Here is a 72,089-nt window from a genome sequence, read left to right on the forward strand (position 1 = left end):
GCTGGCTGTGGATTTGCTGAGCTCTGAGGTACAGTGGGAGTCCTGGTGGGGCACGTCCCAAGTGATCTTCTACTCTGGTGATTCCTTCCTACCAGTTTCCTCATCAAATTTTAGGAATATGTGTAGTCCTCACCCTATTTCAGGGAACGTTCTCATTTTAATATACAGAGCCAATTGCTGAAAACCACAACACATAAAAATACAGAATTGTGGATACATTTCTGTACCTAAGGCTCACAGAACATCTCAAAAAGGGAGACAGAAAAATGGTAGGAACCAAAAGATCAGGGAGTTTATCATATGTTTGTGACTCCTAGAATTCAAAGATTTACCAGTTAAAGTGTCATCCTGACCTGAACAAGAACAACTATAGACATGCAAAAGTAGACAAGGGAAAAATCATGCAGCCTCCTCAATTACAGGCAACCAAGAAATACTGGGATGAAAATAATCTTCCATAGAGAAGAGCACACTAATGCCAAATGTACAGCCCTGAAACATGAATAAGCAACATTATATAGACGGTATATTCAGAAACACATACAAACATATACATATGCGTGTAACAATATTAATAAAAATGAGGATATAAATTTTCAAAATATCAAGGAGGCATGATTGGAGGGTTTGGAAGGGGAAAATGAAAGGGGAAATGATATCATTAAATTATCATCTCAAAAATAAAATTTAAGATAGATACCTGGGTAGCAGTGTAGTTGGTCTATTACCTAGAAAATTTCTCTTATCTTTGGATCATATTTCTACAGCCTATTGTTAAAATCTTCAATGTATTATTTTTTATTAAATATAGGTTAATGTTTATGTTTTATAGGCAAGTGTAATTGTATGTTCTATTCATCAAATATTATTGCATATGGAAGTTTCTTTCATGCATGATTTTCCTATAACTATTTTATTTTGAAAGGAGAAACCTGTGGGATGTAGAAAATATATTAATAAGTCTGTCTTTAAAACATCAGAATGGCTAAGATCAAAACTCAAAGAACAGCATGTGCTGGTGAGGTTGTGGAGCAAGGGGAACATTCCTCCACTGCTGATAAGAGTCCATACTTGTACATCCAAACTAGAAATCAATTTGGCTGTTTCTAAGAAGATTAGGTATAGTTCTGCCTCAAGACCCAGTAATATTACTCCTAGGCTTGTAACCAAAAGATTCACCATCATCCCACAAGGACACTTGTTCAAATATGTTCATAGCAGCTTTATTCATAATAACCAGAAAGTGTAAAGACCCTAAATGTATCTCTAGTAAAGAATGGATATAGTAAATGTGGTATTTCTACACAATATAATATTACTCAGCCATTAAATACAAGGACATCATTATTTTTCCTGGCAAATGGAAGGAACTAGAAAATGTCATACTGAATGAGATAATCCAGACCCAAAAGGACATTTGTACTCACTAATAAGTAGATATTGAGCACAATGTAGACGATATCCATACTGTAATAACCAAAGAAGCCAAATGATAAGGAAGGCATAAGGGAGGATGTTTGAATCTTTCTCAGATTCAAAAGGGAAACAAAATAGAAATCAGAGATGGAATGACGGAGGGAATTTAATAGAAGGGGTAATGAGGAAGGAACAGGGGAGAAGAAAATATCTAAGAAGAACAGGGGAGAGAGAAGGAACATCTGCTTGGGGGTGATCTCTAGTATATATCATTGATCTGGGATGGGGATAGGCCTCAGAGAGAGTAAGGGGGCAATTCTAGATGAGATTCCAAATTGTAAGGGTTATAAACCCTGACGTGGCCACTTCCTGTAGCCAGGCAGGACTCCCAGGGGAAAGAAAATGACAGCAACTGACAAGATGAGCAGAGGCAAAGATAGAGCAGAAATGGAGGGAGGGAAAATCTAGCCAATGACTGCCCCAAATTGAGGTCCATCCTGTAGACAAGAGCCAGTCCCTGACATTACTGATACTCCTAATACTATGTTATGCTTGCAGACAAGAACCTAGCATAATTTGCATAACTGTACTCTGCGAGGCTCCACCCAGCAGCCAATGTAAAGGGACACACAGACTCACATCCAGTCAATGGAACACAGGGTGTGTTACAAAGATTTGTTAGAACACCTGATGAACCTACAGAGAAAAGTGACTCCACAGGAAGCCCAAGAGTGTCAACTGACCTGGATCCTTGGGGGCTCTCAGAGACAGAATCACCAACTAAAGAGCAAGCACAGGATGAACCTGGACCCCTCTGCACATATGTAGCAGATAAGCAGCTTGTTTTTCAAGAGCATCTCACAAACAACTGTAGCAGTGTTTGTTACTGAGCATTTTCCCTACCTGTTGACACTGGGCCTGTAAGTGTACAGCCTTATATGTCCTAACTGGGACATGATGTGCCTAGACCTGCAGTGATTTGATGTACCAGGGGAAGCAGGAGTTGACAAACAGAGGGTGGCTTCCCTTTCTCAAAAATAGAGAGGACAATTGCAGAAGGACTTGTTGAGGGAATACTAGAAGAAGAAGGCTGACATTGGTTGTAAAGGAAATAAAAAAATTAATAAAAAGGAAATAAAGATTAACTTAAAATTGAAGAGCAACAACTAACAAATGGGATTTCAAGAAGATGAAAAGCTTCCGTACTGCAAAGGACATCATTCAGACAAAGGGCAGAATCGGCAAAGATCTTTAGCAGGTACATATCCAATAGCAGGTTAACATCTCTTCATTATAATTTTAGATTTTAAATTTCAGTTAGCTAATTTTTGTTTTCTATGCTATCCATGAGAAAGAGAAAATATTGTCTAAAACCAACAGTAATTATATTGTAATATTAGAATCATTTCTGTGATAAGTATTAATTTACAGACTATCTCACATTTTCTAGTATGGTGTCCATTTCATAGCTACCTCACTTAACAAATTTATATAGAGAGAGTTTCTAAATCAAACCTGAAACTCTTGTCTCAACTCAAGCAAAGAAGGTATTTTCATTAGTAGTTCTGTTTTCTACTTGGAAAGTAGCTTCATTCATAGAATATCAGAGTAAAAATTATTAAATTAATAATGAGCCCTAAAGCATGTAGAACAATAAGATAAACTTGGAGAAAGGCTATTCCATATTAGTTATATCTTGTAAGATAATTTTCTTGTTTAAGCAATGTGACCAACATAGTGATCTTTATATGCAGGACATGCATAATGAACAATTACATGTTCAATAAGATATAAATAAAGCTCTTCAAATTTGAAGAAATGTGAAGTTTAAGTTATGTTTTAAGAAGCAGAGTTCAACCCTTACATTTATATGCCAATATAAATTTAATTAATATATAATATAAAAATTTATTTTGAAACTAAGACTCCATTCTAAATTAAGTCCATATATATATATATATATATATATATATATATATGGACTCCCTGTGTGTATGTATGTATGTGTATATATATATATGTGTGTATACGGACTCCCTGTATGTATGTATGTATATATATATATATATATATATATATATATATATATATATATATATATATACACATATAAAATTTCATGTTGCTTTAGAAATTTTTTTCTGAATTGAGTCTGTATTCAACAAATACATATTCACAAATTCTCACATGTAAGTAAACAGCAATATGGTGAATAGAAAACATTAGAAATTCTGCAGAACAGGAACTGCATTAAATAATAATCTTTGGTCATTTTGATGAATTTAGAAGTCAGTTTATTATCTCTCTTTCCCCCCCTCTCTCTCTGAGTTAAATAATGATTTAGTATTCCTTGAAGAATATAAATTTTCTTTTTTTTTCTTTTTTTCTTTATAAAGTAAATTATTTTTTACATTTTTTCAGTAGTGAATACTTTATTAAATTGAGTTATTATCATGTTCAGATTTTATTTTTTGTATATATTTTTTAAATTTTTCTACATTCTTTGTTTACATTCCAAATGCTTTCTCCTTTCCCAGTTCCCCCATCCCCATATGTCCCATAAGTCCTCTTCTCTACATCCATTCTCCTATCATTCCCTCTCCCTTTTCTCTGTCCTTGTACTCCTCTACAATGCTGGATCAAGCCTTTCCAGGATCAGGGCCCTCTTCTTCCTTATTCATGGGAATCATTTGATATGCTAATTGTGTCTTCAGTATTCAGAGCTTCTGGGCTAATTAATATCCACTTATCAATGATTGCATTCTATGTATATTCTTTTGTGATTGGCTTACCTTGCTTAGAATGATATTTTCCAGTTCCAAACATTTGCCTAAAAAATTCATGAATTCATTGTTTTTAATTGCTGAGTAGTATTCCATTGTGTAAATATACCACATTTTCTGTATCCCTTCCTCCACTGAGGGACATCTGGGTTCTTTCCAGCTTCTGGTTATTATAAATAAGTCTGCTATGAACATAGTGGAGCATGTGTCCATATTGCATGCTGGGGAATCCTCTGGGTATATGCCCAGGAGAGGTATAGCAGGGTCCTCTGGAAGTGTCATGTCCAGTTTTCTGAGGAACTGCCAGACTGATTTCCAGAGTGGTTGTACCATTTTACAATCCCACCAGCAGTGGAGGAGTGTTCCTCTTTCACCACATCCTAGCCAACACCTGCTGTCTCCTGAGATTTTAACCTTAGCCATTGTGACAGGTGTGAGGTGAAATCTCAGGGTTGTTTTGATTTGCATTTCCCTAATAACTAATGATGTTGAGCATTTCTTAAGGTGCTTCTCTGCCATCTGAATTTCTTCAGGTGAAAATCCTTTTTTTAGCTCTGTACCCCATTTTTAATAGGGTTATTTGTTTCCCTGGGTTCTAACTTCTTGAGTTCTTTCTATATATTGGATATTAGCCCTCTGTTGGATGTAGGGTTGGTGAAGATCTTTTCCCAATTTGTTGGTTACCGTTTTGTCCTTTTGACAGTGTCCTTTGCCTTACAGAAACTTTGTAATTTTATGAGATCCCATTTGTCAATTCCTGACCTTAGAGCATAAGCTATTGGTGTTATCTGTTCAGGAACTTTTCCCCTGTGCCCGTGTCCTCAAGGTTTTTCCCCAGTTTCTTTTCTATTAGTTTCAGTGTTTCTGGTTTTACGTGAGGTCTCTGCCCAGCTAAATTTTCATATATATATCATATAAACACATATATGTATCATATATAAACAGATATATGATGTATATAAATGCATAAACACAGAAACATATACACTCATAAGAAAAACCTATAAGCTAAATAATATATCCATATCAAAAATATCAAGAAGTTATATATAAATTCTTTTACAGATAGTTAGCAAATTATAAATAATACTTAGTCACTTAAGAATTCACTATGTTCAAAACCTATTGTCAAACACTCACAAAAAACTGAATGTCTATATTCTTTGATTATATCATCTAGTATTTTAAATGGATAGTGAAAAAGGGAGAAGTAAATTAAATACTAAGTGATATTATTGAATATCAGCAATCAATAGCAATTTTATAGATTTTTTCTTTAATATAATAATTGCATAAAAGTTTCCATTTTATGGTTTTCATTGGTATTTTGAACCGGATATTGATGAAAATTTTTGTCACAAATATCTATTAAAACTCTAACTCTCATTAAACTTTATTTAAAATAAATATTTGTACTCTATTAAGTTAAAATACAATTTTGACAGAAAAATATATCTAAAAAGTTAGATATTTATTATGAACGTTTTTATCTACAAGTTTAGAAAAAGTATCTAGCATGTTCTTAATGCAGAATAAATATTTTTGAGAGAATATTCCCTCCAGATTGTCGTGCATTTGTGAGATGGACGTATATGATGCTGAACTGAAGCTGGAGAAGTCACTTAACTGGTTTAATTTGATAATTACCTTTACCAATAGCTCTTCATTTACTGAAACTGTTCACTCTTTTGTAAATATACAGGCAATGGGTACTTTATTTGAAGTCCTCTTTTCCTACTTCACTGTGCATTAAATACTATCAGAATTATTTAATGTATTTGTTTAACATAGGGTATTAATTATGTATCAAAACTGTATTCACTAGTAAGATTTACTTGGAGAGAAATATAAATATGTGTTTTTATCTAGAGCATAGATTAAGCACTCTAGAACACAGTATAATGTTATATAACTAATTTTAGAGGAAGTCCTCTAAGAGTATATTCTTTTACCTTGAGCAACAACATCATTTTCTTAAAAGAGATATCTCCCATATTTTGTATTTGTCTTTCAATTCATTGTAGTAGAAGGATAGGGTATTTTGCCATCAGTTACTGTGATAGATCACATACCTGCAGAATTTTCCTTTCCTTTGAGGCAGAAAAACTGCCAAAGTACCTAGGAAAGTAATGATCTTATACCTAGCCATTTCATTAGTTTTGCAATGTTTAATTTTGGTCTTATAAGCATGGGAGAATTTAGTATTCCTGTTTGGTACTGCAATAATCCTGCAGAGACAGTTAAAACCCCTATCCTGAATTAGTTTGTATTATCTATTTTTCATGAAACTGTGAATATTTACCATATGATTATGTTTATAAACACATATACAAGTATTCATTCACATTATGTGCATATTTTAATGGTGGCTTGTGTTACAGAATAATAGATCTTTATATAAATTGGATAGGTTTTTAATCTTTCCTCTGGATTAATTTTATAACTAATCAAATATACTGGAGAAATGTTTTTATAAATTCTTTCAGAAATATGCATTTTTGATATTTTTCCTATAAAGGCTTACTAGATTAGAATTCGATTCAAAGCAAAATTAAGTGGGTAATTCTAGCATACCTCATAAACATATTTTCTATTCATACACAGCTTCCACCACAGGCAACATCCACAGTCACATGATACAATTATGAAACTGGGAGACCTATATAGAGACATCATTATAACCCAATATTATAGCTCATTTTAAAGGCTTCAATAACACTGTGCTTTCCGTGGTTCTAGACAAACATAATGGCCTATACTGATCATTATCGTATAAAAGAGAAGATTCTGAGATTTATGATTCTAAAATTTTCTGTGATGATATATAAAATATATGTACTATTACCTATGTATATATTTTTCCAATGTGTATTCACATGACTCAAATCTCATGGATTTAGCCTTTTACAGTATCATGTTGTGTGGATATGGGACCTTATTTATACATTCAGCATCTGAAAATAATTTTGGTCATTTCAGTGTATTGCCAATCATTCCAAAGCTCTGTTATAAAAGTGTCTTTTAGGACTTTTATTGATGTGTATTAATTCATGTACGTAAAAACTAAGGAGTGAAAGTATTTAGCATTTCAAGACACTACAATCTTTATTGCATATGTCATTATTGCAGCCTTATTTATAATAACCAGAAGCTGGAAAGAACCCAGATGTACCTCAATGGAGGAATGGATACAGAAAATGTGGTATATTTACACAAAGGAATACTACTCAGCAATTAAAAACAATGAATCCATGAAATTCTTAGGCAAATGGTTGGAACTGGAAAATATCATCCTAAAGGAGGTAACTCATTCATAAAATAACACACATTGAATGCAGTCACTTATAAATGGATATTAGTCCAGAAGTTCTGAATACCCAAGACACAACTCACATATCAAATCATTCTCAAGAAGATGGAAGAAGAGGGCCCTGGTCCCGGAAAGGCTTGATGCAGCATTATAGGTTATTACCAGGACAGAGAAGTGGGAGGGGGTTGATTTGGGAATAGGCTGAGGGAAGAGGGCTTATGGGACTTATGGGGAGGGGGGACCAGGAAAGGGAAAATCATATAAAATGTAAACAAAGAAATAGAAAATAAAATAAAATAACAAAGACTCAAATCTTCCAAATTTGATGGTGTGTTTTGCATTTCAACTTACAAAAAATGGAAGGTCCTGTTTACTGCTCCACATTTCTGCCGGTACTGGACTGACCTCATTGCCTTGAATTTTGCTATTTCTGAAAATATTCTTGGGTGGTTCATTGTTAATGAACTCATATTTCTCTGTATATACCATTTCTGTGTTTCCTTACTGACTTAGTTAAGGTTTTACTGCTGTGAACAGACACCATGACCAATGCAAATTCTATAAATGACAACATTTAATTGGATCTGGCTTACAGGCTCAGAGGTTCAGTCCATTGTCATCAAGGCAGAAACATGGCAGCATCCTGACAGATATGATGCAGGAGGAGTTGAGAGTTCTACATCTTCATCTGAAGGCTGCTAGTAGAAGACTAACTTCCAGGCAACTAGGGTGAGGGTCTTAAGCCCACACCCACAGTGACACAACTACTCCAACAAGGCCACACCTCCTAATAGGGTCACTCCCAGGGCCAATCATATACAAACCATCACATTCCACTGACCCCCATAGGCTTGTTCAAACATGAGTCTATGAGGGCCACACTCAAACATAGCATAGTGCAAAATACAAAAGTCCAACTTCAAAAGTCCCTGTAGTCATAGCAGTCTCAACAGTGTTAAAAGTCCAAAGTTCAAGGTCTCTTTTGAGATGTATCTGATCACTTAACTGCAATTCCCCAAACTAGCTGGGCAAAGTCTAAACTCTGAATTTCCATGTCTGATGACAAAGTAGTCTTCAGATATCCAACCCCTTTTTCATCTTTGTTGACTGCAACAAGGTTCTTTCTCCTGGGATGGTTCCACTCCCTGTTAGCAGCTTTCCTTGGCAGGCATCCTGTGACTCTGGCATCTTTAAAATCTTGGGGTCTCCAAGTTAATTTCATCTTCACAGCTTCTTGTTCCAGTGTCTGAGATTCACACATGATCTTCTGTGCATCTCCAAAGAGCTGGTGTCACTTCTCCTGCTCTGCCCTCTGTAGCACAGTTCAGGTTGATCCACACTCTGCTGCCACTGCTGTCCTTGGTGGTCATCCCATGGCACTGGCATCTCCAATATACTAGGGTCTTCCACTGCAACTATGCTTCACCAAAGCCTCTCATAGGCTCTCTTCATGGTAACAAGATCCTTTGTATGTCCCCTTCAGTCTTGGGCTGTCAATTACATCTGAGGGTGCACTTTCACTAATGGCCCTCTATGGCCTCTCACAGTGCCAAACCTCTGCTGTTCTTCTTCATGATGCCTCCATGCCTTCAAAACCAGTACAATCTGGATGATTCTTACACGTTACCAAGTACAGCTGCAGCATGAATTGCAATCTTGACTATCTCTGGAACACAGCTTCTTCATGTTCTCAGAAAACACTTCTCAGAAGATTTCACCTCAGTGATGCTGATCTTTTCTTAATCATCACTAATTTCTTAGCTCCAGCTAACCAGCATCAATTGTCCAAGTAGTCTCCTTCTCCTCTCGAATATAAAGCCAGAGGCACATGGCCGAAGCTGCTGAGTTCTGCCACATGCAGGAGCTAGAACATTGCCCCCCTTGTTTTATTATGCTATCACTAGCTTCCTTTTTCTCAGCTCCTTCACTCCTAAATTGGCTGTCCTGAATCTTGCTCTGTAGACTGACTTTAAACTCAGAGATCTGCATGCCTGTCTCCTAAGCACTTGGATTAAAGGTGTGGTCCACCAAGGCTGGATTTAAGTTTTTCTTCACCTAGAATTTGCTCTGTTCTGGGCTGGCCTTGAACTCAGAGATCCGCTTATTTTTGCTACCTGGGATTAAAGGCTTGTACTACTGTGCCTGGACCTAAATTTAGCTGGGTGGAATCTTGCCCCAAGGTTACCACTCCCTTAATTCAATTTAATATCCTAGAATTCAGCTCCATTTCACTTCCTGGAGTCCCGTTAATACATAAACTATATAATCTGTACCTTTTCTTTCTCAGTTTGCTATGTTTGTTCAAAATTTTCTTCATCAAACTTAACCAGAGAACAAAGTCTTTGTTGGCCTTTTTTGAGACTTCTTTTGCAGATGCAGTTAATAAGTCTCTTTACCTTAGCCCTAGGCAGTCTCTTCAGACAATGGCAAAAAGCAGACATGTTCTTCACCAAAACATCACAAAAACAGTGTCTCAGACATGTATTAAAGTTCTCCACTGAAACTTCTTGGGCCATCAGGCCTACACAGTTCAAATGTCCCTTAGCATCACTGTCTTCCATATTCCTACTAGGCTAGCCCATTTAGCCCCACTTAAAGCATTTTATGGCTTTCCAAATCCAAAGTCCCAAAATCCTCATTCTTCCAAACAAAAACATAGTCATGCCTATCACAACAATACCCCAGTCCCTGGTAACCTGTCTTAGTTAGGGTTTTACTGCTGTGAACAGACACCATAACCAATGCAAGTTCTATAAAAGACAACATTTAATTGGGTCTGGCTTACAGGCTCAGTGGTTCAGTCCATTGTCATCAAGGCAGAAACATGGCAGCATCCACGCAGATATGGTGCATGAGGAGCTGAGAGTCCTATATCTTCATCAGAAGGCTGCTAGTAGAAGACTAACTTCCAGGCCCACACCCACAGTGTCACACCTACTCAAACAAGGTCATACCTCCTAATAGGGTCACTCTCTAGGCCAATCATATATGAACCATCACGCTTACTTATGATATTTAGATAATATCAGCCTTTAGTATTTAGATGTTCATTTATTGCTAACTTCAGGTGTTATGTACATACTTGAGACATTTTTAATTTTAAAAGGAAAACAAACAGAATACTATGAAAGTTGATGAGAAAGAATGACGTATTTCCCTACTAAAATATATTAATCTCTCTCTCTCTCTCTCTCTCTCTCTCTCTCTCTCTCTCTCTCTCTCTGTGTGTGTGTGTGTGTGTGTGTGTGTGTGTGTGTGCACGCGCACATGTGTGTGGGGGATGTATGTATGTGTTTATGTTCTTACTAAGTTACTTTTGCCATAATAAGACACAATTTTCTGTAAGATTCCTAAGATTGTTGATCACACTGATAATTTGTGGAAATTTATTATGTTTTAATGGTCTATTTTACTTTCCACAGAAGAGTGATTCATTTTCAAAACTTGTCTTTACCTATTATCATCTGTTTTGTTAATTTTCCACACACTAGATACCTGTTTTCTTTGCCACATATTTTACAGTTACAGCAAAAATACATTTGTAATCAACTATCTTGAATTTTCTAACTCAGGAGAAGAATTAATTTTAAAGATAGTACCACACCCATTATGAGTAGTGGATTTATTTACATAATGTACTTAAATTCAAGGAGATCTGACAGTTTCATGCTCTATCCTTACATAATGGATATCCAGCTCATCTAGTTCTGTCATCTCAAACAAAATTACTGAGTCAGCCATTTTTTATTCCACTGCTATTGGTGACATGCTTAAACTTTTCCAACTTTTAGGCTATTGGGTACCTATTACTGTCTCTAGTCATAACCTAAATCTTTCTACTCCTGACAGGAAGAAATCTTCCTGTTTGCAGGCCTTATCTTTTTATCTGGGCATGCAGCTGATCCTTATTTGGGTGCTATTTCTGACACTTCATTTTCCTTTAGGGTATGATTTTAAATGAAAGTGATGATTTTTTCAAACTTGCCTGCTAAGTGATGTCTGCCTTGTGTATGCATAGTGTCATTTACTTTGTGGTTTGTGACATTCATGAATGAAATAAAAATGTATTTTTATCATTCATAGTTTACATCTTTTCCAGCACACTTTTTGCATGTGTCTGTGTGTGTGTGAGCATAATATAATATGATCTTTAGAGATGATAAAGGTTATGAGGAAGGAAATGCTATTTACTGAGACCAAGATTGTATTAATGCTACATTGTTTTGTGCTAAGCATTTATAAATAGTAGTACAATTAGATCGTCTACTTAAGCTCCCTAAAGACACTATTATTGTTCCCTGTCTCTTGACATATATAGTAACTAATGGAACATGTTTGAATCACCCCTGATAAAAAGTTCTATTACCTATGTGAATAATAGAAAATAATATAAATTTAGTGGCTTTTGGTAAAATTCACAAATAATGTATTTGAAACATGTAATCTGATATGTTGTAAAATACAATTAAGCCTGTAAAATCAAGACTGACTTATAAAGTTTTATTGTATCTCTTGTTCGTTTTTTCCTGTATAATCACTTCCAAATTTCAAAGAGTTTGTTTTCAATCCATGCCCATAAGTCTCTATGACTAAAATTTAATAGAAGCAAAGTCAGAAACCAAGTGCCATTTTAAAATAGACTAAATTATTTATTATTATCTTGGGGATATGCATATATGTATATTGTATGCATATGTATATGCATATGATGTATATGTATGTGTATGTGTATGTATATGCATATGATGTATATGTATGTGTATGTGTCTGTGTCTGTGTATGTGTCTGTATATATATATATATATATATATATATATATATATATATATATATATATATATGTTGGTGTAATTTACTGTAGTGCTAACATGCTTATCTAATAACTAGGTGTTTTGAGATTTCCACTTATTTTCTCCTCCCTGCATCTTCTTAATAAAATATTTGGGCCTTTTGCTTATTTGTTTATTGGCTATTTGTTAATGTATTGAAAAGTAGCCTATAAATTGTATATATATATTCCTTTGTAAGAACATAGTTTAATATTTTCTTCCTGTATATGATTGGACAGTTTTTGCTTTCCATTTATAAAAGTTCAGTTTGTGTTTGATTTGTGATATTACTTGATATTTTTTCTGTAATCATATGCAATTATTGTACCCAGTGGTTAGAGTAACCTATCTTTGGTATTTTTACTTCTTATTAATCTTCATAGCTTTACATAGGTCTTTGAAGCAGATAACACTTGTGTTCAAGTATACTCTTATTGTTTAACTTTATTTAGGAATATGAAAAATTGACAAAATTACATGCTGGAACTTATGTAGGAGATGAGGCTTCTGTTGTTGCCTGTCGAAAGCTAGCGTTCCTGAATGATTTGGGAAATAGGTTTGTAAAAGTCAGATCTTATTACATTATTCTAAAATTTCAAAGCTCAAGAGGTAAAGTTCCACACATATTGATGTTAGTGTTAAAGTGTTCTTCATTTTCCCAAAGGATCAAAGATTTTATCTAAATTTCTAATTGATTTCACTCCAAAACAAAGCCTGTTAACTTGTCTCTATATGGTCCAAATTCTGTTAAATCCTACCCAGTAAGCCACGTATACACAAACATGCTTGACACTGTAACAAATTACCCATAATGCTTGGCAGCAGACATAATTTTTAAGTCATGAGATGTTTATGCAGATTTTACACATTTTTTTCCATGAAAAAATTTTCATTTTTTCTTTGAAACTGATTTTTTTAAGGTTGTGTCCTGTAAAACTAGATATATCTGATGAAGTGTCTTTAAGGAACTAATGATAGTTTCAAATGATTCTCTATGAAACAAAAGGGAATTTAATTCTTGGATATTATGGAAAAGCACTACAGGAAAAAAGTATTAAATGCTCAAGATGTCTATTACAAAGGAGAAGGAAAAATTAATTATTAATACTTTTGCTTCAAGGATATAGTCAGAACCCTGGGAGAACAGCCTCTTTTCATTACCTATGGCCGCAATTGTGATCATATTCCATGTGATTACAATTAAGAATCAAATGAATCACATGGTCAAAACTCTTCAGTCTGCACTGAAAATAGTGCCCTTAATATCACTTTAATGAAGATTATATTACAGTTAAATTATTCTAGTATAGCAGAGTAGCTATTATCATTCACTACTTTTAGTAATTACCCATAGCAAAATGTTCCCTGATAGAATATTCCACATACTAATGGATATTGGATTATTTGGAGGCCACAGTAATGTACCTTTTTTATGAAAATTCCAGTGGAGGCGACTAAACTGAATGTTACTGAATCTTCCAGGGACTTTGCTGCTGATAAAATTAGGTCTGGATTTTTTTTTCACTACATAAAATATAATATATAAAAGCCTATAGATTTAAAAATATTAAATTATTTTATTTACTTACATTACTTGCCCCCTTCCAGGTCCTCCCTCTCTGAGTTCTTCAAGACATCCTCTCACCCTGCTTCTAAGAGAGTGCTCACACATCTCCACCTCACCCCCACAAGCATCCCTCTTTCTTAGAGTATCAAGTCTCCATAAGATTAAGCACATCTGTACCACTGAGTCCAGACATGGCAGCCCTCTGATACACAAGTGCCCATGGCCAGGAAACAGCTTATATATGCACTTTTGGTTTTTGGCATAGTCTCTGAGAGTTCTCCGAGGTACTGGTTACTTGACATTGTTGTCTTTCTTTTGGGGCTTCAATCCCCTTCAAATCGTTCAGTTCTTTCTCCAACTCCTCCATATTGGTCCCTGACCTCAGTTCAATGGATGGCTGAATGTATCTATCTTCATTTCTCTCCTTTAGCTGCTTTTAGAGCTTCTCAGAGGAAATCCCCGACAGGTTCCTGTCTGCCCACACAACATGGCCTCAATAACAGTTTCAGGATTTGATATACTCACATAGGATCGATCCCAAGTTGGGACCGGCTCTGGATGGTCTTTCTGACTCTGATTCCTTGTTGTCCCTGCATTTCATTTAGACAGGAAGAGTTCTGAGTTAGACTTTTAAAGATGGTTGGGTGGCTCCCTGCTCAAGTGAGAGCCACTGGAGGTGGACTCTTCAAGTTCCATCTCCCCACTGTTGGGCATTTTGGCTAATGCCATGCCCATTGAATCCTGGCAGGAATCTTGGAATTTTATAGGTTTTTCTTACCCTCTTAACCCCCACTGCTCCATATTTCTATTCATCGTCCTGGCTTTCTGGGTGTCTCTCCTGTCTCTTCCCATACTTGATCTTGCAGTTCCTTTTTCCCTCCCATCTCCCATCTCAGGCCCAGTTTCCTTCCCCCCTCTGCCTCCCATGAATATTTTGTTGCCCTTCTAAGTGGGTTTCAGGTATCCACACTTGGGCCTTTCTTCTTGTTTAGCTTCTGTGAGTTGTATCATGAGTAGGCTGAACATTTTGGCTAATATCCACTTATCAATGAGTACACACAATGCAGGTCCTTTGGGTCTCGATTACCTCACTCAGGATGATATTTTCTAGTTATATTAATTTGCCTGCAAAACAAATGATGTTCCCATTTTTAATGACTGAATATCATTCCATTGTATAAATGAGCCACATTTTCTGTATTCATTCTTAAGTTGAGTGGCATCTGGGTTGCTTCCAGCTCCTGGAGTCTGTGAAAAAGGTTGCCATGACCATAGTAGAACACATGTCATTGTGGTATGGTAGAGCATCTTTTTGGGATATTCTCAGGAGTGGTATAGCTGGGTCCTCAGGTAGAGCTATTTCCAATTTCCTTGGGGACCACAAGATTGATTTCAAGAGTGGTTGTACTAATTTTTACTCCCATCAACAATGGAGTTCCTCTTTCTCCACACCCTTACCCACATGTATTGTCACTTCAGTTTTTGATCTTAGTCAATCTGATTGTTGTAAGATAGAGTATCAGTGTCATTATGATTTGCATGTCCGTGATGACTAAGGATGTTGAACATTTCTTTAAGTGCTTCTCAGCCATTTGACATTCCTTTATCGAAACTTCAGTTTAGTTCTTTAACCCATTTTTTAATTTGGCTATTTGGGTTTTTTGGAGCCTAACTTCCTAATTTCTTTGTATATTTTGGATATTAGCTCTCTATTGGAGATAGGATTATTGAAGATCCTTTCCCAATCTGTAGGTTGCTGTTTTGCCTATGTATTCATTTTTCTTTTTATATTTTTGTTCTTAAAATAACTACTTAATATTTTCTTTGTAGATGGATTATATATATTTTTCCATTCAATATCTAGAATCTACCCATAAGCAGTATTGTTTACTTTTCAAAGCTAAGCAGCACTCATGAAAAACATAGTTTCTCAATTCAATGTTTATGCCTATATTAACAGTCATTGGCATGAATCAATCTTGCTCAGACACCAGGGAAAACAGATCGAATTTGATGCTTCATATGACTCATTTCTTGTCTCCTAATTGAAGAAAGTCTTCCTGGTATATATAGATTTTGTTAAAAATGATTGTTATTTACCTTGTTGAAATTGAAATTACAGACATTTGTTTTGAGCACTGATGTGGAGCCTCAAAAGTCTCCTAATACACAGAACGAAGGCATAATAACCCACATTAGATTTTCATTTGCAGTTTTGTACACATTTGGTGACCATAGCAACAGCTTGGCAAAGCCATAGATCTGACAGAAGGCTGGGAAACTACTGAAAATATTTTTTGTTGAGTGACTTTGAATTGGGAAAGTCCATGACTTGAGGTCAAATATAAGAGAAAAACCTCTGAGGGGGGAATTTATGTATCATTTGAGCTAAGCAACAGGAAAATTGCTACCAAAATCATATCTGTTCTTACTAGCTTCATTATTCACACCCCAGAAAGCACAATAATGATGTTCAGATAGTAAATGAAACACACAGTGCATATTTAGCTAGTTATATGTGCTTGTAAAAATATAATGGCAAGACAGTAGATGGGTAAATATATTTTCACACATATGCCACAGAGTAGTTTTACAGGATTTAGGTATTAACAGCTTAAAACATTTAGCTTTTGAATATTAGCAAAAGTAGCATTGCTTTCTGCAATGAGTAACCTCAACTATTTGTTATAAAGTGAGCCTTTTCAGATAAGAAACCCTAAAGTCATTGATCATTGAACCGGGGAATCTCAAAAAACCTGCTATGTTCTTATTTACAAGGAGTACCTTAAATAAATGTTTCTATTTTTTTCTCTAACAAAATAGTTCCTAAATTTATTTTAACAGATGAACTGCAGTCATGAATCAATGATTCACACAATTAGAGATAAGGAAGATTTTTAAAGAATGGTTACCTAAATTAAACCAATATGCCATCACAAAAGAAGTGATTAACTTATAAAAACTATAATGATATGAAATAAGTTGTTTCATGTATTTGTCCTTGAATTACCAAGACACTGCTGTAGTATCATTTGTCAACAAAACTGAAAATGTCCATGATGTATTAATTTGCCCTGCCCCCCCAAAAAAAGTTGGGTTTTCTAAGAAATTCTAATTATACACACCATGTCTTAGTTATCCAAGGCTACTGTGAATAAGTGGACGAATGTTAAGCCTGATTTCACCAGCTGTATTAATTTCAGACTCTGTGTCTCCTGTCTTTGGTTTCCTGTATTGATTCTGGAAAGGGAGAATGCTTTTTGATTATAATGAAAGTGTATACTCCAGCCAATTTTGATATTTAATTTCAAGTGGCTTCATGCAATGTCCTCATCATTTCGTCAAATAATGAAAAACTGTCGGTATATTCTCATTACAGCTGCAATGTAAAGCAGCCAAGATCCCTGGGGCCAAATAACTATACTTGGTGAATGTGCAATGAGAACATGTATTCCCAGCACTGAGCAAGGAGTATAGTATAGCAGTATGCTGCCTTCTGCAACTTAACTCAGCTTAAAACCAAATAAGCATGTTGGTTATTACATTGAGTACGGGTGGATATAAGTACAGGAAGATTATGAGAATATAAGCAAATACCAATAATGTCTTTAAACTTTCTGTTTATGTGAACATGGTATAAAAGAAATTAGTAATCATTAAAATTAGAAGTATATTTCATCTCCTAAGAGAATTAGAAAGTAAGCCTTTAGGGGTTGTTATTGTTTGTTTTGTTTGCTTTTTCCTAAACTAGCAACAATAGGAAAGATGTGTATTATATTTTCAATATACTCCTAAGTATTTCAGTAATACATTCATATGGTTTCATAAATGTGGTGGTTAGTATATGAGGTGAGTGGTTTTCTGTGATTTGAGATTTATCCTTCCAAAGATGTGTTTAAATACTGTTATTGGTACCCATATCTAAAGCTGTCTTGTATGTGGGTATAAAATCATCCTAAATTCCTAGTAGGCCCAAAATCCAATGATGGATGTCCTATAAAAGACTAAACTCTGGAGAAGTTCAGAGGAACAGAGTGGGGCTTAGAATGCAGCTGCTGTAAGCCATGAGCTCAGAGGGGTTCCAGTTCTGTCACAATCTTGGAGCGATGCATTGAATAGAAATTTCCAGAGAAACAGATCTCACTGAAAACTTGAGCTTAGACTTCTTGCTGCATGAATGCCAAGAGGACAGATTTCAGTTATTTAAGCCAACGACCTCATGGTAACTTATTAGAAGAGTTTGGGAAAGCACAATAGACTTATACAACACTAAACAAAAGGACAATTGGTATCAGTTTTAATGAATAATTATGATTTCAATACCAGAAATTAGAGCCAATAGTCCAAGATTGATGTCTGCCAGCATATGTACAGGGCCTCAGAGCCAACCACCTACATTTCCTAAGAGATACAGACTCTGGGCTACAACTATTTCAGAAGAAAATTAATCTTCAATTAGGGAAGGAAACACAGGACTCGTGACATCATCTTCACAAGGCAAAATGAAGCATGATGAATCTTCATTTTGTTTCTTTGGCATGAAGGATTGAGAAATCCCTTCTAAAACAACCTCATGTCTTCAAATCGACATCTGTGTTGATATGAAATAATTTTGAATCAACCTATGACAAGATTTTAGTTCTTCTGATAGGTGAGACTTTTTTTCCCCACTTAAAAAATAGGTTTCTGAATTCTTCTCCAAAGTTTCTCATTTACTAAGGCATAATGTGCCATGACAGTTTATTAAACTTTTATAATCATTTCGGTCTTTTTGACCGTAGAATATTGGGTAATATTTCAAGTATACAGCTGAGAAAAACAAATGAAAGATCAAATGTGGTATGTACTTGCTTAGTTATAACCTACGGGATTAGAGTCCATGATCTGTGACACCTGCCATGGTTATTATGAGTCTGCAGTTTCACAAGACAATGCCTTAAAATCAAACACCTGCTTTTTGATTTGAGACAAATACTGAGGTTGCCCTAAGAAAACAAGACATGTGAGAAAAGAATGTACTATATCACAGGGTGTGGATTTTCATAAACATTGAATAGCCTGATTTCTCCGTAAATAATTCAAGTTTTGCTCAGGAATGTACCTTTGAGGTCAATGTTCATCTTAGATTCTTTCTCAGCATCTGCAGAGTCCCTCAGCCTGCTGCTTGAACAGTTGCTAATGAATGAAGATCACCCCAGCCTCCCCTCCTGCTGCTGCTCATTTGCCCATTAGCATCTGCTTAAGCAGCAGGCTGGGGGAAGCTCTGGTGCCCAATCAATGTAGCTGATGAGGGCTGGGGTAGGGAGGCCTCTGTTGCCAACAGAGCCAGAACATAAATCAACTCCAATCCTGGCAAAGGTTATTAATCTTGGGAGGATGACTTATATATCACAGTATTGGGATAGAGTAAAGCCATCATTGCCACTTTTGGGAAAGAAAATGAAGCTAAAACATTATTATTTGATAACATGGACAAAGCCTTTGAAACTTCTAAGTATCAGGTTTACAGAGGGAAAAATAATTTACAATAAGGTTAAAATGTTATCAAAATTTTAGCTATATGCCAAGTTACACACACACACACACACACACACTATATATATATGTATATGTATATATATATATATATATATATATATATATATATATATAAACCCACCTGCAAATAAAACATGTACTTTTCCTTTAAATAATATAACTCACTATCAGTAAATTGTACATGTTCAGTTGATTGTTTTATTTGGACTCAGGTGACTGTTTAAAACTCTATTATTGTTAGACCTTCAAATCTAAAAGGTAGGGAAATAGTACTTAGTTAGAAATGGAAAGTGATGATATAATCCATCTCAAACAGCTTCCTGTCTTCAAATTGACATTTGTATTGCTATGAAGTGATTTGGCAAGATTTTTAATTCTTCTGATATGTGAGACTCTAAGCATAGTTATTATCTTTGCCTTATCCAGAAAGTTTGATATTAACACTGATCGAAGGCGGGATTTCTGTGCAGAATGATCACAGGTAGCAGTCCAGTGAGCAAAGAGGGTTGTCACAGTTGCAGGTGAAGCATAGGTAGAATATTGCCTTAAAAATAGACATAGTTCAAACTATACTGAAAATACAGAGTTATAGAAATGATCTGATGTTTAAACATGCATTATACTATGGTAAATGAGAAACGTCAAAAAGCTAGTCTGTGAATGAAAAGACATTTTCCTGTATGAGAGATTTTTAAATGTCATGATGTGTTGCATTTAAACAGATTCACTGAGAACTAGTGCTAAATACCTTACAAATAAAAGGTACTTTCTTGAAAAATAACTACATTGAATTCAGTCATCCTGTACCAAGAGCAACACTGAACAGTTCCCATTGGGCACGTTAGATAAATATAAAACAGCATCTTCTCAGAAAGGTTTCAGGTAGCTATGGGGATTCACCTCTCACATCAAAACAGAAAACAAAAACACATACTATTCTGATACAGAAAATAATACTGTACATAATAATATTCCAATGTTTTGTAAGAGGAAGTGTATAGAGTCACCTTAGAACATTCCTATAATCTTATTCTCATCTAGTGTCTAGAAATTCACTTGATTTTACTCTTTAAAAAACTGGAATACCCAAAACATAATCCACACATCAAATGAGGTACAAGAAGAACGGAGGAGTGGCCCCTTGTTCTGGAAAGACTCAGTGAAGCAGTATAGAACAAAATCAGAACAGGGAAGTGGGACGGGTTGGGTGGGAAAACAGGGGGAGGGAAGGGGACTGATGGGACCTTCAGGGAGTGGGGGTCCAGAAAAGGGAAAATCATTTGAAATGTAAATAAATATATCAATAAATTTAAAAAAACAAAAAAAAAAACCATGGTTGCTTTACAAATGGCTTATAAGAGGTCTGTCTTAAGATGTGGCATGAATTTATAATATTTAGCAAAAAGATTTTAACCCTAGTATTAATAGCAGGTTAAGAAAATCAATAATATAGATACATTTTTATTATCTGCATAAATACAGTATCTCAGCATCAATGATGATTGTGATCCAACTGCAACAATTTCAATTTCAAAATAGAAAAGGAGTATTATAAACATTTTGCTTAAAATGACATATAGATTTTTTTTGCATTGATTGCTGTGTAATGTTAGTTTGATAATGAAAGTAATAAAGAACAGCAACTTCAAAAGTCAGAAGTACCTGCACTCTCCATATATATAAAAAATACCTACCTCCAAGTAACAAAATGTCATCAAATGTTTATAAGTATGAAAGTATTCAAATATATGCTGACATATCCAATTAGTTAAGGCTACTTTAACTTTAAAAATTAATTCATTCTTTGAGAATATTGTACAAATTTTACATTAATGCTTTAATAATTTAATACAACCTGTATTGATCATGTTGTCCCAGCACCTGCTCTTCTCAGATTCACTTCCTTTCCCAACTCACCCAACTTTCCATTATTTTTTTAAAACCACCAAGACCAATATGATCTGTATATGTTCTGTATTCCAACATATAATGGTCAACTTACAAGGGGTTTCATTCTTAGAGAAAGATGACAAGACCTAGAGCCCTAGGTCATAATTGTGTATAGTTATATAGCTAAGGGTGGAGTTTTGTACCAAACTTCATTTCCATGCTGGGATTTGATCTAGCTCAAACTTCTACAAGTATTGTGCATGCTGTCACAACCTTTGTAAACTCATTTGTGCATATGCCTTGTTGTGTCCTTATATTTATTTTCTACTGCTTCTAGTTGCTAGAGCCTTTAATTTCCTCTTCTGCAAAAATCCCATAGCCATCACAAGCAGGATGTGAACAAACCCTGAAGTCTCTTATTACCTGCATTGTCTAGTTATAGGTGTCCATGTTAATCACCATCTACTGAAAATAGAAGCATCTTAGATGAAGGTTGAGAGACAAATTGATCTGTAAATGTCATTAGTATGATGTTATCTTAATGTTATATCAATTTGGAAAAATTAAAATGGTGAGCTCTAACCTAGAGTCTGTGTCCTATCTAGCATAGGTTCTTGACTACACAACACAGATTCTGGTATGTGTTTCCTCTTGTGAATTGAGACTTAAATCCCAATCAGAAGCTAGTAGATTACAACATGATGTTCAACACAATATTGCAGCAGTAGACATGTCTTGTTAGACAAGTCATTTTTTCAACTTCCAAGAGACATATCCACATATGGTTGATGATTAATTTTACCTTCTATTCATGTCTAAAACTTTCCATCAACATGAAAGTTAGGCAAGTAGAGTCAGAGTTTCCACATCATTACTAATTGGATTACCGAATATTCTATGATCTAAGTATGTGATCACTTCATAAATACGATCTTTTCATCAAGGATTAGTGGGGAATGATAACATGCCTAAAGACCATAATGCTTGTGTAGGCAACATGTTCTCACTGGCCATCAGCTCTGAAGGAAGTAATCCATTGTGGTATTGTAGCTTTCTGTACTCTGTGTATGTGTGTGTGTTTGTGTGTGTGTGTGTGTGTGTGTGTGTGTACACGTGTGCAAGCGTGCACGTGCATGTGCATCTTAGTAGATTTCCATATAGATTACTTATCATTTTTCATACTCTTATGTCACTTTAATCATACCCTGACATCTGTGTATATTACAAAAGAAACAAAGAATCTGAAAATTCACTGATGTATAGACAAATGAAAGAGAGATATTGTTTTTATGGCCCTGAGCCATATCACTAAGAATGTTGGATTTGGCTTTAACAAATTTACAATTTAACCAGTTTACATTTTAAAAGTATAGTTTTTTAAAGAATTGATTAATATTTCACTGTTGAGATACAATATTTTCATTATCCATTTATCATTGATGGGTATCTATGATCTTTCTAATTCCAAGCTATTATGAATAAGGAAGCAAGAGCATGGATAAATAGCCGATTCTGTAGGAAGATATGGAGTTTCTTATGTATATGTCCAAAGACTGCTACAGCTGAATCACTTCCACAAATAGGGTATCAGCCTTTGCCCTCTATCTGAATCCACAGGATGATTTATCTTCATTTGTTGTTTAGATTCTCACCACCCTAATTATGATGAAATAAAGCTCAAAATAATTTTAATTTTCATTACTCTTTAATTTTCATTTTTTAAATGTTTCTCAGCTACATATATTTTATTTTTTTATTTGCCCTAGGTTTGTGCCATTTGCTGGTATCTCTTTTGTTTTTTATTTGATATTTTATTTATTTGCATTTCAAATGTTATCCCCCTTCCTGATTTCTGCCCCCAAGAAACACCCTATCCCATCTCCCCTCCTCCTGCTTCTATGAAAGTGTACCCCCAAACACCTACCCACTCCTGCCTGCCAGCCCTCACAAACCCATACACTGGGGCATTAAGCCTTCACAGGACCAAGGGCCTCTCCTCCCATTGATATCCAACAAGGCCATAATCCTATGCTACATATGTGGCTCCCTCCATGGGTCCCTCCATGTGTACTGTTTGGTTGGTGATTTAGAACATGTGGTTCTGGGGGGAGTCTGGTTGGTTGATATTGTTGTTCTTCCTATGGGGTTGAAAATCCCATCAGCTCCATTAGTCCTTTCTCTAACTCCTCCATTGTGGACCCCACACTCAGTACAATGGCTGGTTGCAAACATTTGCCTCTATATATGTCAGGCTCCAGCATAGCCTTTTAGGGGACAGCTCTATTAGGCTCCTGTCAGAAAGCACTTATTGACATCCTCAATAGTGTCTGCATTTGGTGACTATGTGGAATGGATCCCCAAATGGGGCAGTCTCTAGATGTCTTTCATTCAGGCTCTGCTCCACATTTTGTCTCTCTCTTTGCTCCTATGAGTATCTTGTTACCCCTTCTAAGAAAGACCAATGTACCCATACTTTGGTCTTCCTTCTTCTTGAGATTCATGTGGTCTGTGAATTGTATCTTGAGTATTCCAGGCTTTCGGGCAAATATACACTTATCAATGAGTGCATGCCATGTGTGTTCTTTTGTGGTTGGGTTACCTCACTCAGGATGATATTTTCTACTTTCATCCATTTGCCCAAGAATTTCATGAATACATTGTTTTTAATAGCTGATTAGTACTCCATTATATATATGTACCACAAAGGACACTGCCAATAGGATGGAATGACAACCAACAGATTGGGAAAAGATCTTTACCAATTCTACATCTAATAGAGGGCTAATATCCAATATATAGAGAGAACTCAATAAATTAGACTCCAGACAATCAAATAACCCTATTAAAAATGGGATACAGAGCTAAACAAAGAATTCTCAACTGAGGAAACATGAATGGTCGAGAAGCACCTAAAGAAATGTTCAACATCATTAGTCATCAGGGAAATGAAAATCAAAGCAACCCTGAGATTCCAGCTCACACCAGTCAAAATGCCTAAAATCAAAAACTCAGGTGACAGAAGATGCTGGTGAGGATGTAGAAAAAGAGGAAAACTCCTCAATTCCTGATGGGATGAAAGCTAGTACAACCCCACTGGAAATCAGTCTGATGGTTCCTCAGAAAATTAGACATTATATTACATTATATACCCAGCTATACAACTTCTGGGCATATATCCAAAAGATGCTCCAACATATAACAAAGTCACATGCTCCTCCATGTTCATAGCAGCCTTATGTATAATAATCAGAAGTGGGAAAGAACCTAGATGTCCTTCCACAAAGGAATGTTTTAAGAATGCTCTGTTTAGTTTCACTCCACATTTTAACACTAGGCTATTTATATTGATTTTTAAAGTAAACAACTGAGGATGTCTTTGATCCCCCATTCTGGGGGCTGTGCATTTATTTGAGAGTGGGTTTTCCTGGCTGTGTGTAATTATTTTATCACTGTGAGTTCCCATTTGTGATTTTAATTTTTGCGTTTAAAGCCTGTGGTACTGTGGTACTGTTTGGAAAGGCCTTTCCTGCACCACTAAACTCATGTGTAGTCTGGCGTTTCTACTCTTTCTGACTCAGACTGTTATGTCTTATGTTGAGTTCCCTGACCTATTTGGAATTTTGTTTTGTACAGCATGAGAGATAGGAATCCTGCTTCAGGCTTCTGCACATAGCTATCAACTTTGATCATCAGCATTTGTAAAAGATGTGTATTGTTGTCTTCTTTCTCAAAAATAAAGCTGCTGTAGGAGAAAGGGTTTAGAGATGGCTCTTCAATTCTACTCTGATAACTAATTGGTATGATTTCTTTCAATACTAAGTTATTTTTTAATATTTCAACTCTGTAATTTGACTTGAAATCTAGATCTAGAAAATCATTGTTCAGGATAGCTTTGGATATGTTAGGTATTTCTAATTTCTATGTGAAATTTAATAATATTTATTTTTTAATTTCAGGGAAAATGTTATAATTGTGTGGAGAATAAATGTGAATGTTTAGGCCATGTTGACAGTATCAGTCCTATCAATCTATAATCAAGTCAGGTATTTCTGCTTTCTATTATTCTCTTCAACTACTTTTTAGCAATATTTAAAGATTTTCTTGTTTATATCTCTCATTTTCTTATATTTAACTCATGGTATTTTAGTATGTTGTGATTATTATTTCTTCTCTATTGTGCTTGCCATTGTTTAAAGAGAGGTTCCTGTTCATGCATCAGTATTGACTCCAGCTACTTTGCTGAGTGTATTTTTAAATTGTAGGAGAGTTCCAATGCATTTTTGTTATCTTTTATGTATAGAATCATATCCTCTCCTATAAAGATTTGTTGACTTCCTCCTTTTCTATTCATATCTACTTCATATACTTCACTTGCCATATTGCTCTCAAAATGAGTTTAGCTTTTATATTGAACAGGAAGGGAGCTACTGGAGATCTTTTTTTTCATTCATGAATTGTATAGAAATGCTTTGAGTTTTTTTCTTGTATAAGATGATATTGACTATGGCATTCTCATTTTATTGCGTATATTGTGTTGATCTATGTTCCTCATAATGATATTGTTTACAAGATCATTCCTTTGGATGGATAGTCAATTTTGTCAAGGAATTTTCTGGAGCTAATAAAATTGTCATGTAGTTTCTACCCTTAAGTCTATGACCATGGTGGATTGCCTTTGTTAACTTAGATATGTGAATGCATCCTGTTTTATCAGAAGAAATTTACTCAACCATGGATGATATGTTCTTTGTTCAGTTCTTGAATTCCAAATTTCTCTATGCTTACATAAAACATATTGGCCAATAATATTATTTCATTTTTTTTACATCACTTATTGATGCTGATGGTAGTGATGGTTCTTTACCTGGTTTTAGTATCAAACAAGTCACCAGGCTTTATTGGTTTGAAATTGGGTGGTCCTTGTGTAAAGGGATGATTGTTTGGGTATTATATAGGGAAATTGGGTCATCCATTTTTCTGATTAGTCTTATTTACCTATATATCTTCTCACCACATATCTTTGAAATATTTCTGGATATTACTGTCTTAGTGAAACAGTATATTTTTTGCTTTCCTTGCCCAGCTACTTTCCTTTAGTATTCTCTCTCTCTCTCTCTCTCTCTCTCTCTTTCTCTCTCTCCTATTAATTATTTTATTTATTTACGTTTCAAATATTATCCCCCTTCCCAGTTTTCCCTCCACAAATAATGCCCACTTCCCCCTACTTCTATGAGGTACACCCCCATCCACCCCACCCCACTCCCACCTCACTACCCTAGATTCCAAAATGGGGCATCGAGACTTCACAGGACCCAGGGTCAACACTCCCCTTGATGATAAGGCCATCCTCTGCTACATATGCTCCTGGTGCCATGGCTCCCTCTATGTGTATTCTTTGTTGGTGGTTTAGTCCCTGTGAGATCTAGGGTATCTGGTTGGTTGATATTGTTGTTCTTCCTATGGGGTTGAAACCCCTTCAGCTCCTTCAGTCCTTCCCCTAATTTTTCCATTGGCGTCCCTGTGCTTAGTCTGATGATTGGTTTCAAGCATTCACATCTGTTTTGGTAAGGCTCTGACAGAGCCTTTCAAGAGGCAGCTATGTCCGTCTCCTGTCATCACGCTTTTCTTAGCATCAGTAATAGTGACTCAGTTTGGTGGCTACATATGGGATGGATACGTAGGTGGGGGAGTTTCTGGATGGCCTTTCCTTCAGTTTCAACTCCATTCTATGTTCCTGTATTCCCTTTAAACAGGAGCAATTCTGAGTTAATATTTTTGAGATGAGTGGGTAGATCTTCCCTCAACTTGGGCTATGCCTAACCTTTGGATATGGTCTCTTCAGGCTCTCTCTCCCCTTTGTTGAGTATTTTAGCTAAGGTTATCCTGGTTGGGTCCTAGGAATGTCCCTCTTGCTTTACTGGAATTGGAGAATTTCTGGGGAGGTTATCCCCAGTTCCCCATTCCCCAATGCTGCACACCCTGTTCAATTTCCTTACTCTCTGTACATCTTGCCTATCTCATCCCACACCTCATCATGCACTCTTTCCCCCTCCCCCTCCTTTCTTCCTCCCAGGTCCTTCCCACCCTCAACATCCCATGATTATTTTATTCCCCCTTCTAAGCAGTATGGAAGCATCCACACTTTGGCCTTCCTTCTTCTTGAGCTTCATATGATCTATGAGTTGAATTGTGAGTATTTGAGCTTTTCCCCTAATATTCACTTATCAGAGAGTACATAACATATGTGTTCTTTTGTGACTGGGTTAACTCACTCAGGAAGATATTTTCTAGTTCCATCCATTTGTCAGCACATTTCAGTAAATTATTGATTTTGATAGCTAAGTAGTACTCCATTGTATAAATGTACCACATTTTGTGTATCCATTTTCCAACTCAATTTGTCACTCCAGTTTCTACTCTTCAGAGGTAGAAAGTGCAATTGTCACATTTATTTGGAACAACAACAACAACAACAAAAAAAAAAAAAACAACCAAGATAGATAGTGAAAACTATTCTCAACAATAAGAGAACTTCTGGTGGAATCAGCATCCTAGACCTCAAGTTTTACTACAAAGCAATAATCATAAAAATTGTATGATATTGGTACAGAGACAGACAGATATATCAGTTGAATAGAATTGAAGACCCAGAAATGAACCCACACACCTATGTTCACTTGATCTTTGACAAAGGAACTAAAACTATCCACGGGAAAAAAGACAGCATTTTTAACAAATGGTGCCAGTTCAACTGGTGGTCAGCATGTAGAAAATGCAAATTGAGTTATTCTTATCTCCTTGTACAAGACTCAAGACAAAGTGGATCAAGAACCTGCACATAAACACAAATACACTGAATCTATTCAAAGAGAAATTGGGAAAGAGCATTAAACACATTGGCACCAGGGAAAATTTCCTGAACAGAATATAGATGTCCCAGGCTCTAAGAACAACTATAGACAAATGGGATCTCATAAAATTGAAAGGTTCTGTAAGGGAAAGGACACTGTTATCAGGACAAAACAACAACTTACAGATTGGGAAAAGCATCTTCACCTATCCTACTTCCAATAGAGGGCTAACATCGAATGCTCTTTCAAGGTAATGCTAGCTTTATAACAAAATTAATTTGCAGATATTCCTCAGTCTTTGTTTTGTAGAATGGTATAGGAAATATTTATTACACCTCCCTTTTCTTCTAATTTGCTTTAATTTGAAGTCAATTCCTTTTAGATATTGAAATAGGTTGGCCTACTTTTGTTTCTAAGGCTATAACTGCCATTGGTTCTAAGGTGTGTTTATTTGAAGCAGCATAAAGATATATCCTGTTTTCTCATGCAATCTATTAATTTAATCTTTCTATTAAGTGGTTATGACTATTAACATTAAAAATGATTTTTGAAACATGCTTATTAATTGCTCTCACATTATGTTACTTTATTGTGTTGTACTACAGGTTCTGTTAGATCCCTTTTTATATAGTGCTCTAGAGAGACATCCTTATTTATGGCCCAATTTTATGTTCATTTTCTCTAGATTTCCAAGAAAAATTCAGAACCCTGGAAGTCCCAAAGTTCTATTGCCTCTGTTGCAATGTGCTTCATACTTGTCCAAGCCTTGATTTCTGTCAGGAACTTATTGTCTATTCTCCTGTAACCCTATCCCAGAAATGATATTCTGAATCAAAAAGAAAAATCACAGTTGTATTCTAATCACATTCACTTCTAATAAAACACCATTTTTAGATACACGGGGTTTTAGAGAGCGTGGTGAAATTTCAATTTTAAAGTGAAGGTGTCTTCCTTGTTGTCTCAAATGGCCTCTAACTCCTAATAGATCAAATGATCCTTCTACCTCAGCTTTTGAGTGTTCTACCTATTTTTTGATATTCTCTCCAGATTGGGAATATTCTTTTACTGGAGGAATGAAAGGCAATGACATGAAACTCAATTGTTTAATAAGTATCACTTGTGGGTGGAAAAACTGCAATTGGGAATATTCTTGAAGAATTGTAGATTTATTAATATTTCAGGGAGGAGTTACTGATCCATTGAGGAGAACTCTCTGACATGTACACAATTCTGCAGGTTGTAGAGAGATGTAGCTTTTGTGCAGAAAAAAAAGAGTATTGGAAAAGGAATTTAGTGTTATGTCATTTTTAAGGTCACCCCTGTTCTTATAAACAATACTTCATCCATCTCTCTCTTAATATTCCAGATACAAATTTATTGTCTCTCCAAGTTCGGTTTTGTTAATATTATGTTTTTGATATATCCTAGAATTGTTTTCTGAGATTATTAGATTTGTGATTTTTTTTTCATCCCCAGGAAAAGTTTCTCACACAACTCTGAGATTGCAGGTTGATGTCAAATTCATCAGCCACACTATTACTCTCGGAGGTTTACAATGAAATTCTAGATTTTTCTGTATTTTTTTATGTATGTCTTTTAACACAGCTATTCTTTGGTTATTGTTTACCTACACAACAATGTTTGTGACACAGTACCAGTTCCCCTTCGCAAACTGCCAGAAAATGTAAGGTAACACTGTCTATTTCATTTGAGTGGTCTTATTAACAGAAATGAGAAGAGTTTTAAAATTCTGGTTGAGCAAAGGTATAGTATACTCTGTTGGGATATTTAGTATTATATCAATTTTTGTAGACCTTATGTCATATGAGAATTTTGTTAGGGGACAAACACTGGTCTATCAAGACAGATCTTGTATCTCTTGAGAGATGGGGGATATATTCTCAAATATAACTCATTTTACAACAGAGCATTGAACCCCTCTATCATCGTGTTGCTTTGGACAAGTATGGCACATAGAACTGCAATCTGAGTTGAATGTTCATCTGTGAAGACCAAGCTTGGACTTGGTCAATAATATGAATCAAACCATAAGCCTTACTACACACAGAGCTTGTATTCAACCTGGCCAATAGATTAAGTAAACAAGAAACTGACAGATATATGAATGGTATAATCATAAGCACAACTTTCAGACCTGGGAAAAAGCCTATGTGGTCAATCCCTCAAATATTGTCATAATCCAAAGTAAAATAAGAAGGAAATGATTTATTACAGCTTTTACATCATACTCTGTCACTGAAACAAGTCAGAGCACTGACTTCACTCAGGAACTGAAACAAGGTGCATAGGGAATATTGTATATTTACTTGTTTCTTACAGCTTGTTTAATTACTTTTACACATCTCAGTTCTGCCTGCCAAGCAATGGCATTTCCCATATTTGGATGGGTCCTATCAAACACAATTATCAGAAATACACAACTGTCAATTAGAAATCAACAAAATGATCCAGACACATGTCCACTGGCCAATCTGATAAAGAATGTTTCACAGTTGAGGGTATTTCCTTTTATTTGAGTACAGTTTGTTTCGATTTTACACCAACCAATCTATACACCTACTAATCCAAGTAAATACTGTTATCAACCACTGATGCTTAAGGAATGCTCAACATATACCAGATATTACCAATGGACATGATATATCTCTTCTGAAAAAAAAGGTTTCCTCTGAGCATTTACCCTTGTCATAGTGTTGATTCCAACATGGCCTTGATGCTGGTGTTTCCATATAGTAGCATCCTATGGTATTGCACTTTGTATCTACTGAAAACATGCTACACATTGTCCTTGTAATTTCTGGGGCTGAGTAAAGGTTTAAGTTTGACATATAACAATTACAGAATTTTGTTTTCTGATATTTAGATTTATTCCTACATGGAAGAATAACACAGGAGCTCACAGTCCACCTCCCAACCTATGTGAATTCACAGAGAGAACACTATATACAATCCAATTATCAGTGCTTAACTAAATAGAGGAGTATTTCCTCATAACTATCAGCTATACAGTGTATAGGTAAACCCACTGGATTATCTGACTGAAAAGTCAGCGCTCTGAATAATGTCAGTGGACAGGTGAATTGCTGCTGCCTTTCATGTAGACTTGAGCACACTGCTGTAAGCCTCATGTAATAATTATCAAGAGATAGAGTAGTCCCTTCCCAGTCAGAAGTTAGTACTGAGATCTTCTTTCTTTGGAAACTCACATCTAATGCCTTCACGCTGCCTACTGTATGCAGGACCTCCATAACTCTTGAAAGAGCAAATACATCGTGTTCCCTTCTGGTCTAGGTTAGCTTCCCATTTAGCTAATGTAAGACATTAAGCTCTCATAAGTATTTTAATGGATAACCAAGACCGTACTCTTTCAATAATGGGATACCGAATATGCACTAGGAATTTACTTCATTTAGAGACAAACTTTTTAGGCTGAAGGGTGCATACTTTGCCACTAGTTATTTTTCAGTAAGGGTATAGCAGGCCTCAGTATCCTTCTGCCCTTGTCACTAAATGTCAAAGTCTACAGGTACTCATCTTTCCCCCATATGTTGCCATAGGTCCAAACCAAATTTTTTTTGGTTATATTAAATTATATTTGGCTGGTTGATAGTGGTAAACATTTGTGTGTGGCGTATAAGCTGCTCAGCATTTACAGTTACCCATTTGGCTTCCTCAGAATCATAACATGTTGTGATAATTTTTCTAAATCTTACAAAGGATCAACTCTCTGGGCCCAGTGGGGGATGAACACTCTTCAATAATCCAAAACCCTCACAAAAGCTTGTAATTAGTTGGCTACCTTCATTCAAGAATATGCCTGAACATTGTCAAGTTTTTTCCTCTGGTATAGATAAACAAGCCAACCAACAAACAAACAAGGCAGCTCCAAAAAATTTGACAAGCAAACTAGACCTCTATTATTGGAAACATTTACTACCATTTTCCACAATTTCAGGTAGCTCTGGATCTTACAACTTCTGATTCTTGATCTTTAAAAGAGACAGAGGTAGGCAGAATATCTTCAATATGATAACATATTTTAACTGTCTTGGAACTTATCCAGGATCCTAAATCTGGAGCTACTAAACCATTGCAAGAAGCAGAGTTATGCAGATAACCTTTGGCTAAAATGACATATGTTCATTGTCAAGCACAATAGATAAAGACAAATTGTTTTTGACATTTTGAGCAATGCCACAGTAAAAAGAAAAATGGGCTGGTTTGATCAATCACAGTCATTTTGATCCCAAATCAAAGTCAATTGGTTCATCATATCTAAGGTGGGTTGTACAATAGTATTCATGGTTAGAATCACCTTTTTTTTTTTGATATAGCCCACAGTCATTCTCCATGTTCCATATGATATCTGCACTAACCACACAAGGGAAAAGTTATAGTGGCCCTCTACTATTCAAATTATACCAGCTGCTTCTAGTTGAAAAATAGTGTAAATAAGTTCCCCATGCTCCACTGATGCCTGGTATTGAAGTACTTAAATCACTCCTTTTGGAGCTTGAATTACTTGTTGGGGAGGTGGTGCCTGATCTTGTATTACTGCCTTAACAGCTCTAACTTGGAATCCAAATCCATGGGAGATCATTTGGAAGGTTGCCCATAATGGCAAGATATCTATTTCTAGGATATATTTAGTCATTTGAAAAAGAAAAAGAAAAAAATGCACTGTATTTGGTTGGAAGCCATATGTCCAATACCCAAAGTCACAATTACTAGCTTGACCTTAATTGTGCAACTGTCATTGCTATCTATGTAGCCAGCCAGCCCATGAAACCCAGCTGGTTTCTCATTGACTATAGTGGTGTCAGCATTAATATCACCAAGGGCTATCACTCTGCATATTTGAAAGTAACCAATGCATTGTCAATTCAATATCTGACTTACATTCCTCTTAACACCTCCCAACTGGATACCTCAAACCTAATTCTTACACCAAAGGGTGATGTCATCTGATGTAAGGAGCAGGAAACCCTAGAGACACATACTTGTCTGAGCTTTATGTCTATAGTTCTAGGGAATCTCTAGTATGTCTAAGTGGGTCTCTTCTGATTCTACAAGGCTAATAGTACCTTATCTGGCTGCCAATTTGTATTTATTCTTCATATCCATTCCAAATATAATGAAGTCAATGCACATCGGATTATATGAAACACACGGTGCTTCTAAATTTTCTTTCAGAATGATTTATCTTGTTCTGTATTCTCCTTAGAGAAAATATGTGACTTCCTTTACACACGCCCTTTTCTCGTCCACTTTAACACTATAATGGCTGAGACTGTCATTTCTGAATTTAGATCCTGAATATGATGACACACAGGACTTTAGTACCCAATCAAATGTCTAAAATGCCCTTCCCAGAGTAGTGACTAAGTGCAAATTCTATATTCTATTATTAGGATGCTGTCCATTGGGCCAATACTGCACATCAAGCATGATCTGGCACATTCCCAACTCTAGGACTATTCTATTTACACTCTGCCTTGGGCAACTCACCAGCACTTGCCCATACTAGAAAATCTCCAGCTGTTCTAGCTTATTAGCAAATGTTCTCTCTAATCCTGTGGCCTCGGAGCATGGAAGCTAGGTCTTAGAGAATGGTTAGTGATAACAGAGGCCAACTTCTCCTTGTCATCCAGTGTAAGGAGATTCTAACTGAATCTTCATCTCAGAGGTACATCAATGGCAGAGATTGCCTCCTCTAGATTCTGTATTGCTTTTCCAGATCTCAAAGATTACTCATATTATCTGAAGTGTAGAACATATGCTTTTTGTCTGTCCTCTCCTCTTGGGCCTGATCATCATGTCAGGAACTGACTTATAACTGTCTTACACTGAATAAATGGATGACCATGCAGCAGCAGCTCAGGTATTTTCTCTACTTGGCTTCACATTGCATTGAAGGGATTGTGTTCACACTCTTAATCCAATAGCCAGTTTTCAGGTTTTACTTCAGGATTTATAGCCCATAAACTTAGATTTCCCACCACAGAGCATCTTCATGACTGGCTTTCAGTGCATTCAAGAATACCCAACCCATATTCCCCATTACATTTTAATTCTTTCTTATAAAGTATCCGCAAGGAGCCACAAAACCTTTACAAAGGATATTCACTTCACACCTTTCTCCCTGGGCCCAAGAGTTGAAAGTGACAGTCACAGGATACTTCCTGCCATAATTGGGGAACATCTTCTTCATATCTTCTCATATATTGGAAGCAGTAGGAAACTTTCCTCTGTACTCCCTCGTGCCAGTACATAACACTGGTGATTCCAAGTTTGGGAACAAGAGACATAGTTATTTCAGAGTCTAAAAGTTTAAAGATCATTAAGGTATCTGGAAAATTCAAAATGCTTTATTTCCAGTGAGAAAGACTGTGTTCTTTAAAATAATGGTATTTTATAGAGAATTGCACAAATGTGGCTTCTTGACAGAAATTGCTACATAACCAATAATAAAACAGTATAACAAAAATAAGACAAAATAAAATAAAAATTGCTACATAACCAATAATAAAATAAAACAACCAATAATAAAACTCTTTGCTTATAGTTCCCAAGGATTCTAGTAGTAGTCTTTCCATTGTCCCACTATAACCTAGCACATATTTTCTCTAAGGAGAATACAGAACAAGATAAATCATTCTGAAAGAAAATTTAGAAGTACAGTATATTTCATATAATCAGATGTGCATTGACTTCATTGTATTTAGAAAGGATATGAAGAATAAATACACATTGGCAGCCAGATAAGGTACTATTAGCCTTGTAGAACCAGATTAGACCCACTTAGGCACTATGACTTGTTTGCTCTTCACAGGTATTTGCTTCCAAGGTAGGTTGAAAAACCCTGTAAACACACCTCCATACTGTCTCTGGTGTTTGAAATTAAAGTACTTGTTTAGAAATGACATTGTATTGGCAGGTTTTTTGTGTGTGTGTGTCAACTTGACATAAGCTGGAGTTATCACAGAGGTTGGAGGCCCATTAATGAAATGCCTCCATGAGATCCAGGTGTAAGGCAATTTCTCAATTAGAAATTGATGAGGAATGGCTCATTGAAGGTGGTGCTATCCTTCGGCTGGTAGTTCTGGGTTTCATAAAAAGGCAAACTGAGTAATCTGGGGAAAGCAATCTAGTAAGCAGCAACCCTTCATGGCCTCTGCATCAGCTCCTGCCTCCAAGTTCCTTCCCTGTGTGAGTTCCTCTCTTGACTACCTTTGATGTTAAACAGCAATGTGGAAGTTCAAGCTGAATAAACCCATACTTTCACAACTATCTTCTTGATCATGTGTTTTGTCCAACAGTAGAAAGCCTGACTAAGACAGACATCAAGGTGTGAACTCAGACTTTTCTGTTTCTAGAACTAACCAACCAACTTAAATGAGTCTTTGAAGGAATTTGGAGTTTTTCCAATAAAAGTTCATGGTAGCAGTGAAACAGTCATTGTTTAGACACATTTTAGTTGATGTGATTCTCATGTTTTGGGAGAAATTCTTTGAGCTTTTCCAAATCTTAAGGCGATATTGTAACCTTTAACATAGAAAGTTGAACTTTCTAAGATGAAAACAGGATAATGACAGAATTTACTCAGGAAAATTCAGTTATTAATTTTTTGCAGGGGCAAATTATTATGCACCCCCACCCCCCACCCCTGGCCTTCTGAATGGGAATTTCCAGACCTCAGTGCTAGCCACAAGTCTCCTCTAGCTAGGGTAGAGCACTCAGACCAAGGTGAAGTCCGTTGTTCTTCCAGACCTGAGGTTTCCCGAGAGACACCAGCCAAGGACAGTTCTGCTGACCTGTTTCCAGCCTTTGAGAGAAGAGTCCCACCCCACCCCACCCCTATGCCTATGTATTTGGAACCCCCATTTTATTTTGAGCATTGAGCAGAAAACCTATTTTTCTTGGCTTCAATTTTCTCTTGTCATCCCTTTCTATTCTCAGCTTTCCTTCCAGGTAACCCTGTACCCGGTTCGATGTATTCGACATTGCTGTGGGCAGCTATAGGTTATAGTTACACACCCAGAGAACTTGCTATGTGAATATGAAGAGATCCTCAAAATAATGGCTAAGGAGGCCAAAGCTTTCAGTAATCCACTCACATATGAGAGAGAGAGCATGAACCAGAGCATGAATGAGAACATGGGTCACATTCTGAGTAAAAGCATTGAGCAGAGCATGAGAAAGTATCAAATAGACTCTGAATGAGTCAAATCTTTCTGCTGGCCCTCAGGGCTTCAGTCTTGTCTCCCCCATTGCTCCCTGCCCCAAAGCCTGATCATGTTTCCCTCTTATCCTCCCTCTTACCTTTCCCAACCATGTCCTTCCTTCCCTCCCTCTTCCTATGATTGCTTTCTTCTCCCTCCCAAGTGGGATTGAGGTATCCTCACTTGGGACCTTTGACTTGCATACCTTCTTCAGTTCTGTGGAGAATATTCTGTGAATTTTGCAACTTTTTAGCTAATATTTACTTATTGGTGAATACATATCATACATATGCATTTGGGTCTGAGTTCCCTTACTCAGGATATTTTCTTGTTCTATCCATTTGCTTGCAAAACTCATGTAATTACATGGCAATAGAATTTATTGGGACAATGTTTGAGTGGCTAAATTCATAGAATGTACTACTACTATATATGGGAGGTGGCTTCCCAATGAATACTTTTAGGCTGAACCTCAAAACTTCAGTTTCTCTATTTTGAATTAACTTTTTTTAGAAAAGATAAAATGTATTTGGCCTATAAGGTCATAGGTAATATTTCTTAATCTAATATCTCATAGTGTTTCTTTTACAAAAAAGAACAACCATGATAGCATGATTGTGGAAAAGCAAGTAAGGACAGAGTAAACAACTACATAATGCGTAATCTTGGTTGTGAGAGTGACTATGCTTGATATCAACTAAAACTCAAGGATCTTGGCCTTCCTTTGGAAGACTTTTCTTCACTTTATCATTTGAGGTGGAAAGACACAGCATAAATCTGAGTTATGCATTCTGATGGTAGCAAAAGAAAATGAAATGATAGAAGAAAGCTTTCACTTTCAACTGTTTGCCTAACTCTTCCTGAGAAGTTTATTTATCCTGCTACATTCCCACTCTCTTGTTAGAACCTACATTAGTCCTTGGGATTGATAAAAGACTCTTGGACTCTTTGCATTTCAGTTGGAAAACAGTCATTATACTAGCTAGACCATGGACTGTAAGTTACTTTGGTAAATTCAAAATATCATTCTATCAATTTTGTTATTTTTAAAAACTCTAGGAAATGAAATGGCCATTCTCAGAAATGAAGAAGTGCCTCACTAGTGCCCAAGGGCTTCATTCTCCAAAACGTGAGTAAAAAAATACTTATAAAAGTAGAATCTGGTCTACACAGAATCTGATAGTATTTTGTTATGATGAAATAAGTAGTGGTGGACACATAATTATTTCAAAAAAGTAAAATAAATGGACATAATTGTAAGATAATTATCTCATACCATTCATTTTCTATTTATATGTTTAAATACATGACTATAAGTTTGTCTTAGTCACGGTTTCTATTTCTGCACAAAACATCATGACCAAGAAGCAAGTTGGGGAGGAAAGGATTTATTCAGCTTATATTTTCATATTGCTGTTCATCATCAGAGGAATTCAGGACTGGAACTCTAGCAGGTCAGGAATCAGGAGCTGATGCAGAGGCCACAGAGAGATGTTATTTACTGGCTTGCTTCCCCTTAATTGATCAGCTTGATTTCTTATAGAACCCAGAACTACCAGCCCAGGGATGGTACTACCTAACATGGGCCCTCACTACTTGATCACAAATTGATAAAATGCCTTATAGTTGGATCTCATGGAGGCATTAATATCCTCAGTGGAAGCTCTTGTCTCTGTGATAACTCCAGCTTGTGTCTAGTTCACACACAAAATCATCCAGTGCAATTGACCCCTTGTCCACTTGACACACAAACATATCACTATTAAGAAGTAGCCCTTACTTACTTATTAATTCCCAAGATCTAAACTTTCAAAGTCCCACAGTCTTTACAAATTCTTACATATTAAAATCTCAATTCCTTTAAAATATTGAATCTCTTTTAAAATTCAGTCTTTTATAATTCAAAGTCTCTTAAATGTAGGTACTACTAAAATACTTTCTTACCAGCACACAGTCACAATCTAAATCAAAATCAAACTCTATCCAATGGCTGGGTTACACTCATCATCTCCTGGACTCCTCAAAGGGCTTGGGTCATTTCTCCAGTTCTACCCTCTGTAGAACTCTAAACTCATTGTGATCCACTCCACTGCTATTGCTGTTCTTGGAGATCATTCCATAGTAGTGGCATCTCCAAAACACTTCTTTCATCATCTGCAACTAGGCTTCATCAATAGCCTCTCTTAGGCTCTCATCATAGTGACATGCCTCAACTCCTTTGCATGACCCCTTCAGTCCTGGGCCATCAATTTCCACGGAGGGTGCACCTTCATCAAGGACTTTCCATGCTATAGTGCTGAGACTCAGCTGTTCTTCTTGGCCCATTCATGCCTTCAAAACAGTTTGACTTGGGTGAATCTTACACATTACCAAGTCCAGCTGCAGCATGTTACAATCTTGGCAATCTCTGGAACACAGCTTCTTTCTGCTCTCAGAGGAAAAGCCCTGTTAAGAGACTTTAATCTTCCCTCTGAAATTTCACAACCCAGGCCTCCCTCATTTACACTGTTCTCAACATTATCCTTCAATAATAATCCTATAGAACATCCCACAGAGCTGTTAATGGTTCCTCTAGTCCAAAGTTCCCACGTCCTTCTACAGTCCTCCTCAAAACATGGTCAAGTTGTCACAGGAATACCCCACTATGCTGGTACCAATTTGTCTTAGTTAGGGTTTCTTTTCCCTCACTAAAGCATCATGACAAAGAAGGAAGTTGGAAAGAAAATGGTTTATTCAGCTTACAATTCCATATTGCTTTTCATCACCAAAGGAATTCAAGATTGGAACTCAAGCATGCATATCCTCAAGGGAGGCTCCTTTCTCTGTAATAACTCCATCTTGTGTCAAATTGATACACAAAGCCAGACAGTACAATATTTTGTTCTGGCATCTAGCTCTCCACACTTTTTCTTCTTGTCATTACATAATGTTTATGTAGCTCATGTTGTCTTCAAGTGTGCCATCTTCTTTCCTTAGCACCTCTTTATGCTTACCACCACATCTGACATAAATACATATAAGCAAACACACAAAACTGAAACTTAAATTTTGTCTAAATTTTAAATTGAGGTTATCACTGTAAAGAGATAATAGAAGCTGAGAAAACCAACAAGAATATCTATTGATCACATCACCAGGAATATGATTCATGTCCTCATTTTATTTTTCTATACTGTACCTTCCCAATTTTTGCTTGTTTTCTGTGAAGTGGAAATATTTTTACCTTAAATTCATTTGAATTTACTTTAAAATCATATGAATTAATAGATTAAGATTCACTTATAATACTTTAAGAAAGACAAAGGTCACAAAATGAAGAATTTTAGAGTGTTCATCAATTAGAAGAATAAGACAGAAGGGAAATACTGTAAACAAATATTATTTAATATTTCTGCAGAAAATATGTCTAGCAAAATATTAATTTCTGAGAGAAACCAAGAAAGATGTAGACTCAGAAACACATAAAAACTGAAGCTTAAATTATTCAATCATTTTTTAAGTAATGTTGACAGGTTGATTATTTTAAAATCATAGTTATGCAGCTATATCTATGTATATCACATTTTAAAAGTCCTTACTAGAATAATTTAGAGGAAATTTAAATAATATTCAAAGAATCTTATAAGAATCTTAAAAGATTTAAATGAAGATTTAAAACTACATTTAAAATGATTAAATCTTCAGTATTCAATAAACACATAAATGATGTTTCAGTAATGTTGAATTTATTAGAGATAATGAAATATATTTGTATCCCAAATATGATCATTATTTTGAATTTTCACTTGCTTAGACTAAGAAATATCTCTACGATTAATAGAACTTACTTCTCGGTATTTCTATGATGGCATTTACAAAGCTGACTAGTTTACATATTTTCTTATTCATTCCATGGATTATTCCCCTGGATGAATTAATAATTTGATAGCATTACAGGAAGGTTAGAAGGATAAAGTGGAGCCAAGTTATAGAAAGTATTGCTTTGGCAGTTTGGTCTGGATTAATTATTGTTCTGCTTTCTTACTGAGTTCCTTTTTCCTCTGCTCCCACAAAATTCTCTACTATGTGCTTACAACTACTTGATAATCTGTCTGTCAGCAGGTCCAGAAAGAGCCAAATGACCATTTGCTGGACTGTGAAACCAGAATTCAGACTAAATAATCACCCTTTTAGTTGTTTTAGTTTTTTTCTGGCCAGAGGTGATGAAAAAAGGAACCAACAAACTTTCAAGACCCCTGTTTTGTAAAATAGAGAGATAGCTGAAAACTGATTATCTAGATTACAGTCCTGAGAATTTCTAGGGCAGAATTTCTCAAGTAGTCTCAGAAACCTTTAAAGGACCATGTCAAGATTATTATGGAGCCATTGTCTGAGAGAAGCTTTATTGTAGTTGTCCACTTGGATTTCTTTTGTTCCTTTGCTGAAAAGACAGTTCCTATGTCATTAGTCATGAGAGAAATGTAAAGCAAAACAACCCTGAGATTTCACCTCACACCAGTCAAATTAAAAACTGAGGAGACTGCTATGAACATAATGGAGCATAGAAACAATGAATTCACAAAATTTTTAGGCAAATGGTTTGATCTGGAAAATATCATCCTAAGTGAGGTAACCCAATCACAAAAGAATACACATGGAATGCAATCTCTGATAACTGGATATTAATTAGCCCAGAAGCCCTGAAAACCCAAGGCACAAATTGCATGACAAATGACTCCCATGAAGAAGTATGGAGAGGGTCCTGATCCTGGAAAGGATTGATCTAACATTGGAAGGGAATATAAGGACAGAGAAAAAGGAGGGAGGTGATTGGAGAAGGGATGGAGAGAAGAAGGTTTATGGGACATATGGGGAGGGGGGATCTGGGAAAGGGGAAATCATTTGGAATGTAAACAAAGAATATAGAAAATAAAAATATTTGAAAAAATAAGAAAAAAAAGAAAGAAAAAAAACTCAGGAGACAGCAAGTGTTGGCTAGGATGTGGAGAAAGAACACTCCTCCACTGCTGGAGAGAATGCAAGTTGGTACAACCACTCTGGAAATCAGTCTGGTGGTTCCTCAGAAAACTGGGTATGACACTTATTGAGGACTCTGCTACCACTCCTGGGCATATTTTCAGAGGATTCCCCAGCATGCAATAAGGACACATACTCCACTATGTTCATAGAAGCCTTATTTATAATAGCCAGAAGCTGGAAAGAACTTATATGTCCTTCAATGGAGGAATGGATACAGAAAATGTAGTATATTTACACAATGGAATACTACTCAGCATTTAAAACAACAATTCATGAAATTCTTAGGCAAATGATTGGAACTGGAAAACATCATCCTAAGTGACGTAACTCATTCACAAAAGAACATACATGAAATGCAATCACTGATAAGTGGATATTAGCCCTGAATACCCTAGACACAACTCACATATCAAATTATTCTCAAAGAAGGAAGGAAAGGGCCTTGGTCTTGGAAAGGCTTGATGCAGCAATGTAGGAGATAACCAGGACAGAGAAGTGGGAGGGGGTTGATTGGAGAACAGGTGGAGGGAAGAGGACTTATGGGACTTATCGGGAGAGGGGGACCTGGAAAAGGAAAATCATTTGCACTATAAACAAAGAATATAGAAAATTGAAAAAAAGAAAAAGAAAGCATCAAGAACCACAAAAAAAAAAAAAATAAGAAATCAAAGGTAAAACATGGAACAGAAACAGGAATGAAGAGACAACTTGTCCTATTGGAGGAAAACTGTGAAAAAGTGTTTATATTATTGTCATTTTCTGTATCTGTATGTTGGTGTGAGTGTGTGTGTATGTGTGTGTGTGTGTATGTATGCATATATACACATGTGAGGATGAACTCATGTATATATGCATATTTGTTCTTGGATGAGTTTAGATATATGTTTGCATGTATATAAAGGCCAGAGACAAATTCAAAATATTGTCCCTCAGACTCTCTCTACCTAGTTCACTGAATAAGGGTCTCTTCTTGATGTGGTGCTCTCACTAATATGGCCAGGGAGAATGTCCTGCAATGATTCTGGGTTGTTGTGTCTCTGCCTCTTTAGTGCTAGGATTACAGGAGTCCTCAACCACAGCTGTACTTTTCATAGCTGTGGGGATTAATTCCAGGTTTTCATAGTTGTAAGGCAAATACTTTACTTCTCAAAACTTTCTTTTCTAAAAACTGAGAGCAAAGATTGCACATTTTAAGGGAATAAAGTATGGGAAATTGCAGCTTTTAAGAGTAATTAAAGTTCTGCATGTGGATTCTTTTCAGTTTTCAAAATTAATTGTGAATATATAAGTCCTCTTTGGCCTGCCCTTATTCAAACATGAACATATTTTATAACATAATTATGCCAAGCAATTGCTACTCTTTGCTCCATCTCTAAAAATTAGTAAAGGATACCTTCTTCTGTTAGAATTATGTTTTTATTAAAAATAAAGCAATGGTTGTATTTACCCAATTAAAATAAACATATCTTGAAAGTTAAAATCCAAGCTATATCCCGCACTCAAATGCTGAGTGTCTTCGGTTGAACTCAAAGTCAGCTAATAATAGTTAAGAAAGGATGCAATCTTTGTGGGTCTGCCACTCTCATGACAGGATTCCTTGATAAGTTACTCTGAGATATTATTTGTCTGTTTAAAAAGGACACATATATTCTGTTCCATGTCAGGTTCATTTCATTTGCATAAGTGTAAAATATTACAGTTACTTATTTATAAATTATTCAGAAATTGAATCATATATAAAACTTTGTCAATAAACATGTCAGCATTAATTTGGTAGGGAGAAATGCATCATATCCATTGTATATCTGATATTTTCTCATACAGGAAACATTCCAAACAGCACAAATATCCACAACATATGTACTCAAAGTGGTATTTGAGTTTTAAATGGAATGGTGACACATATCTTGAACTTGTAAAAGCGTAAATATGGAATTCTCTAGAATAAAATACAATAATGTTTATACACCAAAATCCATTTTTTCAAAAGAGTACATTTTTTTAGTATAAACTTTTGTTTAGAACTGACATTTTTCAACTTTTTAATGGTTCTTGAAACATCGCTAACCCCAAGTGTAAAGTAAATTTTTACAATCTGTCAGTGTTGGCATTCAATAATATAGGTACATTACTTTTAGCCAAAATTAACATTATATTTAAAATTTATATAGTATGTATCTGTGACATTTTAACAATAAAGTTATAGAGTCAGGAACTTAAAATAACTATGTAGTTTGAAATATTTCTGTCAGTTTTGCACCACAGATTATTCATCACATTATCCCCAGGACTGGATCATTTGTTTTCTGCTAAGCTGTTGCTTACTGTGGGAATCTACACCATTTTGGAGTATTGTCAACAGCTGGATGATTCTAGTTCATATGCTTGGTCTTTGACTCCCAATTTCTTTTCCCAGTATTTACTTTATATTGTCTAACAATTCTGCAATTCTATTTTTTTCTTTTACATAGTGTGCCTTCAAATAAATTACTTAGTCATTTACTCATGAATTTAAAATAAATACATAATGTGTTGTGCAGACAGAATTAATAATATATGTCTATCTCAGATAGAAACTTACATCCTGTAAGAGGTAAATATGTGCAAAAATGTTTTAAGTAAACATACAGATTGCCCTATATAAGTACGTGGTGTGCAAATTATCTTTTGTAACTGTTTCAGTCAACATGATGGCATTTCATTATGGGGCCCAGTAACAAGACTATATCAGAGTACACCGCTCTGTATATATTCTCCATTTTACTTAGCTCACAGACTGGCCAGAAATTGTCCAATACACAGTTAAGATTTATCATAAAGGACTGACAGAGCTGAAGGGGTTTTCAAGACCATAGGAGGAACACCGTGAATCACCCAGTACCCTCAGAGTTCCCAGGGACTATACCACCAACCAAAGAGTACACATGGAGGGACCCATTGCTCCAGCTGTGTATGTAGCAGTCGATGGCTTTGTTGGACATCAAGGAGAGGAGAGGTCCTTGGACCTGTGATGACTTGACACCCCAATGTAGGGGAATGTCAGGGTGATGAAGTAGGAGTACGTGGGGGAACACCCTCATAGAAGCAGGGGGATGGGGGATGGCATAGGGGTTTAATGGGAGGGCGTGAAAGCAGGAAAGGTGTAACATTTGAAATGTAAAATAAAATATCCAATATAAAAAAAAATTTGTTTAAAAAAAGATTTATCCTGTCACATCCATTAACGTAATTAATATAATCACTCAATGCCAAACTCAGAAACTTTTCTTCCAGGTAACTCCAGATTTGGTTATGTTGACAATATAAGTCACCAGAAACATCTACTTCACATTATTTATATTTTAATCTTATTGTGGTTAATTAATGTATGTAGATATCACTATCTTCTCTGGTTAATGATCCCTCCTTTATTGCCTCTTCCATTATCTATTTTATTTCCTTCTGTTCTTTTCTTCTTTCTCAAAGCCTTAGGCATATAAATAAATTTTCTACTCTGTTCATTCTATTTCTCAATCCAAGCTTAATATTGGACTAGTACTTTATAGACTCCTATGTGAACATCAACTTCTTCAGTTTTCTCAATATCTTTATAAAGTTTTATTTTAGTAGAGGCATTTTGACTTCTGCTATATTGTCTATAAGTACTATTCTAGAATTTAGATTGAGCACACATGTGATCACAAAATTTCTTGTATGACCACCCATTGTAATGTGTATATTTTCTGGTTTGTGACTTACTGTTCAGTGTCTATATACCAATTATCCATGCTATTTCTAATATTTCTCATAAGGGCACCAAATAAAACAAATCTGTATTTGAATATTTTTAATATTCTAACTTGTTAAATTAACAGACACAAGATTCCAACACTAACTGAAAATCAATGGTTACTAATTACATTAAAAAAACATTTCAGGAAACAATAAATGAATCTACCCTAATGTTTACAACCTTATATTACCAACTACAGTGATAACCAAGCGTGTGTCTAAGTCTAACAGTTAAGGTTTATGCTGCATATGATTTGAATACATTTTTCCAATGCTAATCCTGTTTAAATTAATGTTTTTTAAAACATTCAATTCAAAAATGATTATATGTCAGTTATATCCTGTATATGGATTATAGTAAAAGACTTCAAGCCTGGTTAGCCAAATAGGCTGAAATTACAATTTAACCTACCTTTAGAGTCACTGTTCATTTTTCTTCTCCAACTTCAATGTCATGGTTTTGTTTTATCTTCTTATAGTTTGCTTTGTTATGTTATCTCTTAAAAGCCTATTCTTTTCTAAGAAGAGACATGAAGGATGTGGATTTGAAAATAAGGTAAGGTGAGAGAAACTTGGATGAAGGGAAGGAGGGGAAAATATCTTCAACATATTGTCTGAGAAAAGAATCTATATTCAGTAAAAGTCACTGATATTAAGTAGTAAAACTTAGATGAGAAAGCTGTTTTAATGTTTGTACTTTACAGTAAGCACTGTCATATGTCTATATACCCCTGCAGATGCTTGACTTTGCTGTTTATATGTCATAAGCTGCTTCTTAGCTTCCTATGGAAGAATCAATATTGTCATGAAGATACAAACAATTATAAATTTGCTATAATTTGATTTAGATCAGAGATAATTTTCTTTACTGTTCCCATTGTAATATCCTTCAGATCCTTACTAGCAGTAGTTAGAATAATTTATAGTTGGTGTAATTTTTATGAAGAATCAATTAAAATTTTTTATTAGTTCTCAAAATATACAGAAATACATTTGTCAGTTGTCTGTTACTATGGTGCACAGCTTGGCAATAAACATATCAAATTATGTGTCTCTAGATTTATAAGAAATTTCACTGCCTTTCTATAATATTTTAAATCTTTTGAGCCTATCGCATGTTTACTGTGCATGCATTTGTGTGCTTATTGTTTCTCCTCCATTGCTAGGATATGTCTAGAGTCTGCCTGAACAAGATATGCTAGAAAGATTTAGAAGACAACTCATGTTCCTCAAGCTAGTCTCAAGTGTGGGTCTAGTTCAGGAGTGCTTTAATTAATCCGCATCAGTATCTATTTCTATCAGGTATTTAAGATTGCTTTTTCTAGTCTTATGAATACTTATAGTGGAATTTCGATAGAAATTGCATTTAAACTGCATCTTGCTTTTGGTAAGATAGCCATTTTCACAATATTTAAGTTACCAATCCACAAACACCTAAAGATATTTCATCTGCCTTTTTTTTTTTTCTTCTTTTAGTTCTCCAGTGTCTTAGAGAATTTATTGTATAAATCTTGCATTTGATTGGATTCAAGACATTTCAACGTTTTAGATAATTATGGGTGTTATTGATTACCTTAAGCCTTGCTTACTATGTTACTCATTTGCTTATGTGAAGACAACTACATTTTATAAATTAATTTTGTATCCTGCTACTTTGCTGAATCTGTTTATCTAATTATAGGAGATTTCAGGTGGAGTCTTTAGGATTTTTTATATAGAATCATATCCTCTTCAAATATGGATAATTTGAATTCTTCAGTTCCTATTTGTATGTCTGTGATCTCCTTTGCTTGCCTTATTACTACAGATAAAACTTCATGTACTATGTAGTAGGAAGAATAGCTATCTTTGACTTACTTTTGATTTTAGTAGAAATATCTAGAATTTTTCTCAATTTCAGATAATCATGGCTTTGTGTTAGATATATATTTTCTAGATAATGTTGAGTTTTATCCCTTATTTCCCTAGCCTCTCTGGGATTTTGTTATGAAGTAAAATTGATTTTTCTCAAATGTCTCTTCTGCAATTAATAAGTAGATCATATAGTTATATTCAATAGTGTTTCTATGGCATCAATCACATGTATTACATACTTGTGATTGACTAAAAAGAAACATTAAAATATCTAGTAAATTAAGTCCTTTAGGAAATACTATCTTTAGTATAATTGTCACTTAAAAAATTATTTTCACGTTTTGTTTGAAAATATTATTCAGAGAAACATTAAATTATATTGTCTTTATTTTAGCTGTTCTTCATCTTATTGTTTTGAGAACTTCATTCATTAGTGCTGTGTTTACATTATTTTTATTCTTCCTTCAACCCCATCTTTTTCAGTATATTTCCACTTATTCTCAAATAGTTTAGGAAAAGTATCTTACTTTCTTACTTTCATTGTAAAATATCAGTGCAGTAGTGTAAAGTAAGAAATGCACAGGTAGAACTGAAAATATCTTTGACTCTGATATATGACTTTTGAAGTTTGTAAATGTTATCAATTGAGAATAAATATTTGATTCTTACAGTTATCTTTTAGAGCTCCTAATTGAAGAGCTAGAGAAAGGGCCCAAGATGCTGAAGATGTTTGCAGTCCCATAGGAGGAACAGCAATATGAACCATCTAGTACCCCCAGAGATCCCAGGGACTAAACCACCAACAAAAGAGTGCACATGGCTCCAGCCACATATGTAGCAGAGGATGGCTTTATCAGGCATCAAAGAGAGGAGAAGCCCTTGGTTCTGTGAAGGCTCAATACCCCAGTGAAGGGGAATGCCAGGACATGGAAGCATGAGTGGATGGGTTGGTGTGCAGGGGGAGGAGGGATGGGATAGGGATTTTTTGGAGGTGAAAGCAGTAAAGGGAATAACATTTAAAATGTAAATAAAGAAAATATCTAATAAAAAACTAAACAAAAGAAAAAATGAAAACAATATTGCTTTTAATGATGTTTAGAAGCATTTATTGGGTAATAATGCAAATGAAGTGATCCACATAGGCTAGAAACATCATTAGATCCCACATGTCTGGAGTTACAGACAGTTGCAAGCCGTCTGACATGGGAACTGGGAACCAAACACCAGTACTCTGGGAGTTCAGGAGGTATTCTCTACCACTAGGCCAGTGAATCATAACCTATCTTATACTGCAGCTCTTTAATATAGTTCTTCATATGTTGTAGTACCCCCACCCATAAAATTATTTGTGTTACTTCATTACTGTAATTGTGCCACTTTTATGAATCATAACGTAAGTATCTAATATGCAGAGTGGTCTTGGGTGACCCCTGTCAAAGTTTCCTTTGACAGCGAAAAAGGCCATAGCCTATAAATTTATAACAGCTACACTAGACTATTTTTCTAGTCTTTTGACTACTTTATTTTTATGTGTGATCAAAGATTTAGCTTAGAAAACATCAGTTTTAGCTTTCTGAATTCTGACCCCATGCACATCTGATGAGCCTAATAACCATAAAATACATGATTCTATCCTTTTTCACATTCTTAAGTTACCAACAAACTAGTATTTATATAAATATGTTAACAGTGTACATGTACTAAATTTTTCTGTTTTTAAATGACTCTTTGTGAATTTCACTCCATGCATATGAATTCCACTATATTTCTTTGTATCCACCCTATGCCCTTGAACCCAACCCCTGAAAAAATAGTAAAATAAGATAGAAAAAAATGTTGTGGAAACTGTAGTATGTCACAGTATATGACACAGTATACACTTTTGTCTACACAGCTTCACTAGCAAATGTTTATTGCTATGAGACATTGGTCTGCTTCAAGGCTTTTATATACTTGATTCACATAATTACTCCTCTTGGATATTTTGTTGTTGCATTGTGGCATGTGAATCCTACATCTTTGAGTCTGAAGGTCTCTTTCATACTCTGTGGCAAAACATAGATGGTATCGATGTTGGACTGTGTCAACTCATAACCCTGCATCTGGGCCAGGGAGGTAACTGGGTTTGTCAGCCTACCAGTGCTCCTGTGATTCCACCACCAATGCAAGCTCTCCAGCTCTGTCCAGGTTAGGGTCAACCACATCTGCAGCCTGCATGGTACAATGTCAATGGTTCTGCTCCTGTGTCCTCAAACCACCTCACCTGTGCCTACATCTCCACTATATGCTGATGGGGCATTTCTCCTTCATCCACACTACCCCACAGCAGATGAGGGGTGGGGCCAGTAAAGTGATTTTGAAATAGTTAACTGATTACCATTGACACTGGCAGTTTTAAACTCTCAACAGTATAGATAATAAAAATAACAATATTCATTAAAACTAGGAACATATCATCAGCAAACTACAAAATCTCAGAACATTCTAGGAAGTCTAATTTTATTGAAGTGCACCTATAAGATCAAAGCAAATAATACAAAGGTTAGGAGTAGTAACAAACAAAAAACAAACAAGCAAAAAAAAAAAAAAAAACTCTAGTTCAAAGGAAATCTGGTTAAAAGGAAAAGCAAATTAAAAATTAAGAAAAGTTGTTACAAACATATTCAGGCTAAAACCTGGCACTGAAAATATTGTGTATGGTAAACATTCCTTTACTCTAAGTAATGTACCGAATACACAGTCAACATGCTAGTCAACATGCTACTTTTACAAAAAAAAGAGGGGAGGCATCATCTTCTTGAAGGAGCATGGCAAAATCCTATTTTTGGCTTTAGATTCTGCTCAAAAGAAACATTTAAATTCAAATTCCATGTGAAGGATTACTAGTTAATGTTGCTGCTCTTAAAGATAGTTAGTTTAAAGCAATCAATAAAAAGTTGTTATCCCTGTACAAGAAGTAATTTTTAAAAACCCTAACAGCATTTAGGTAGCTGTGTTTTATCATGAAGACATGCTAAGTATAAGAATACCCTCACAAATATTTTTGAAAATGACACAGAAATAGAATCTGCAGAACTTATACACATACAAGTAAGCAAATCAACATAGATTTGTACATGTATGTAGGTGTGGGGGGGGGGGCTTAAAACAGACAACTCCAATTTTCCAAAGGATATGCAAGCAGGCAATGGAAAGGCAATGAGTGCACAGGCCAAGGCAACCAAGGCTCCTGAGCCTAAAATTAAAGCCAAGATGGCACAGTGCCCACTGCAATATCCTTGGACTTGTATTTATTGATAACCTCTCTCTTGGGAAGTAGATTTGGGCCTAAATTGTCGATTCGGGCTCTGTCAATGAAATACTAACGGTTAAAATTGGGCTGGCACTGCATCTTCAGCTCGGGCTCCATCTCTAGATCATGCTCTTTTAGGTGCTCAGGTCCCAATATAGGTCTTTGTTAAAGACTCAGTCTTATTTAATTTCTACAAGTAAATGAAAGGGAGAATGTAAGGCAGCACTGGGACATAAACACTTATACTATATAAACAGACAACACTCCAAATCATTGCTGCAGAGTAAAATTAAATATTACAGTAATACTACAGACACTGATATATAAAAACCATTAAAAATGGTTTATTTTATACTGTTAAAATTATAGCAACTTTTAAATCTTATATAGGTTAAAACATGATTATTTAATTTAAAACAATTTCTCTTGAGATTTATTGTAATGTAGACAAATAATCATGGTTGTTGAAGTACTTGCCTATCATGTAAGACTTTTCTATACTTTCCAAGCATTATATTTTCTCTTGAAAAAACAACATTATAAAGAATAAAGAAGAAAGTAAAAGGGCAGTGCAGCAGTGGCTGGTCCAGCTGAAGGGCCATCAGCAGTGGAACCAAGGCGACACAGGGTCCAATTAGGCCCTGCGCCCACGACCACTGAACTTCGCTGACCAGCTGGGCTACAAGTAGCTGTGGTTTTGTGGCGCCTTTCGCTGCAAGGAAGCCACTTCAGAACTCGGCCTCCCGCCAGTCAGGAGAGGCTCACCTCCATCTTGGTTTCGGACTCCATACAGATCGGACAGACTGAGGTACACAAACATAATCCAAGGCCAACACCGCGGGGGTCTGAGCTCGACGGGCGTTGACCTGCACCCAGGCCCTGGGCTGTTCGGGGGGCCATCGGGGTGCGAACCCAGCCAGGAGGTTTTTTGCCCTGGCCAGCGCGCGTGCCACCATTTTGCCTACAGGACCCAGAGTGCTCGGGAGGACAGAGACGGCTAACAAGCATAGCCTGAGGCTAACAAAGCGGGGGTCTACGCACCAACAGGCCCTGGACTGACCCCAAGAACTGGGCGGATTGGTGGGCCATCTGTGTGTCAACCCACACAGGAGGTTGTTAGCATAGCAGACTCTCCCGGCACTTTCGGGGAACAAGAGCATGCACGCCCTCCATCCTGGTCACCTGACAGACCCAATTAACAGTCATAGCCCTAGGGGAACTTTGCTCGGACCTTGGCCTCCTAGGCTTTTGCCTGAACTCAGGGCCTGGGCGGCCAGGCTAACCTTGTGTGCGCCAACCCGGTTGGGGTATCGGCTGCCCAGCGGAGTGATCAGAACACAGGGGAGGTCCCAGCACCGTACATCATGGGCGCTCCCTGGGGTGCACACAGGCTCCATCTGGACCACAGACACAATCAGGGGCAAGGCCTCAGGCGGGAGCCCTCAGCTCAACTCTCTCCGCTTCCGGATCCAGATCAGCCTGGGCAGCGGCACCACATCCCCAGGACCTACAAGAGGCTAGAGGGGCTTCCAGGCGGCCAGCTGGGAGAAGTCCATGTGCTCCGGTGAATCCAGCGGGCCCCAGCAGAAGCCTTCAGGTGCCTGCTTCAGGATCTGAACAGCCTGGGCAGCAGCACCCTGTCTACAAGCAGCGCAGGAGGTAAGCTGTGCACCAGAGGCCAACTGGGAAGGGGCAGCTTGCACTGGTGAGTCCAGCACTGACAAGAAAAACTAACACCAGTGAGAACTAGATGGCAAAAGGCAAACGCAGGAACGTCACTAACAGAAATCAAGGAAATATGGCAACATCTGAACCCAATTCTCCTCTACCAACATGTCCTGGATACCCCATCACACCAGTAAAACAAGATTTGGATTTAAAATCACTGGTCATGATGCTGGTACAGGAACACATGAAGGACATACTTAAAGAAATTCAGGAGAAAATGGATCAAAAGTTAGAAGCCCTTGCAAGGGAAACAAAAATCATTGAAAGAAATCCAGGAGAATACAAAAGCCAACAAGGAGGAAATGCAAAAAACACTTAAAGAAATACAGGAGAACTTTGGTCAACAGGCTGAGCTCATGAAAGAGGAAACACAAAAATCTCTTAAAGAATTACAGGAAAACACAAACATGCAAGTGAAGGAGCTAAGCAAAACCATCCAAGATCTAAAATCAGAAGTAGAAACAACTAAGAAAACTCAAAGGGAGACAACTTTGGAGATAGAAAGCCTTGGGAAGAAATCAGGGGACAGAGATGCAAATATCAACAACAGAATACAAGAGATAGAAGAAAGAATCTCAGATGCTGAAGATTCCATAGAAACCATGGACTCAACAGTTAAAGAAAATGCAAAATGCAAAAAGCTTGTAACCCAAAATATCCAGGAAATCCAGGACACAATGAGAAGACCAAACCTAAGGATTATAGGCATCGATGAGAGTGAAGATTTACAACTTAAAGGGCCAGCAAATATCTTCAATAAAATTATGGAAGAAAACTTCCCTAACCTAAAGAGAGAGATGCCCATGAATATACAAGAAGCCTACAGAACTCCAAACAGACTGGACCAGAACAGAAATACTTCCCGTCACATAATAATCAAAACACCAAATGTTCTAAACAAAGAAAGAATACTAAAGGCAGTAAGAGAAAAAGGCCAAGTAACATATAAAGGAAGACCTATCAGAATCACAGCAGACTTTTCACCTGAGACTATGAAGGCTAGAAGGTCCTGGGCAGATCTCATGCAGACTCTAAGAGAACACAAATGCCAACCAAAACTACTATATCCAGCAAAACTCTCAATCACCATAGATGGAGAAACTAAGATATTTCATGACAAAACAAAGTTTACCCAATATCTATCCATAAACCCGGCCCTAAAAAGGATAATAGGAGGACAACACCAATACAAGGAGGGAAACTTCACCCTGGAAAAAACAAGATAGTAACCTTTCATCAAACCCAAAAGAAATTAAGCATTCAAATTTAAAAAATAATGTCAAAAATGATAGGAAGTAACTATCACTATTCCTTAATATCTCTTAACATCAATGGACTTAATGCCCCAATAAAAAGACACAGACTAACTGAATGGATACGTAAACAGGACCCTACATTTTGCTGCTTACAGGAAACACACCTCAGGGTCAAAGACAAACACTACCTTAGAGTAAAAGGATGGAAGACAATTTTACAAGCAAATGGTCTCAGGAAACAGGCTGGAGTAGCCATTTTAATATCAGATAAAATTGACTTTCAACCCAAAGTCATCAAAAGAGACCCTGAGGGACACTTCTTGCTGGTCAAAGGAAAAATACAAAAAGAAGAACTGTCAATCCTGAACATCTATGCCCCAAATGCAAGGGCACCCTCTTTCCTAAAAGAAACTTTATTAAAACTCAAAGCACACATTGCACCTAACACAATAATTGTGGGTGACTTCAACACTGCACTTTCCTCAATGGACCGATCAGGAAAACAAAAACTAAACAGGGACACAATGAAACTAATTGAAGCTTTGGACCAATTAGATTTAACAGATATATATAGAACATTCTATCCTAAAACAAAAGAATATAACTTTTTCTCAGCACCTCATGGTACCTTCTCCAAAATCGACCATATACTTGGTCACAAGACAGACCTCAACAAATATAAGAAGATAGAACTAATCCCATGCCTCCTATCTGACCACTATGGAGTAAAAGTGGTCTTCAATAGCAACAGAAACAACAGAAAACCCACACACACGTGGAAACTGAACAATACTCAATGATACCTTGGTCAAGGAAGAAATAAAGAAAGAAATTAAAGACTTTTTAGAACACAATGAAAATGAAAACACAACATACCCAAATCTATGGGACACAATGAAAGCAGTGCTAAGAGGAAAACTCATAGCCCTGAGTGCCTCCAAAAAGAAAATGGAGAGAGCATACATTACCAGCTTAATGACACACCTGAAAGCCCTAGAACAAAAAGAAGCTATTTCGCCCAGGAGGAGTAGAAGGCAGGAAATCATCAAACTCAGGGCCGAAATCAATCAAGTAGAAACAAAGAGAACCATACAAAAAATCAACAAAACCAGGAGCTGGTTCTTTGAGAAAATCAACAAGATAGATAAACCCTTAGCCAGACTGACCAAAGGGCACAGAGAAAGTATCCAAATTAGCAAACTTAGAAATGAAAAGGGAGATATAAAAACGGAAACTAAGGAAATCCAAAAATCATCAGATCCTACTACAAGAGCCTGTACTCAACACAACTGGAGAATCTGGAGGAAATGGACAATTTCCTTGACAGATACCAAATACCAAAATTAAATCAGGACCAACTAGACCATCTAAACAGTCCCATAATGCCTAAAGAAATAGAAGGAGTCAAAGAAAGTCTTCCAACCAAAAAAAGCACAGGACCAGATGGCTTCAGTGCAGAATTCTACCAGACCTTCAAAGAAGAGTTAACACCAATACTCTTCAAACTATTCCACAAAATAGAAACAGAAGGAACACTTCCCAATACCTTCTACGAAGCCACAATTACGCTGATACCAAAGCCACAAAAAGATCCAACAAAGAAAGAGAACTTCAGACCAATTTCCCTTATGAACATCGATGCAAAAATACTCAATAAAATTCTTGCCAACCGAATCCAAGAACACATCAAAACGATCATCCACCATGATCATGTAGGCTTTACCCCGGGAATGCAGGTTTGGTTCAATATACGGAAATCCATCAATACAATCCACTACATAAACAAACTCAAAGAACAAAACCACATGGTCATTTCATTGGATGCTGAAAAAGCATTTGACAAAATTCAGCATCCCTTCATGCTTAAAGTCTTGGAGAGAACAGGAATTCAAGGCCCATACCTAAACATAGTAAAAGCAATATACAGCAAACCGGTAGCCAGCATCAAACTAAATGGAGAGAAACTTGAAGCAACCCCACTGAAATCAGGGACCAGACAAGGCTGCCCCCTTTCTCCTTATCTTTTCAATATTGTACTTGAGGTACTAGCTCGGGCAATTCGACAACATAAGGAAGTCAAAGGGATACAAATTGGAAAGGAAGAAGTCAAACTATCATTATTTGCAGACGACATGATCGTCTGTCTACATAAGTGACCCAAAGAACTCCACTAGAGAGCTCCTACAGCTGATAAACAACTTCAGCAAAGTGGCAGGTTATAAAATCAACTCAAGCAAATCAGTGGCCTTCCTATACTCAAAGGATAAGCAGGCTGAGAAAGAAATTAGGGAAATGACCCCCTTCACAATAGCCTCAAACAGTATAAAGTATCTTGGGGTGACTCTTACCAAACATGTGAAAGATCTGTATGACAAGAACTTCAAGACTCTGAAGAAGGAAAAGGAAGAAGACCTCAAAAAATGGGAAAACCTCCCATGCTCATGGATCGGTAGAATCAATATAGTTAAAATGGCCATTTTGCCTAAAGCACTATACAGATTCAATGCAATACCCATCAAAATCCCAACTCAATTCTTCACAGAGTTAGAAAGAGCAATTATCAAATTCATCTGAAACAACAAAAAACCCAGGATAGCTAAAACTATTCTCAGCAACAAAAGAAAATCTGGGGGAATCAGTATCCCTGACCTCAAGCAATACTACAGAGCAATAGTGTTTAAAACTGCATGGTATTGGTACAGTGACAGACAGGAGGATCAATGGAACAGGATTGAAGATCCAGAAATGAACCCACACACCTATGGCCACTTGATCCTCGACAAAGAGGCTGAAAATATCCAATGGAAAAAAAATAGCCTTTTCAACAAATGGTGCTGGTTCAACTGGAGGTCAGCATGCAGAAGAATGCGAATCGATCCATCCTTGTCTCCTTGTACTAAGCTCAAATCCAAATGGATCAAGGACCTCCACATAAAGCCAGACACTCTGAAGCTAATAGAAAAGAAACTGGGGAAGACCCTTGAGGACATCGGTACAGGGAGAAAGTTTCTGAACAGAACACCAATAGCGTATTCTCTAAGAGCAAGAATTGACAAATGGGACCTCATAAAATTACAAAGTTTCTTTAAGGCAAAGGACACCATCAAGAGGACAAATCGGCAACCAACAAATTGGGAAAAGATCTTCACCAATCCTACATCAGATAGAGGGCTAATATCCAATATATATAAAGAACTCAAGAAGTTAGACTCCAGAAAACCAAACAACCCTATTAAAAAATAGGGTACAGAGTTAAACAAAGAATTCTCACCTGAAGAACTTCGGATGGCGGAGAAGCATCTTAAAAAATGCTCAACTTCATTAGTCATTAGGGAAATGCAAATCAAAACAACCCTAAGATTTCATCTTACACCAGTCAGAATGGCTAAGATTAAAAATTCAGGAGACAGCAGGTGTTGGAGAGGGTGTGGAGAAAGAGGAACACTCCTCCACTGCTGGTGGGGTTGCAAATTGGTACAACCACTCTGGAAATCAGTCTGGCGGTTCCTCCGAAAACTGGGCACCTCACTTCCAGAAGATCCTGCTATACCACTCCTGGGCATATACCAAGAAGACTCCCCACCATGTAATAAGGATACATGTTCTACTATGTTCATAGCAGCCCTATTTATAATTGCCAGATGCTGGAAAGAACCCAGGTATCCCTCAACAGAAGAGTGGATGCAAAAAATGTGGTATATCTACACAATGGAGTACTATTCAGCCATTAGAAACAACGAATTCATGAAATTCTTAGGCAAATGGATGGAGCTAGAGAATATCTTACTCAGTGAGGTAACCCAGACTCAAAAGGTGAATCATGGTATGCACTCACTAATAAGTGGATATTAACCTAGAAAACTGGAATACCCAAAACATAATCCACACATCAAATGAGGTACAAGAAGAAAGGAGGAGTGGCCCCTGGTTCTGGAAAGACTCAGTGAAACAGTATTCAGCAAAACCAGAACGGGGAAGTGGGAAGGGGTGGATGGGAGGACAGGGGAAGAGAAGGGGGCTTACGGGACTTTCGGGGAGTGGAGGGGCTAGAAAAGGGGAAATCATTTGAAATGTAAATAAATTATATCTAATAAAAAAAATTAAAAAAAATAACGTCAAAAATGAGAGGAAGTAACAATCACTATTCCTTAATATCTCTTAACATCAATGGATTAATGCCCCAATAAAAAGACATAGACTAACTTACTGGATACGTAAACAGGACCCTACATTTTGCTGCTTACAGGAAACACACCTCAGGGTCAAAGACAAACACTACCTTAGAATAAAAGGCTGGAAGACAATTTTACAAGCAAATGGTCTCAGGAAACAAGCTGGAGTAGCCATTTTAATATCAGATAAAATTGACTTTCAACCCAAAGTCATCAAAAGAGACTCTGAGGGACACTTCTTGCTGGTCAAAGGAAAAATACAACAAGAAGAACTCTCAATCCTGAACATCTATGCTCCAAATGCAAGGGCACCCTCTTTCATAAAAGAAACTTTATTAAAACTTATAGCACACTTTGCACCTAACACTGCACTTTCCTCAATGGACCGATCAGGAAAACAAAAACTAAACAGGGACACAATGAAACTAATTGACACTTTGGACCAATTAGATTTAACAGATATTTATAGAACATTCTATCCTAAAAAAAAAAGAATATACCTTTTTCTCAGCACCTCATGGCACCTTCTCCAAAATCGACCATATACTTGGTCACAAGACAGACCTCAACAAATATAAGAAGATCGAACTATCCCATGCCTCCTATCAGATCACTATGGAGTAAAAGTGGTCTTCAATAGCAACAAAAACAACAGAAAAACCACATACAGGAGAAATACAGAAAAACAGAAATACAAAAACCACATACAAGTGGAAACTGAACAATATTCTACTCAATGATACCTTGGTCAAGGAAGAAATAAATAAAGAAATTAAAGACTTTTTAGAACACAATGAAAATGAAAACACAACATACCCAAATCTATGGGACACAATGAAAGTAGTGCTAAGAGGAAAACTCATAGCCCTGAGTGCCTCCAAAAAGAAAATGGAGCATACATTACCAGCTTAATGACACACCTGAAAGTCCTGGAACAAAAAGAATCTATTTCACCCAGGAGGAGTAGAAGGCAGGAAATCATCAAACTCAGGGCCAAAATCAATCAAGTAGAAACAAAGAGAAACATACAAAAAAATCAACAAAACCAGGAGCTGGTTCTTTGAGAAAATCAACAAGATAGATAAACCCTTAGCCAGACTGACCAAAGGGCACAGAGAAAGTATCCAAATTAACAAACTTAGAAATGAAAAGGGAGATATAACAATGAAAACTGAGGAAATCCAAAAAAATTATCAGATCCTACTACAAGAGACTGTACTCAACACAACTGGAGAATCTGGAGTAAATGGACAATTTCCTTGACAGATACCAAATACCAAAATTAAATCAGGACCAACTAGACCATCTAAACAGTCCCATAATGCCTAAAGAAATAGAAGGAGTCATAGAAAGTCTTCCAACCAAAAAACGCACAGGACCAGATGGTTTCAGTGCAGAATTCTATCAGACCTTCAAAGAAGAGTTAACACCAATACTCTTCCAACTATTCCACAAAATAGAAACAGAAGGAACACTACCCAAATCCTTCTATGAAGCCACAATTACGCTGATACCAAAGCCACACAAAGATCCAACAAAGAAAGAGAACTTCAGACCAATTTCCCTTATGAACATCGATGCAAAAATACTCAATAAAATTCTTGCCAACCGAATCCAAGAACACATCAAAACGATCATCCACCATGATCATAGGCTTTATCCATCAATGCAATCCACTACATAAACAAACTCAAAGAACAAAACCACATGGTCATTTCATTGGGTGCTGAAAAAGCATTTGACAAAATAACATCAAAAATGACATGAAGTAATAATCACTATTCCTTAATATCTCTTAACTTCAATGGACTCAATGCCCAATAAAAAGATATAGACGAACCGACTGGATAAGTAAACAGGACACTACTTTTTGCTGCATACAGGAAACACAGCTCAGGGTCAAATTCAACATCCTTTCATGCTTAAAGTCTTGGAGAGAACAGGAATTCAAGGCCCATACCTAAACATAGTAAAAGCAATATACAGCAAACCGGTAGCCAGCATCAAACTAAATGGAGAGAAACTTGAAGCAATCCCACTGATATCAGGGACCAGACAATGCTGCCCCCTTTCTCCTTATCTTTTCAATATTTTACTTGAGGTACTAGCTCGGGCAATTCGACAACATAAGGAGGTCAAAGGGATACAAATTGGAAAGGAAGAAGTCAAACTATCATTATTTGCAGACGACATGATAGTCTACCTAAGTGACCCAAAAAACTCCACTAGAGAGCTCCTACAGCTGATAAACAGCTTCAGCAAAGTGGCAGGTTATAAAATCAACACAAGCAAATCAGTGGCCTTCCTATACTCAAAGGATAAGCAGGGTGAGAAAGAAATTAGGGAAATGACCCCCTTCACAATAGCCACAAACAGAATAAAGTATCTTGGGGTGACTCTTAACAAACATGTGAAAGATCTGTATGACAAGAACTTCAATACTCTGAAGAAGGAAATGGAAGAAGACCTCAAAAAATGGGAAAACCTCCCATGCTCATGGATCGGTAGAATCAATGTAGTTAAAATGGCCATTTTGCTAAAAGCACTACACAGATTCAATGCAATACCCATCAAAATCCCAACTCAATTCTTCACAGAGTTAGAAAGAGCAATTATCAAAATCATCTGGAACAACAAAAAGCCCAGGATAGCTAAAACTATTCTCAGCAACAAAAGAAAGTCTGGGGGAAGCAGTATCCCTGACCTCAAGCAATACTACAGAGCAATAGTGTTAAAAACTGCATGGTATTGGTACAATGACAGGCAGGAAGATCAATGGAACAGGATTGAAGATCCAGAAATGAACCCACACACCTATGGCCACTTGATCCTCGACAAAGAGGCTGAAAACATCCAATGGAAAAAAGATAGCCTTTTCAACAAATGGTGCTGGTTCAACTGGAGGTCAGCATGCAGAAGAATGCGAATTGATCCATCCTTGTCTCCTTGTACTAAGCTCAAATCCAAATGGATCAAGGACCTCCACATAAAGCCAGACACTCTGAAGCTAATAGAATAGAAACTGGGGAAGACCCTTGAGGACATCGGTACAGGGAGAAAGTTTCTGAACAGAACACCAATAGCGTATGCTCTAAGAGCAAGAATTGACAAATAGGACCTCATAAAATTACAAAGTTTCTGTAAGGCAAAGGATACCATCAAGAGGAAAAATCGGCAACCAACAAATTGGGAAAAGATCTTCACCAATCCTACATCAGATAGAGGGCTAATATCCAATATATATAAAGAACTCAAGAAGTTAGACTCCAGAAAACCAAACAACCCTATTAAAAAATGGGGTACAGAGTTAAACAAAGAATTCTCACCTGAAGAACTTCGGATGGCGGAGAAGCATCTTTAAAAAAGCTCAACTTCATTAGTCATTAGGGAAATGCAAATTAAAACAACCCTGAGATTTCACCTTACACCAGTCAGAATGGCTAAGATTAAAAATTCAGGAGACAGCAGGTGTTGGAGAGGGTGTGGAGAAAGAGGAACACTCCTCCATTGCTGGTGGGGTTGCAAATTGGTACAACCACTCTGGAAATCAGTCTGGCGGTTCCTCTGAAAACTGGGCACCTCACTTCCAGAAGATCATGCTATACCACTCCTGGGCATATACCCAGAGGATTCCCCACCATGTAATAAGGATACATGCTCTACTATGTTCATAGGAGCCCTATTTATAATTGCCAGATGCTGGAAAGAACCTAGGTATCCCTCAACAGAAAAGTGGATGCAAAAAATGTGGTATATCTACACAATGGAGTACTATTCAGCCATTAGAAACAATGAGTTCATGAAATTCTTAGGCAAATGGATGGAGCTAGAGAACATCATACTAAGTGAGGTAACCCAGACTCAAAAGGTGAATCATGGTATGCACTCACTAATAAGTGGATATTAACCTAGAAAACTGGAATACCCAAAACATAATCCACACATCAAATGAGGTACAAGAAGAAAGGAGGAGTGGCCCCTGGTTCTGGAAAGACTCAGTGAATCAGTATTTGGCAAAACCAGAACGGGGAAGTGGGAAGGGGTGGGTGGGAGGACAGGGGAAGAGAAGGGGGCTTACGGGACTTTCGGGGAGTGGGGGGCTAGAGAAGGGGAAATCATTTGAAATGTAATAAATTATATCGAATAAAAAAAATTTTAAAAAAAGAAAGTAAAAAAAAGTATATAAAGAATAGAATAAAAATAAGAATAAGAATAGAATATAAATAAAATAAAGAATAAAGAAGAGAAATAAAATAAGAAATAAATTATCATGGTTCAATTTATTTTAAAGTGAGTTTATAATGATTATCTATTTTTCGATTTGGTGCACATGTTGCCTGGATAATGCAGTGAAGTAAACCTTCTATATACATAGTTTAGTACTAGTCTACCTGGTAATATCCAGCCAAATTCATTCATCATCTTATTTTATCAATACTAACATTAGCAATTTCTTATAATAAAATTACTTCTTATATACATTAGTCTTTCCAATGAAACTTTGATCTCTAAGTTGTTACTAAGTGCTTTCTTTAGGGGGCCTTGCTATTATAGAATGCATTTGCAATTTTTTGAGAAAATATCCTAATCAAGGGTATTGACAACCATAAGCAAATACTGTAAGAGCAAGAGGCTGTATCAGACATCACATAATAATTTGAATTCCATCTCTCCAGCTTTTTTCTTTTTTTATCATTTAGTGCTATACATCAATCAAAAAGGTGTAGCTGGTGAGTCCAGCAGGTGCTGGTGGGAGCCTTCAGGTGTCTGCTTCGGGATCTGAACAGCCTGGGCCACAGCACTCAATCTCCAGGAAGTGCAAGAGGCCTTGTGTGCACCCAGAGGCAGACTTGGAGCACACAGCTTGCTCTGGCTGCACAGAGCTTAGGTTCCAGTCCTGAGGCCTCTGGCGGGAGCCTTCAGATCTCTGCTTTGGGATCCAGAACAGCCTGGGCTGCAACACCACATCTCCAGGTCCTGCAATAGGTCAGAGGGGGACCCAGGAGACTGGCTGGGAGGAGTCAGTGTGCTCTGGTAAGTCCAGCAGGCTCCAGCGGGAGCCTTCAGGTATCTGCTTCAGGATCTGAACAGCCTGGGCCACAGCATCCTCTCTCCAGGCAGTGCAGGAGGTCAGCTGTGCGCCAGAAGCCACCTGGGAAGAGGCAGCTTGCACTGGTGAGTCCAGCATTGACAAGACCAACTAACACCAGTGAGGACTAGATGGCAAAAGGCAAATGCAGGAACATCACTAAGAGAAATCAAGGCAATATGGCAGCATCTGAACCCAATTCTCCTTTAACAGCATGTCCTGGATACCCCATCAAACCAAAAAAAACAAGATTTAGATTTAAAATCAGTGGTTATGATGCTGGGAGAGGAATGCATGAAGGACATAATTAAAGAAATTCAGGAGAAAATGAATCAAAAGTTAGAAACCCTTACAAGGGAAACATAAAAATCATTGAAAGAAATTCAGGAGCATACAAAAGCCAGTAAGGAGGAAACACAAAAAATCACTTAAAGAAATACAGGAAAACTTTGGTCAACAGGCTGAGGTCATGAAAGAGGAAACACAAAAATCTCTTAAAGAATTAGAGGAAAGCACAAACAAGCAAGTGAAAGAGCTAAGCAAAACGATCCAGGATCTAAAATCAGAAGTAGAAACAACTAAGAAAATTCAAAGGGAGACAACTTTGGAGATAGAAAACCTTGGGAAGAAATCAGGGTACATAGATGCAAATATCAACAACAGAATACAAGAGATAGAAGGAAGAATCTCAGATGCTGAAGATGACATAGAAACCATGGACTCAACAGTTAAAGAAAATGCAAAATGCAAAAAGTTTGTAACCCAAAACATCCAGGAAATCCAGGACACAATGAGAAGAACAATCCTAAGGATTATAGGCATAGATGAGAGTGAACATTTACAACTTAAAGGGCCAGCAAATATCTTCAATAAATTTACGGAAGAAAACTTCCCTAACCTAAAGAGAGAGATGCCCATGAAAATACAAGAAGCCTACAGAACTCCAAACAGACTGGACCAGACCAGAAATAACTCCTGTCACATAATAATCAAAACACCAAATGTACTAAACAAAGAAAGAATATTAAAGGCAGTAAGAGAAAAAGGCCAAGTAACATATAAAGGAAGACCTATCAGAATCACAGCAGACTTCTAACCTAAGACTATGAAAGCTAGAAGATCCTGGGCAGATCTCATGCAGAATCTAAGAGAACACAAATGCCAGCCAAAACTACTATACCCAGCAAAACTCTCAATCACCATAGATGGAGAAACTAAGATATTCCATGACAAAACCAAGTTTACACAAAATCTATCCAGCCCTACAACAGATAATAGGAGGAAAACAGCAATACAGGAGCGAATCTTCACGCTGGAAAAAGCAAGATAGTAACCTTCTTTCATCTAACCCAAAAGAAGTTAACCAATCAAATTTAAAAAATAACATCAAAAGTGACATGAAGTAATAATCACTATTCCTTAATATCTCTTAACTTCAATGGACTCAATGCCCAATAAAAAGATATAGACGAACCGACTGGATAGGTAAACAGGACACTAATTTTTGCTGCATACAGGAAACACAGCTCAGGGTCAAAGACAAACACTACCTTAGAGTAAAAGGCTGGAAGACAATTTTACAAGCAAATGGTCTCAGGAAACAAGCTGGAGTAGCCATTTTAATATCAGATAAAATTGACTTTCAACCCAAAGTCATCAAAAGAGACTCTGAGGGACACTTCTTGCTGGTCAAAGGAAAAATACAAGAAGAACTCTCAATCCTGAACATCTATGCTCCAAATGCAAGGGCACCCTCATTCACAAAAGAAACTTTAGTTAAGCTCAAAGCACACATTGCACCTAATACAATAATTGTGGGTGACGTCGACACTGCACTTTCCTCAGTGGACTGATCAAGAAAACAGAAACTGAACAGGGGCACAAGGAAAATAATTGAAGCTTTGGATGAATTGGATTTATATAACATTCTATCCTAAGCAAAAGAATATATATAACATTCTATCCTAAAGCAAAAGAATATACCTTTTTCTCAGCACCTCATGGTACCTTCTCCAAACTTGGCCATATATATTTGTTCACAAGACAGACCTCAACAAATATGAGAAGATCGAACTAATCCCATGCCTCCTATCAGATCACTATGGAGTAAAAGTGGTCTTCAATAGCAACAAAAACGCCAGAAAACCCACATATACGTGGAAACTGAACAATATTCTACTCAATAATTCCTTGGTCAAAAAAGAAGTAAAGAAAGAAATTGAAGACTTTTTAGAACTTAATGAAAATGAAGACACAACATACCCAAATCTATGGGAAACAATGAAAGCAGTGCTAAGAGGATAGCTCAGAGCCCTGAGTGCCTCCAAAAAGAAAATGGAGAGAGCATACACTAACAGCTTAATGACACACCTGAAAGCCCCGGAACAAAAAGAAGCTATTTCACCCAGGAGGAGTAGAAGCCAGGAAATCATCAAACTCAAGGCCGAAAACAATCAAGTAGAAACAAAGAGAACCATACAAAGAATCAATAAAACCAGGAGCTGATTCTTTGAGAAAATCAACAAGATAGATAAACCCTTAGCCAGACTAACCAAAGGGCACAAAGACAGTATCCAGATTAACAAACTTAGAAATGAAAAGGGAGATATAACAACAGATACTGAGGAAATTCAAAAAATCATTAGATCCTACTACAAAAGCCTATACTCATCACAACTGGAGGAAATGGACAGTTTCCTAGACAGAAAATTCAGTGCAGAATTTTATCAGACCTTCATAGAAGACCTAACACCAATGCTCTTCAAACTATTCCACAAAATAGAAACAGAAGGAACTCTACCCAACTCATTATATGAAGCCACAATTATGGTGATACCAAATCCAAACAAAGATCCAACAAAGAAAGAGAAGTTCAGGCCAATTTCTCTTATGAATATTGATGCAAAAATACTTAATAAAATTCTTGCCAACCGAATCCTAGAACACATTAAAACGATCACCCACCATGATCAAACAGGCTTCATCCCCGGGATGCAGGGATGGTTCAATATAAGGAAATCCATCAATGCTATCCACTACATAAACAATCTCAAAGAAAAAAACCATATGATCATCTCATTAGATGCAGAAAAAGCATTTGACAAAATTCAACATCCTTTCATGCTAAAAGTCTTGGAAAGAACAGGAATTCAAGGCCCATATGTAAACATCATTAAAGCAATATACAGCAAACTGATAGCCAACATCAAACTAAACAGAGAGAAACTTGAAGCAATCCCACTAAAATCAGGGACTAGACAAGGCTGTCCTCTCTCTCCATATCTTTTCAATATAGTACTTGAAGTTCTAGCTAGAGCAATTAGACAACATAAGGAGGTCAAGGGGATACAAATTGGAAAGGAAGAAGTCAAATTATTACTATTTGCAGATGACATGATAGTCTACTTAAGTGACCCAAAAATCTCCACCAGAGAACTCCTACAGCTGATAAACAACTTCAGCAAAGTGGCTGGTTATAAAGCCAACTCAAACAAATCAGTTGCCTTCTTATACTCAAAGGATAAGCAGGCTGAGAAAGAAGTTAGGGAAATGACACCCTTCACAATAGCCACAAACAATATAAAGTATTTGGTGTGACTCTAACCAAACAAGTGAAAGATCTATAAAATGAGAACTTCAGGTTTCTGAAGAAGGAAATCAAAGAAGACCTCAGAAAATGGAAAAACCTACCATGCTTGTAAATCGGCAGGATAAATATAGTTATAATGGCCATCTTGCCAAAAGCAATCTACAGATTCAACACAATTCCCATCAAAATCCCAACTCAGTTCTTCACAGAGTTAGAAAAAGCAATTCTCAAATTCATCTGGATTAACAAAAAACCCAGGATAGCTAAAACTATTCTCAACAACAAAAGAAATTCTGGGGGCATCAGTATCCCTGACTTCAAGCAATACTACAGAGGAATAATGTTAAAAACTGCATGGTATTGGCACAGTGACAGACAAGTGGACCTATGGAATAGAATTGAAGATCCAGAAATGAATCCACACACCTATGGTCACTTGATCTTTGACAAAGGAGCTGAAAACATCCAGTGGAAAAAAGATAGCTTTTTCAACAGATGGTGCTGGTTCAATTGGAGGTCAACATGTAGAAGAATGTGAATTGATCCATTCTTATCTCCATGTACTAAACCTCACTTCAAGTGGATTCAGGACCTCCATGTAAAACCAGAAACACTGAAACTAATAGAAAAGAAACTGGGGAAGACACTTGAGGACATGGGCATGGGGGAAAAGTTCCTGAACAGATCACCAATAGCTTATGCTGTAAGATCAAGAATTGACAAATGGGACCTCATAAAATTCCAAATTTTCTGTAAGGCAAAGTACACTGTTAAAAGGACAAAACCGCAACCATCTAATTGGGAAAGGACATTCACCAACCCCACATCTGATAGAGGGCTAATATCCAATATATACAAAGAACTCATGAAACTAATAGAAAAAAAACTGGGGAAGACCCTTGAGGACATGGGCCAAATAACACTATTAAAAAATGGGGTACATTTCTAAACAAAGAATTTTCACCTGAAGAAATTTGGAAGGCCAAGAGGCACCTTAAGAAGTGCTCAACATCCTTAGTCATTAGGAAAATGCAAATCCAAACAACCCTGAGATTTCACCTCACACCAGTCAGAATGGCTAAGGGCAAAATCTCAGGAGACAGCAGGTGTTGGTGAGGATGTTGAGAAAAGGAAACCTCCTCCACTGCTGGTGGGATTGCAAGATGGTGCAACCACTTTGGAAATCAGTCTGGTGGTTCCTCTGAAACTTGGGCATGACACTTCCTGAGGACCCTGTTATACCACTCCTGGGCATATATCCAGAGGATTCTTCAGCATGCAATAAGGACACATGCTCCACTATGTTCATAGCAGCCCTATTTGTAGTAGCCAGAAGCTGGAAAGAACCCAGGTGTCCTTCAACGGAAGATTGGATACAAAAATTGCGGTATATTTGCACAATGGAGTACTATGCAGCCATTAGAAACAATGAATTCATGAAATTCTTAGACAAGTGGATGGAGCTGGAGAACATCATACTAAGTGAGGTAACCCAGTCTCAAAAGATCAATCATGGTATGCACTCACTGATAAGTGGATATTAGCCTAGAATCTTTGAATACCCAAGACATAATCCACAAATTAAATCATGTCCAAAAAGAATGGAGGAGTGGTCCCTGGTTCTGGAAAGACTCAGTGCAAGAGTATAAGGGAATTCCAGAACAGGGAAGTGGAAAGGGGTAGATGGAGGAACAGGGGGAAGGAAGAGGGCTTATGGGACTTGTGGGGAGTGGGGACACAGAAAAGGGGAAATCATTTGAAATGTAAATAAAAAATTATATCAATAAAAAAAAAAAACTCAGGAGACAGCAGGTGTTGGCGAGGATGTGGAGAAAAAGGAACACTCCTCCACTGCTGGTGGGGCTATAAGATTGTACAACTACATTGGAAATCAGTTTGGCGGTTCCTCAGAAAACTGGACATGACACTTCTGGAGGACCCTGCTGTACCTCTCCTGGGCATATACTGAAAGCATTCCCAGGCATGCAATAAAGACACATGCTCCATTATGTTCATAGAAGCCTTATTTATAATAGCCAGAAGCTGGAAAGATCCCGATGTCCCTCAAAGGAGCAATGGATCTAGAAAATGTGGTATATTTACACAATGGAATACGACTCAGCAATTAGAAACAATGAATTCACAAAATTTTTAGGCAAATGGTTTGATCTGGAAAATATCATCCTAAGTGAGGTAACCCAATCACAAAAGAATACACATGGAATGCAATCTCTGATAACTGGATATTAATTAGCCCAGAAGCCCTGAATACCCAAGGCACAAATCGCATAACAAATGACTCCCATGAAGAAGTATGGAGAGGCTCCTGATCCTGGAAAGGATTGACCAAGCATTGGAGAGGAATATAAGGACAGAGAAAAAGGAGGGAGGTGATCGGAGAATGGATGGAGAGAAAAAGGTTTATGGGACATATGGTGAGGGGGGATATGGGAAAGGGGAAATCATTTGGAATGTAAACAAAGAATATAGAAAATAAAAATATTTTAAAAAAGAAAAGTGTATATTTATCCCTCTTATAAAATTATTAAAATTAATAAATTGTAAAAATTAATAAATAATTCATTGATTCAGGGTTCATGTCTTAAATAACTACTTCAGTTTTCATGGAAATTATAGTTATATACTTTAATTTAAATAACAGTTTAATAAATAAGTGTAGTATCATTTTTACTTTTTCAATGATTAATTTTTGCAACTCTATTAATTCTGGTTGTTAATTTTAAATGTTTTTCATATATCTTTGGACAATAAAATGTCATTGCAACATTTTACACAGCTTACTAGATACAACTTTATGCCCACTTACCCTCTGGGCTCTCTCAATTATTCTGGAAAATCTCATAGGAAATGTAAGGGTCAAAAAATAAGTCAGGTGAATGGGAGCACTGGATTCTTGTGGGTGGAAAGTACAAGAAATGATTTTTTGGGGATGACAATTAAGTTCACATACCTAAGAAAAACACATTAATTAAAATATGCAACTACGCTTTTCAGGGCGGCGGCGGCGGCAGCAGCGGCAGCAGTGGCTGCTCCAGCTGAAGGGCCATCAGCAGTGGAACCAAGGCGTCACAGGGACCAGTTAGGCCCTGTGCCCACGACCACTGACCTTCGCTGACCAGCCGGACAGCAAGCAGCTGCAGTTGTGCGGCGCCTTTCCTGCACGGAGGCCACTTCAGAACTCGGCCTCCCACCAGTCAGGAGAGGAGGATCCATCTTGGTTCCGTACTCCAGGAATCGGACAGACTGAGGTACACAAACATAATCCGAGGCCAACACCGCGGTGGTCTGAGCCCGCGGTGGTCTGAGCCCGACGGGCGTTGGCCTGCACCCAGGCCCTGGGCGGGTCGGGGGGCCATCGGGGTGCCAACCCAACCAGGAGGTTTTTTGCCCAGGCCTGCGAGCGCGCCGCCGCCATTTTGCCTGCAGGACGACAGAGAGCTCAGGCGGGCAGACCTGTAACAGGCATAGCCTAAGGCTAACAAAGCGGGGGTCCAGGCCCCAAAAGGCACAGGACTGACCCCAAGAACTGGGCGGCTTGGTGGGCCATCTGTGAGTCAACCCGCCCAGGTGATTGTTAGCAAAGCAGACTCTCCCGGCGCTTTCAGGGAGCGCGGGCGCACACGCCCGCCATCCTAGTCACCTGGCAAACCCAATTAACAGTCAAAGCCGTAGGGGAACTTTGCTCAGACCTTGGCCTCCCAGGCTTTTGCCTGGACTCAGGGACTGGGCGGCCAGGCTAACCTTGTGTGCGATAGCCCGGTTGGCAGATCGGCTGCCCAGCGGAGTGAGCGGAACTCAGGGGAGGTCACAGTAGCATACACCGTCGGCACTCCCTGGGAGTGCACACGGGCTCCATCTGCTCCACAGACACAATCTGGGGCAAGGCCTCAGGCAGAAGCCCTTAGCTCTACTCTCTCCGCTTCCGGATCCAGATCAGTCTGGGCGGCAGCATTACATCTCCAAGTCCTGCAAGTGGCTAGCTGGGCTTCCGGGCGGCCAGCTGGGAGAAGTCAGTGTGCTCCAGTGAATCCAGCGGGCCCCAGCGGGAGCCTTCGGGTGCCTGCTTTGGGATCTGAACAGCCTGGGCAGCAGCACACTGTCTACAAGCAGTGCAGGAGGTAAGCTGTGCACCAGAGGCCAACTGGGAAGGGGCAGCTTGCACTGGTGAGTCCAGCACTGACAAGATAAACTAACACCAGTGAGATCTAGATGGCAAAAGGCAAACGCAGGAACGTCACTAACAGAAATCAAGGCAATATGGCAACATCTGAACCCAATTCTCCTCTACCAACATGTCCTGGATACCCCATCACACCAGTAAAACAAGATTTGGATTTAAAATCACTGGTCATGATGCTGGTACAGGAACACATGAAGGTCATACATAAAGAAATTCAGGAGACAATGGATCAAAAGGTAGAAGCCCTTGCAAGGGAAACACAAAAATCATTGAAAGAAATCCAGGAGAATACAAAAGCCAACAAGGAGGAAATGCAAAAAACACTTAAAGAAATACAGGAGAACTTTGCTCAACAGGCTGAGGTCATGAAAGACGAAACACAAAAATCTCTTAAAGAAATACAGGAGAACTTTGGTCAACAGGCTGAGCTCATGAAAGAGAAAACACAAAAATCTCTTAAAGAATTACAGGAAAACACAAACATGCAAGTGAAGGAGCTAAGCAAAACCATCCAGGATCTAAAATCAGAAGTAGAAACAACTAAGAAAACTCAAAGGGAGACAACTTTGGAGATAGAAAGCCTTGGGAAGAAATCAGGGGACAGAGATACAAATATCAACAACAGAATACAAGAGATAGAAGAAAGAATCTCAGATGCTGAAGATTCCATAGAAACCATGGACTCAACAGTTAAAGAAAATGCAAAATGCAAAAAGCTTGTAACCCAAAATATCCAGGAAATCCAGGACACAATGAGAAGACCAAACCTAAGGATTATAGGCATAGAGGAGAGTGAAGATTTACAACTTAAAGGGCCAGCAAATATCTTCAATAAAATTATGGAAGAAAACTTCCCTAACCTAAAGAGAGAGATGCCCATGAATATACAAGAAGCCTACAGAACTCCAAACAGACTGGACCAGAACAGAAATACTTCCCGTCACATAATAATCAAAACACCAAATGTTCTAAACAAAGAAAGAATACTAAAGGCAGTAAGAGAAAAAGGCCAAGTAACATATAAAGGAAGACCTATCAGAATCACAGCAGACTTTTCACCTGAGACTATGAAGGCTAGAAGGTCCTGGGCAGATCTCATGCAGACTCTAAGAGAACACAAATGCCAACCAAAACTACTATATCCAGCAAAACTCTCAATCACCATAGATGGAGAAACTAAGATATTTCATGACAAAACCAAGTTTACCCAATATCTATCCACAAACCCGGCCCTAAAAAGGATAATAGGAGGACAACACCAATACAAGGAGGGAAACTTCACCCTGGAAAAAGCAAGATAGTAACCTTTCATCAAACCCAAAAGAAGTTAAGCATTCAAATTTAAAAAATAACGTCAAAAATGATAGGAAGTAACAATCACTATTCCTTAATATCTCTTAACATCAATGGACTTAATGCCCCAATAAAAAGACACAGACTAACTGAATGGATACGTAAACAGGACCCTACATTTTGCTGCTTACAGGAAACACACCTCAGGGTCAAAGACAAACACTACCTTAGAGTAAAAGGCTGGAAGACAATTTTACAAGCAAATGGTCTCAGGAAACAAGCTGGAGTAGCCATTTTAATATCAGATAAAATTGACTTTCAACCCAAAGTCATCAAAAGAGACCCTGAGGGACACTTCTTGCTGGTCAAAGGAAAAATACAAAAAGAAGAACTGACAA

This window comes from Apodemus sylvaticus, chromosome 3, assembly GCF_947179515.1.
Source record: "Apodemus sylvaticus chromosome 3, mApoSyl1.1, whole genome shotgun sequence".
In the NCBI taxonomy this organism is placed as follows: Eukaryota; Metazoa; Chordata; class Mammalia; order Rodentia; family Muridae; genus Apodemus; species Apodemus sylvaticus.